Source organism: Gossypium hirsutum, chromosome D10 (genome assembly GCF_007990345.1).
Source record: "Gossypium hirsutum isolate 1008001.06 chromosome D10, Gossypium_hirsutum_v2.1, whole genome shotgun sequence".
Classification (NCBI taxonomy): Eukaryota; Viridiplantae; Streptophyta; class Magnoliopsida; order Malvales; family Malvaceae; genus Gossypium; species Gossypium hirsutum.
The window spans coordinates 47,783,645-47,855,733 of record NC_053446.1 but is presented as its reverse complement, the minus strand read 5'-3'; the positions used below and the strand labels follow the sequence as shown (position 1 = coordinate 47,855,733).

The 72,089-nt window shown below is 33.2% G+C and overlaps 4 protein-coding genes and 1 long non-coding RNA gene across 8 annotated transcripts; 1 reads left to right on the top strand and 4 right to left on the bottom strand.

The window, feature by feature from the left end:
- Positions 1–37,236: 37,236 nt before the first annotated feature.
- Positions 37,237–45,861, bottom strand: LOC107916123 (uncharacterized). 3 transcript variants are annotated; one of them, XR_005919454.1, is made up of 2 exons: positions 39,276–45,861; positions 37,237–37,999 (listed from the first exon to the last, which is right to left on the bottom strand). It is a non-coding gene; the product is annotated as an uncharacterized lncRNA (long non-coding RNA). The 3 variants fall into 3 exon arrangements; XR_005919455.1 differs by having other exon boundaries at positions 37,237–37,730; XR_001689388.2 differs by having other exon boundaries at positions 44,788–45,861.
- Positions 45,862–46,372: 511 nt separating this feature from the next.
- LOC107916122 (50S ribosomal protein L33) lies at positions 46,373–48,225 on the bottom strand. Its single transcript, XM_016845287.2, has 2 exons — positions 48,067–48,225; positions 46,373–46,684 (listed from the first exon to the last, which is right to left on the bottom strand). Exons 1-2 carry the CDS (start codon positions 48,176–48,178, stop codon positions 46,506–46,508), a joined length of 291 nt encoding a protein of 96 aa, XP_016700776.1. The 5' UTR covers positions 48,179–48,225; the 3' UTR covers positions 46,373–46,505.
- On the top strand, positions 48,211–49,985 carry LOC121222240 (NADH dehydrogenase [ubiquinone] 1 alpha subcomplex subunit 8-B). The gene is made up of 3 exons (XM_041102415.1): positions 48,211–48,337; positions 48,420–48,655; positions 49,600–49,985. Exons 2-3 carry the CDS (start codon positions 48,468–48,470, stop codon positions 49,730–49,732), a joined length of 321 nt encoding a protein of 106 aa, XP_040958349.1. The 5' UTR covers positions 48,211–48,337; positions 48,420–48,467; the 3' UTR covers positions 49,733–49,985.
- A 3,388-nt stretch (positions 49,986–53,373) lies between these two features.
- Positions 53,374–56,723, bottom strand: LOC107916120 (serine/arginine-rich SC35-like splicing factor SCL28). Of its 2 annotated transcripts, none has more exons than XM_016845285.2 (7): positions 56,417–56,723; positions 55,956–56,033; positions 55,538–55,702; positions 55,364–55,422; positions 55,207–55,246; positions 53,780–54,139; positions 53,374–53,658 (listed from the first exon to the last, which is right to left on the bottom strand). In XM_016845285.2, the coding sequence occupies exons 1-7, from the start codon at positions 56,596–56,598 to the stop codon at positions 53,649–53,651; spliced, it is 894 nt and encodes a 297-aa protein (XP_016700774.2). In that variant the 5' UTR covers positions 56,599–56,723; the 3' UTR covers positions 53,374–53,648. The 2 variants fall into 2 exon arrangements, with proteins under 2 accessions (XP_016700774.2, XP_016700775.2); XM_016845286.2 differs by having other exon boundaries at positions 53,780–54,133.
- Positions 56,724–61,300: 4,577 nt separating this feature from the next.
- LOC107916119 (trafficking protein particle complex subunit 5) lies at positions 61,301–64,627 on the bottom strand. The gene is made up of 5 exons (XM_016845284.2): positions 63,932–64,627; positions 63,094–63,141; positions 62,346–62,485; positions 61,788–61,876; positions 61,301–61,655 (listed from the first exon to the last, which is right to left on the bottom strand). The coding sequence occupies exons 3-5, from the start codon at positions 62,472–62,474 to the stop codon at positions 61,562–61,564; spliced, it is 312 nt and encodes a 103-aa protein (XP_016700773.1). The 5' UTR covers positions 62,475–62,485; positions 63,094–63,141; positions 63,932–64,627; the 3' UTR covers positions 61,301–61,561.
- Positions 64,628–72,089: the final 7,462 nt, after the last annotated feature.

Sequence of the window (72,089 nt, the reverse complement as noted above, 5' to 3'; positions counted from 1 at the left end):
TTTATCATTCAACAGCGGAAATACTCTCTACTTGTTCCTTGTGAATTGCCACGATATTTAGATTGTTTGTTCATTTTTCAATTAAATTGATATTATTAGTTCATTCATTAATTCCCTTCACCAATTTATACTTTGTTTCTTTTGCACAATTTCTTTCATTAAATCTTCAGTAATACTTACCAATTCAAATAAACTTCCGATCCCTGTGGAGACGACACTCACTCATCATTATATTAATTGAATCGGCGTATAAACTTGCACATTTGCATTATTTACACGCAACGGCCTACAAGTCAAGCATTTAAATGATGAAATCCATGTCTATCAGTCATTTTATACAGAAAATATTTTTAAAAAAATTTACGTGGATAAAACTTATCCATTGAGTACCCTAATGATTCTAAGATCACTAGACATGAATAAAGACCTCTTTCATCCTTATGAAGATGAGGAGACCTAGTTGGTCCTAAAGTACCATATCTTAGTGTCGTAAGGGCATTAATGTATTTTAGAAAACAACACACAACCTAATATAAAAATTTTTTGTAAGCTTGTTAGCAAGATTTAGCTCTTCTCCAACATGTAGACATTCGAATGGAATTAAGCATATATTTAGATATCTCAAAGGAACAATTGATTTGAGGTTATTTTATTCAAATCATTTAAATTCTCAATTAGTTAGCTAAACAGATGCTGGATATTTATCGGATCCTCATCAACATTAATCCCAAAAAAGATATTTATTTACATGTGGAGGTACAACTATATCATGGCATTCAAGAAAACAAACATTAGTTGTTGTCTCTTCAAATCATGCAAAAATAATTGTAATACATGAGGCTACTCGAGAGTGTGTTTGGCTAAGACTAATGACTCAACATATCTAGAACATGTGTAATTTACCTCTATAGGAAAAGGCGTCAACCATCTTATATGAAAATAATGTAGTGTGTATTAGCTCAATTAAAGGGAGGATACATTAAATGAAATAGAACTAAACATATTTCACCAAAATTATTTTTCACACATGATCTTGAGAAGAAATGTAATATTGAAGTTCAACAAATTCATTCTAGTGATAATTTAGCAAATTTGTTTACCAAGATATTATCAACCACAATATTTAAAAGGTTGGTATACAAAATTAGAATGCACCGCCTCAAAAATGTTAAGCGGCATCATCATTAGGAGGAGTCCGAAAGATGTTCCATTCTTTTCCTTTAATTAAAATTTTTTCTAATTGAGTTTTCTTGGTTAAGGTTTTTAATGAGGGAATGTACAATGGGAGATTTTGTTGTAACATCTCGTTTTAGTGAAATCAGAATAGTGGTTTCGAGATCACAAATTCGACATGAAAATATTTAGTCTATTATTATTGTAATGTCTACAGCATGCTAGTATTACCGTATAAAAATTTCATTAAGAAATTTTACCGTTTGCATGCTTAATTTGATAAAAATGACTACATTGCATAAGGTGAAAATTTTGAGTTCTATAGGTTAAAAGTATCAAATGACTATGAATTAATTAGTTATGGGGTTTATGTGATAATTATACCATTTTTTTATTGAGTGCACAAATATAGACATTAGCTATGAAATTTTAAAGGTTAAATGTAACGTTAAATTAGTAAATTAGTTAATAATTAAGTTAAAAACAAAAGAAAAAACAAGTGTCGTCCTCTTTAATGGTTTAACACCACCGAAAATTGAAGGAAAAGAAGCCATGGAAGCTTGAAAATTCAGCTCTTCTTATTTTGCTTGTATGTAAGTATTGCTCGTCCTTTTTTTAATGATTTCTATGTTTTCGGGATCATTGTAGCTTAATCTAGCTAGCCTGGGGACTAATTTGTAAAATTTTTAAAAGGTTAGGGTTTTTCCGTGAATGAATATAGGCTGTTTTTGATGTGTTATAGAAGAAAATGGTTAGTTATTGTTAGATAAACAACTTTTCTTAAGTATTTTTGATGGAATTGTCAATTAGAGATTAAATTGAAAATTAGAAAATATTCATGATGAACTTGTGAAATAAATGAAATGTAGGGCTTGCTAGAACCTACATGAAATTCGGCTATGATGGGTTAATGGAAAAATTCATGAATTTTCATTTTATGAGCTAGAAACTAATTTGTAATGAAATCAAAATTACAGGGGCAAAAATGTAATTTTGCTAAAATATGAGTTTGGATTGAATTGAATAGAATAATTATTGAATTAAGTTGAATTTATTCATTTAGATCAAGACAAACCTTGTACGGATTTAGATCGGGGAAAAGATAATGTTTCGGAATAATTGTCTCCGTATCTACGTTTTATCGTCGAGGTAAGTTCATGTAATTGTATTATAATTATGTGCCTTTATTTGAATTACATATGTATTGTGGACTGCTATATATATCGGTTGTATATCCAACAATGTTACGTCAACTACCGAGTCTCGTTTGAACCTTAGGAATTCGTAGGATACAAATGCCATGTCATTGGGGTTTACATGATTCGGGTGCTGGTCTTGAATGTCCTACCGATGGTTGAGGCTCGGTATGTGTTACAGATACTCCACAGCTTGTGTGAGTAGCATCATGTAGCTATGTTTCGACCCACTGCTCATGTGAGCAGGCGTATTTTCATAACTCGTGCGAGCATACTTATTCACAGCTCGTGTGAGCATACATGTACAGGAATTGACGAATTACGGTTATATGAGTTAGCACACTTTGTGTGTAAGCTACCTCGGGCATCCAACGGTATTTTAAATGGTTCAACGGACATTATTCGGATAAGAAACGGTAAGAGAAAGATATGAATTATGACATGTACATATGTGAACATCCTTGATATGGTGTTACATGGAAATTATATAGGTTGAGATGAGTAATAAACTCAAGTGATACATGTTGAGGATAAATGGTTATTCATGTTATTGTGCTTATCATTTATATCATGTATGCTAACATGTTTGGTGTGAATGCTTAGGCTTTGGCCAAGCTTTAGTTGGATTAGGCCATGTTAAATTTAATTATTATGTGATGAAATGGTAAGTTAAGTTTTACATTATATGAACTTACTAAGCATTTATTCTTACTTTGTGTTATTTTCCATGTTTTATAGTGAATCGGAAGCTCGTTCGGGTTGGAAGCTTGTCGGAGTTATATCACACTATCCATCAGCTAAATTGCTAGATTTTGGTATTTTTTAATTTTGGTTATAATGGCATGTATAGGTGTTATGTTTGATGCTTTAGCCATTATGTTTCGGCTTGTAATTATGGTATTTTGAATGATTAAAATGGTTGATCTGTTGGTATATGTATGTGGCCTTATGATGGTTGATTTTATAGTCTTTATGATGCTTAGATGATGGAAGTTGAACATGGTCATTTTGGTATGTAAAATGTAGTTGACATATGTGGCTTATGGTGCTAAATGTTAAATGGTAAATTTGGTACTTTTGGTGTAAATTTGATAGGTAAATAAAGTGGTAAGTTTTGGCATAAACTTGGTTATAAGTTGGTTGAACTTTTGGTTAAACTATGCATATGGTTATACATGTTTAATTGTTGTTATTGAGATGTCTTTTGGGCATATTGGTTGTATGCACATGTACCTTGTTTGGATAGCTTGATATTGCATGGTTAGGTGCACTTTGGGATGCTTGATTATATGCGGAAAATTGGTTGTAGCTATGTGCATGTTGGGTGAGAAAATTTGCTTGGAAATGGCCTATTTTTCATCCACACGGCAAGAGACAAGAGCGTGTGTCTCAGCCGTGTGTGACACACAGCCTAGCGACATGGACGTATGTCCCCTGTAGCTTACAAAAGGTTGCAAGTCAGGTAGTTACACAACCTAGCACACGACCTGGCACACTGGCATGTGGCTTGGTCGTGTGACCTTAGTCATAGAGTTACATGGGCACAGATATGGGCTGGGACACGGCCTTGTGTCCCTACTTTGAATGTTCACACGGCCTGAGACACGGGCGTGTGCTATAGCCATGTACAGTTTGAAATTTTCCATATTTTTCCTAAAAATTTTATATATTTCCGATTTAGTCCTTATTTGTTTCTAATGTGTTTTTAGGGCCTTGAGGGCTTGTATAAGGGACAATATGTATGTTATTGATTGATTTTGCTATGGTAGATGTTGTAAATTAAATGTTTTAAGTTTTTGATCGTTTTGAAATGTAAACTTAGTAATGCACAGTAACCCTATTCCGACGACGGATACGAGTTAAAGGTGTTACATTTGTTCTCTTTTTCCTTCATTAGGTTTTCTTTTATTACATAGGGTTTTTCTTAATAAAGATTTTAATGAGACACATTTTTCTTTAATAGACATCCAATGGAGAGTGTTGTAAATACATTAATAATAGACGCCTATAACCCTTTATTAAAGTGATGAGATAAATTTTTCTGGTTCATTTATGACAATGAGATATTTCAATGAAGCAATTAGCTTCATTTACTTGTATTTAATTGAATGCAAAGAAGCTTATAAATAAATCATCTACCTTTTACTTCTTACTATTATTTTCTTAACTTTTCTATAAAAAAAATCAATTTAGATCAATTAATTTTAAACAAAAATAAAAGCAAATCCTTTCTATAATATTTTTAATTTATTCACTAGTTTAAAATAAAAATATTTATATATCAAAATTAAATTAAATTCAATTGAAATAATAGCAGTTTCTTAACTTATAAATGAAATTTTAAATCAAACATGATTATTTTCTAAACCAAAACCAAATTAAATTTATTGAAAACCAGACCAAACTTTACATTTCAAATAAATAATTGTCCTTGTTTTAACCTACAAAACCTTGAAATAAATGTAGATAATAGTTGCCGAATTGAAAAAACAAAAAAGAAACTGCAAGATTGCAATCCCATAACTCATGGATAAGAATCCTTTTGTCCTTTTCAATATACTCCGACTTCTACCATTCTTTGGATAAAGGCAGTGATCCATTGGGATGATGCAAAGTTTATTTGATTGATTAGCTAGGTTCGACCATTTTAAACATGATTAAAAAAAACTGAACCTGTTAAAATGTATATAAGTATCTAAAATCTAATATACAATTATGACAAAGAAAAATAATCCCAACGCAATTCAGATACTTATTTAAGCCTAATCCTGACAGCTTCGGTGAAACTTTAGTACAAATGATAAAAAGTAGGTGCTTAATTACTTCTTTTTTTTAAATATTTAAGGATCTTTTTGATGTATTTTGAAAGTTTAAGTACTCAAATGAGTGCAAAAAAAAGCAAGAGCTTAATTGCTCTTTTTGAAAAAGTTTGAAAAATTTTGACACCCTTAAACCTACATATTTACATGTGGATGTGCAGGAATATAATGGTGTTCAACAACAAACATTAGTGGTTGCCTCCTCAAATCATATAGAACTATTTGCAATGCAAGAGGCTAGTTGTGAAGTGCTTGGTTAAGACTAATGACCCAACATATCTTAAAGCTATCTAAGGTACCAATTATCTTATATAAAAATAAAGTAACATGTATAGCTCATTTAGTAAGGGATACATCAAAGGAGATATAACAAAACATATTTCCACCTAAATTAATTTTCACTTATAATCTTTAAAATAAATGTGATATAAAAGTTGAAGCAAGTTTGTTAGTGATAATTTAGTAGATTTGTATACCATGCAGTACCAATTGCAAAATTTGAAAGACATTTATACAAAATTAGAATACTAAACTCAAAGATGTTAAGTGCCACTGTCGTCGTGAGTGGAATCTAGGACATGTTATGCTATTTTCCTTTGACCTAGATTTTCTTAAGTTAATGAAAGAAGAGAGATTAAATTAGAAAAGTGGACCCATATCACATCGAATTTACCTAACTACATTAACTTTAAGCTGGCCTGAGTCTTAAATATTTGAGTTTTAGATTTACTGTATACAATTATATCTATTGGTTTCAAGTTTTATCATGATGTTAATTTAGTTAATTAATTCTTCTAATTTGAATTGATTCAATTCTTAATCTATTTGTATTGTAATAATTTGATTTTATATTTTATAATTATTCCAACATATATTTATTTTTATATTTTGATTGTAGCAAAGTTGGGCAAAATTGCATTGAAGATGCAATGTTCAATAAAGGCCAATCCAAGATAATAATTAATCAGAGTTTAATAAAAGACCGGAGTTATGATAATAGACCAAATATAAAAAATTTGCTTTATATTTCAAAGCCGACATTGACATACCAACAAGACAGAAATCAAGTTTTTAAGTTTTACACGAAATGAGAAAAGTTGATGTCTGATTGAAGAGTTCCATCCTTGGAAAACATAAAGGATACAATGTATGTAATAATGGGCGAAGAATATGCAATATATATATAGCCTGATTTAATTTTCCGAATTGACACCAACCCTACCAAGCATATCATCATGGAAGACCTATAGAGGTGATATCGGTTTAGCTCAGTCAAATTGTTTGGATTTTTTAAACTGTTCATAGTAATTTGATTTAGTTCTTAATTTTTTATTTTGGATTTTTAAACTTATTTTGACAAAGTGAACATTGTTTTATGATTTTTTTTAATATTATTTGATAAAATTTCAAGTCCTTTTTTTTATAAATATTTCTAAAACATAATAATTGTTTCAAGAACTTTTAAATTAGTGGATACAAGATTTCAGCAAAGCGAATTATAGGGAACGAGAAGGTGGTGGAGATAGGATGGTCGGTTCACGTAGAATAAAAGGTTGTGGGTGAGGAGAGTACAAAGAGCGAAGAGGTAGGATAATTAGGTTTTTCTTGGGAAAGAGGGAGCCTCTTTGTCTCTTGTGCTTTAGGGTATATATAGGAGGATGTCCTCTTGTTTGGTAGTTCCACGTAGCTGATAGTATAGAGGGTAGGCTTGCTCGTGGGGTCAGCCAGGAGGCAGGTCATTACAAGTTAATTGTTGCCATATGTGATACTATGTGGTCTTTCTCTAACATTCTCCTTAATGGGGTTGTACGAGGTTTTTGTGCCTCAAAGGTCCCCACGGAGGGTTTCTAGCGGATTGTCTAAGGTGTTTCAAGTAGGATTCTTAGAGGGCCAATCGCAGATGGTTTTGGGTGGAGGATTGCTCGTAGTCTGTTCCCAATGAAAGGTCATTGACAAGACACCTCGTGCTCTTCCATGTGTCATAACCATAGTATGGGGTATAACAATTGCCCTGATCGAGAGGTAGGTTACAAAATGGCTTACTTTGAGACCTTCCAGACAGCTTCTTTAGCGGAGGGTCACCTAAGCTAACTAGGTGACGGAAGGGTAGCAGGTGAAGAGTTGTGTGGTTGAGGGCTTGAGGGCACTTCAAGGAAATGATGGGTGCACTAAAGGTTTTGGAATGGTTGCATTAATGGTAAAATGCTACAATAGTGCATTGGGAAACGGTGCCAATGATGGGGCAGACTTTGTGTCCTTTCGTGGGACATATGTATTGTTGGGAGTGGTTGTAAATCGTTAATGCCATTGGTTTTCTAAACGCACATTTTTGAAGAAACCTTTTAAATATCCCTTAACTTCAAAAGTTAAAGTCTACTTTCTTTATCTAAAATTTTTTGAAGTGTTTTTGCATTTTCTACTCTTTGCATTATTCTTCTTCTTTGTTACTTTCCTTCATTGCTATTCATTTCCGTTCTCATTATTTCCTTGCTATCATCTTTTTCTTGGGCTCAGGGTGTTTAAGGGTAAGGCTTTGATTTTGAAGCCTTCTTAGTTTCACTTTTCTTCACTTGCACTTGATTTTGATGGCCAAAGATAACTGCAGTGGAGAAACTAAAACCTACAAGGTTGTTGTAAAGAGGCTGAGAAAGGCCCTAGGTTGGAAAGGGAGTATGTGGTAGGTGGCACTTCCGAGTGCACCACTGCCGAGAGAGAGATAAGATGGCCACGCACTATCGTAAAATGTTCATGGATTATACGGGTTGAAGCAGAGGAAGCAGAAGAAGGATCGAATCTCAAGTTGTTCGACTCGAAAAAGAAAGATTTAGATGTGACCTGAATGGAAGAAACCAAATAAATTTAGAAAATAACAAAGGAAATAAGAAAAATAAGAAAACTTAAGAAAATTAAAGCATAAATATTATAAATAATAACTAAATAGTAAAATATAGATTAAAGTAAAGTGAAAGATGGAACGATAAACCAATGGATATGATGGATAAAAGGATAAATGTTCAATTAAACTATTAGAGATATAAAACCCAACAAACTCAATTAATGGCTCTAATCAACCCTCCAAGAAATAATCCTTGGCAAATTGAAGGGTGAAGAATGAATTCCGATGACTCCTTGAAGAAAATCAAAGAAAAAAACTACTTCTAAAAATCACAACTTTGTACAAAGAAAGAAATCTTGCACAAAGAAACAAACTCCCGCAGTTGAAAACTTTATTAATGAAAACAAAATGTCTCCTCAATGAAAAATGAAGAAGCCTTTATATAGGCTAGTTAAATAAACCTATATAAAACTCTTAGTATACTAAAACTCTAATTAACGTAAACAAGAAGTAGTTTTAAACTAAACTTTCTTATTGATATAAAACTCCTAAATAACTTAAAATACTTAATAATAATTAAAAATTCGGAATAATAAAATAATAAGAGCTAATAAATACAATATTGGGATCGTATATAATAAAAATTAAGCCTAAAACCCGAACCCAGTATGATTTAAAGTAGAATTAAATGCCCGAAACTCATAATTCTCGTCATAATCCCGTCCAAAAATTCTACTTGCACAGTCTTCATTAAAATAGTCATAACTTGAGCTCCCGAACTTAAATTCAAGTCATTCAAAGTGCGTTTTAAAGCTAAGAGATAGATTTTAGAACACCATGAAGATATCTTAACTAGGAAATGTTTGGATCCCATCCAAAAATTCATCGCAAGTCTGATGATTTCCCAAACCTGAGAATTGACAAATTCGTGAATGGAATTTAATAAATTTCACCCCATCCATCCATGTATCAGTGGACCACTACAAACTCAAATTTAGCACTCCTTCAAGTGCCAATTCCCCAAGTAATGTGAGTGGGATCAAGCATGGCAGCGGAAAGCCAAGTTTCTATTTGCCCATCTATGCATTGGAGGCAAAGTTCCACTTCCCCATCCATCTGTTTGTGGGTGAGGTTTTGAATTATTGTGGGGTTGCACCATGGAAATTGGTCAGCGCCTTTTGGTGGATTATTATAGGGTCTATCATCCATTACAACAAATGGAGGGAGTGGCCTCAACTGAGGGTCTTCCAGAATGTGTTCTAACTGGCCCATGTGAATCAGACTACCCAATTGGGTAATATACTTTGTCAAACGGTAAAAGGCCCCTTCCGTGGTGAACTTACCATAGAAGGGTCAACAACCTGAGCTTGGATCACCACAAGCACATACTTATGGAGTTGAAGTCTGAGGATAAATTTAACTTCCCCATCAAAAGGATCATTCCTCCCATCGACTTGTGCAATTACAAGCCTCCCTTAGAGAGTTACGAGGAGGCTGAAATACAATTCAATGATTTACAGAAAGGGGTCTTGTAGTTGTGCCCTATGATAATACCCTCTGAAGGTGTTTAAATATTTTTTGTTCGAGTAGGGTTTGAATGGTTTTTCTAGCAATAACTTCGAGTTGGGGTGTATCAACGAATGGACTAGAAGGCCTCATGACCATTATGACCCTTTCGTGCAGATGACATCATAACTCATATCCTCCTTAGGTTGGTTGTGGAAGCCTGGCAATATATCGTTTTCTACGGGAAATGTCTAGACCAAAAGTGGGGGGTTCCAGATGACATGCCTCAAGTGTTGCCCTTTATTTCTCTACGGATAAGGGGAAGATTAATTGGTGCAAGGACTAATATCAGTGTTGTTACTGGTGTAGGGATCGTCCAACCGTCTGTGTCATGCACTGAATCACAACCCTTAGGTCAGGAAATGTCTTATGCAAACTCTGTTATAAATGAAATATCCTCTAATGAGGAAAAGGGTCCCATGGATGTCTCTTCGTTGGATATGTTCATGGATATAGATACCTTCCAAGAATTTAATAAAATGAGCAGTACAAGATTAGGGGGTTTTGCGAAGGGGCCGAGAAATTTTTCGTTGTATCTTTCCTTCAATCTATTTAAAATTTTTGAATATTTAAGTTGAATTTTAATTCACTGAGTTTGATTATTTTGTTGTTTGTGCATCTACTTCCACCACAGCCACCGAAGGGATGGATTCCAATTTCTTGGACTTTAGGTTGAGCAATCCCATAATTGTTCCAAGTAGGAAAAAGATGGCAGCGCTTCAAACACTTATCCCAAAAGACTAAAAACTAGGACTTCAACTATCAAAGCACATGAGGCTTTCAAGCCACGGGGGGTAGTTATCCAAGAAACTACCCTTACCATAACACCACTTTAACTTCCAAAGTGGTGAGTGGGGGACCTCTGAGAGCCCATTTCGTGTGTACTTTCCTATGTTGATCACGGAGGGTCCTCTCGAGACTGCAGTACAAACCCTCCCCAAGAATGGAACTACTTTAAGGGTCAGTCTAGCCCAAGTGAGCTATGAAATTTCTATTGTCATTCCCTCTTCGGGTTTGTCTTTTAATCTATAATTTGTTTTTAATTTCTTAGGTTTATTGATCATATTGTTGGCTTAAATTGTGTTGATTTTGCAGACCCTTCAAACACTACTACTCCCTCAACCATTCTGGGGCTTTCTACGAGTACTCCTCTAGGTCCCCTTATGAGGGATAGCTTTATTTTGGTTTCTCAAGTAGCTCATAGGCCATTGGATTTGTCTAAGGTCAATTAGAGAGCTTGCATTAGTATTGTTAAGGTCGAGGAGTTATCTTTTGATGTTATGAACCCTTCAATGAGGCTTGGGAGAGGTTTCAAGCTAAAATGTCGGGAAATATTTTTCTCCCCCTTGTACCCCCAGAATGAATCAGAAGGAGGTTCAAAGGAGAATGTTGTTGAAGATATGGCTAACAAACCATGCGAGGAGGTTGCATGAGAACCCTCCATTCGTACCAGTTAAGACCCTCTAGCTACCACAACTAATGCTTCCTCAGAGTTTGCTGCCACTAACCCTGTTGAGCCCCCAGTTGCTAAACCTTCGCTCCTGGATAAAGTGATCTATGCTTTACCTAGGATTTAAATAATATTATACTTAATATAGACCAAGCTTTATATTTTTTATTTTCATCAATTTGTACTTATTTTTCATCAATGAAGTATGTTTTTCCAATTTGTGTTTTTCCATTTTGCTTTGCTTTTTATACGTCTTTATGTTGAGATAGCCTTGCACATAACTGAAATAACTAAAAGAATTTCTAAGTCATGTAGTTCCTTTGCAATATTTTTTTATGTAATGCTTGTTAAAAATAACTAAGGCCACAGAGGGTACCTTCTCTTATAATCAAATTACTTGAGGTGCAAAATTTCATAGGGCGATGATAATGTTTGATAAACTAACGAACGGTGGTATCCTTAAAAGTTGAATTGTGCTCAATAGTAGTAAACTTGTCTGAAGTTGTGATTGTTGCTCGAATTAAGTCATTTTCATGGAGGATTTGGCCATAGTTTGAAATATACTACCAGACGCTTTCGTGGAGGGTGCAACCTTGGAATTGTCGACCCAAGTTTACGTAATAGGAGATTCTAGCGGAGGCTACAACCATAGACCTAACGGCCCAGGTTTACGTAAATGATAGGTTCAACTGTTAATCTGACGGCCTGAGTTTACGCAATAGTAGGTGTAACTGTTTACCTAACAACCCGGCTCAGGTTTACGCAATAGGAGTGCGACCATTGACCTGACTAGCTAGGTTTACACTAATGATATTAACTAAGTGTTCAATGATATATTCAAATAATATACTTTTGTTGGTATTTTTCTATTCATTCACATACAAGAGATTGCATAATGAAGCAGATAACAAATTGGAGTTCAGGCATATGTAGTCAAGCTCAAAAGTATAAGTATAAAACTAGATTCAAAAGTAAAGCTTCATGATTGGTTATAAGAAGTAATCATGTATCATGTACAAACAAATGTGAACATAAGCTTACGTGTAACTATAGATTCAAATGTAGAATTTCCTCATGTTCCTGACATTCCACATTCACAGCACAAGCCTTCTATCCAAATGTGCTAGCTAGTAAACATCATACCCTATCTTATTGGTTACCTTATACGAGCCCTTCTAGTTGGGTGCCATTTTCCCTCTCTGACCTACCAAAAGGGTAGCCTTTGTTATGCTTACTAGTTTGTACATTATACAAGTTCACCACTTGGTATTGTTTGTTTTGAACCTTCGAGTTATCATAGCTGGGCACTTGTTGTGCACGGACTACTAGTCGGATCTTAGCATGATCTGAGGTTTCTTATAAGAAACCCAAATTCTCCTGAAGCATCATCTAGTAGAACTGATCATCATGGTGCAGGATCCGATATGTGTTTATACTAAGCTCTACAGCGATAATAGCTCCATACATCAAGTTGAATGGAGTCTCCCTAGTCCCTGTATGGAAAGTGGTTCGGAGGGCCCATAAGATCCCTGGTAGTTCTTCTAACCAAGCTCTCTTGGCCTCATCTACTTTCTTCTTCAATGATTGCAGGAATTTATTCTCGATAACCTTTGCATAACCATTCGTTTAAGCGATCTTCACAGAGCTATAAGCTAGGGCAGTTTGAAGGTTGCCACAAAATTATTCAGATTTGCCTTGGAATTGAGTTCCATTATTCATGATGATCAAGCAGGGCAACCCATAACGGCATACCATTGTATTCTATACAAAGTTCTCCACTTGCTTCTCTGTTATTGTGGCTAAAGCCTCTTCTTCCATCCACTTATTGAAGTACTCAACGACTACCACAATGCAAGTTTTTTGTACCTGATAACTCTAGAATATAGAGTTATTTTATTATTTTTAAGCTTATTTTTCAATCAAGTTAAGAGTGATTTAGAGTATTTTTTTTAATTGTTTTAGTTATGTTTATGTTAAGTAGTTAACTTTTAAAGTTTTTATTTTAATAATATATTTTTGTCAAATTAACACTGAAAATGTGAAATTTTATTCTTGAAGGTGGTTAAAAGAACATTGGAAAGGTGGAGAAAAGAATATTTTGAATTTTGACATCTTGAAGCCCCAATGCTACAGCAAATCCATAGCATTCAGCCTAAAATGAACAGATTGGGAAACTCACACTTAAATAACTCCACATCAGCTTGTGGGCTTAACCCATCTTTCAATTAAGTGTTGATAATGACCAAGAATCAGAAAGACTAGGCTATACAAAAATGTAAAGGCCCAAACACTCCCAAGAGGAAAAAAATAGAATAGGAAAAGGAGTTGACCTAGTTCACAATCTTTTAGGGATATATATATCATACTTTTAGGAGTAAGTGGGGAGCCAACGAGTGCAAAAAGAACAGAACATCAATTTTCAAAAGGAAACAAGTTGGAGAAGAAGAAGATCCGAAGAGGAAGAAAGAGAGGGACGAAAGGAGGAGAACCACCTTATTCGACTCATCATCTCTTCACCTTTTTGTAACAACTCGTTTTTCAATTGTGTCGAAAATAGTAGTTTCGGGGACACAAATTCATGAGTAAGTTCGTAAATGTTATTATTTAATATTTACGAGTCAAATATAGTATTAGAATAAATTTTGAATTGGCAATTTATGCTATTTGAATGAATAATTAGGTTCAAGTGGTATAGCCCTAAAGTCAAGTGGTTTTAGAAAATGAGGTACCGGGATCTCGTTTCTATAAACTGAACTCTAAATATTTTATTAAATATTTACAGAGTGTTATTAAGGTTGTATTAAATTTTTGTTAAGAAATTTTTATGTTTAAATGATTAATTAATTAGAAAGAACTAAATTGTAAAAGTTAATCGCTATTAATGTTTATTAGCTAAATTGCATAATTAATGTTGGTTTAGGGATCCAAATGGAAATTAGACCCCAGTGTAAGGTAGTGGACGGTATACTTGTGTTAAATGAATTATTTTTATGTTAAAATCATTTTCAATTAATTTAATATGTTAAATTAAGTAAAATAAAAACCAAATGTTGTTTTTTTTTTATCATCTTCCACGAAAAGAGAAAACATAGCATGATAAGCCATTTTAAAGACTTTCAAGTTTCGGCCATGGTTATTTTCTTGCATTGTAAGTTATTTTTCAACTATTTCTAATATTTTTTATGTTTTTGAGATCGTTGCAACTAGGTCCAGCTAGCTCGTACCTTCGTTTTTGAAACTGCTAAAGATTTTGAATGTTGTTTTTGATGAATCTTTGTGATTTTAGATGTTAAATGATGACTTTGAAGTATTAGTTATTATTTATAAGTATTTTGTTAAATAATTTTTTAATGATTTAAATGTTTAGGGATTAAATTGCTAAAGTAATAATAATTCAAGGACTTTGTGTGAAATTGTTACAAATGTGGACTGTAATGGAAGCTATTGATATTCGGATGGTATGGGCTTTCAATAAAAATTGGTTTATTGAAAACTAAATTGGTTTCAATAAAAATTTGCATGATTAGGATATAGGGACTAAATTGAATAAAAATAAAAAGTTGAGGGTAATTTTGTAAAAATATAAAAAAGGACTAAATTGCATAAAATGAATTGGTTTTACTATCTAAATTAATGAATTGAATGAAATTATTAATTTAGATAGAGAACGAGTAGAAAATTGAGGAGAAGAGAAAATTTCCAAATAGGTCTTGTACTTAGTCAATGTTGCAAATTAACTAGCTAAGTTCATATGAACTGTAATCATTTTAAATGTTGTATAAATTGAATGTTTGCTATGTCATTTTAATGCAATTCAATTATTTTATTAATGTACCAATGTTATGATGAATTGACAGTTATCGAGTCTCGATTGAACCTTAGGAATTCGTAGGATACAAATAACATGTCATTAGGGTTTTCATGCTTCGGGTGTTGGTCTTAAATGTCCTACCGATGGCTGAGGTCCTGCATTTGTTGCGGATACTCCACAGCTCATGTGAGCAGCATCGTGTAGCTTACATTCTGACCCACAGCTCGTGTGAATAGACCTATTTCACAGCTCATGTGAGCAACGATGTAAAGGTTACGGTTATATGTTTAAGCACACTTCTTGTGAGCTTTCCCGAGTATCTGATGATATTCTAAGTAGTTCAATGAGCATGAAAAGAAAAGTAATGGTAAGTGTTCAAATGAACTATATCATGTATTAGTGAAAAGGATTGAAATGGTAAACTTCAATGGAAATATGCTTATGTTCATGAAAAGGTTGTATGAATCAAATGATGTATTTTCTCATGAAATGGCTTATCATATGGTTGATCCCAAAAGATTTATGTATAAACGTACTAACTTGAGTAATGATGATGATGTTTAGGCTTATGTCAAGCTTGTGGTTATGGTTGATGTTTATGCTTATGTTTTATACTATGCAGATGAAACAAGTAAGAAAAGGGAATGAAACGGTAAGTTCATAATTGGGATGTAACATGATGATACAAAAGGATTGGTGAGTAAATGATGTACTTATATATGAGAAATCTACTTATCCTATGAATGAATTTACCTATATCATGGATAAATACTCTAACTCGTGAATTGATAATGTTGTTTAGGCTTATGATAAGTATTTGGAATGGAATGGAAAGTAAGTAAATGGAATGATTCATAATCTTATGAAAAGATTGATGATTGCGTAATATGTCTTATAAAATCCTATTATGTTATGAATGAAAAATATATGTGATGCTGATGGACTTACTCATTTTTGAGTTGATGGTTATGTAGTTTTATATATCTTATGGCATTGGTATAGGTTTATAATTATCCTATAGAGTTCATTATTGAAATGGAATATTATGTTTAAATTTTATATGAGCTTATTAAGCATTCATTACTTACGTAATTATTTTCCTTTACTTTACAAATTATCAGAAGCTCGATCTTGGAAGTTTATCAAAGGTCTATCACACTATCCAGCAATTATATCGATAGTTTCTTATGTTTTGGCCAAGGTTATAATGGCATGTATAGGTGGACTTGTGTTTAATGTTGGTTGATGATTTTAGCATGTATAAGTTATTTTGGCACCATGTGATGTTGGTTGGTTTGTGTCATCTTGGTACTTTTGAGGCCTATTTAGTATGTATTAATGTATCAATGGTTTGACGCATGTTTCAATGACCAATATGGCATGTGATGGATTAGTTTCAATATGGTCAAGATAGGGTATGTTTCGAAAAGGTACTAGACTTTATGTACATGACTGGAATGTGGTAATGTATACATGTTTAGGTAAGATTTGAATGAATGCATCTAAAGTGCCTTGTTTGGCATGTACGGTAATGCTCTGTAACCCTATTTCGGTGACAGATATGGGTTGAGGGTGTTACACTTTCTCTTTGTCTTTTCTTTCCTTTCTTTTGCTATTTTGAACCATGGCTAAGTTTTGCTTGAGTGTTTTTAATTTTATGGTTATGGGCTAAACATTTGTTATCTAGAATAATTATGGAACCCTAATATGAGATTATTGGTACTTTGTTAATGATGTTTGTTGCAATATGAAGTTTATGCATTCAAGTTTTATTCATGTTAATGCTTGCTATTGCTTGATCAACATTAGTGGTAATTATGTTAATTTCTAATTCTGAAAAGGTTGTGATTAATGTACGTAAGACTTGAATGGTGCATGTTCAATTTTTTTGGTTTTAAATGTGTAATGGTATAAACATATATCATTACTGTGCATAATCTTGTAGTAATGGTGCTTACAATTGTATTCTCTACATTAAATTGGCATAGACATATGTTAAATTAGTTAAAGGATTAAACATAGTGACTCTGAGAGAAGCCTATAAATTGTCGATTCCAGATTAATAAACCCTCACATTACCGCAACATCGCTACCAGTAATTGCATATTAGGGGGAAATAATTATTCTGGCTCTTCAATTCATTGCATATTAGTGACTCGAGACCATTAACTAGAAATGCCTAAAATGGTGAAATTATTCTTGATGTCTCAAGACAATAGCCTCATTCTCTCAAGACTAAATGGTAAAGTTTTCAAATGTATCACTATTCTTCATACATTAAGGATCCAAATCATACTTGTATAAAACCATTATAACTTAATATCAACCAACACCAACTTGGCACACAAACACACATAATTAACACCTGGTAACATCTCAACTAGTGATCACCCATAGGTATACATAATTTGTTATATAGCAACATCATGACTTATACTTATTAGTCTAAATGTCATCGTCAAAGATTACCAAGTGACAAAAAATGCCCCAATAGAGATATCAATAGTCCATACCAATAAAACGACCTTATAAGACCCCTAATTATCTAAGTACATACCATTCCAACTCATAAATAAAATGAAGCATTGCAAAATTTTAGTTGAGTTGAGATGTGAGATATAGATGTTACTAACTCTCCTTGATGGATCCATAACCTAATCGCCACTGAATTTGTTTTTGGTTACTCATTTTCGTCTTCCTATTGCCCCATGACATTCTGACATCATTTTCAACCTCATTCAATTTACAAAGTATAGAAACATTATTAAATTCTGAACTTAAAATACGTATTAATTCAAATTAGACTTATTTACATATTTTTCAATTAGATCCCTTATTTCACTAATATCCAAAATTTCTATAATTTATAATTTACCCGATCGAATCTAAATTCGGCTTCATAAATATAGTACAGATACCTCAATCTATCATTATTCATTAACAAACCTCAAAGTTATTGTCCCTTACAATTAGGTCCCTTATAACACATAACTATACATATATCTTAAACTTATGTCAAACTTGATTCTATACATTCCTCTACATTGAGTTAGCATGTAATTTCTATAATTGAATATTGAATTTAGCCTTCATAAATTCATGAGCTCTAAGTTTCTATTTTTTTTCTAAGAATTCAACAATGATAATCTAATATATACCTAAAAATTCAAACATCTAATGGATGTGTCATGGAGATTGATGTTTAATAAACTAAAGTCTACCTTAAAATTGAAGGAAAAAATACTTACTTTTCCATATTAGAGCTCACAGCAATGGCTTGAAAATGGCATGCAAAGCTTTTGTTCTTCTTCTTTATTTCTTTGGTTTCGGTGGTGAAAGAATGAGGATGAAAGGCCACCGCTCCTCTCTGCCACTTTTCATAATATATATACTTCAATTAATTAACATTAACTAAACTTTAATCTATTAGTTAAAATATAATTTAATAATGGTTAGTGGAAAATGATGATATATTCATACGAAAGCATTTTCATAAATTATAATTGGTATAATCATTTCATAGTCCTTGATAAAATTGTACATTAAGGGTTTTAAATTCTCTTCAATTAAACCTCATTAATTTTAGTTTCTTTACAATCTAGTCCATGTAATATTATTAATAGCTTAATCAATTTAATCACTTAGCATATTAATATTATTATTTCTTACCGAACACATAATTATCTTAACTAATAATTTCCAACTAACTCATTTTACGAAATTCAATTTTGAAACTAAATTTTTAGACACTGATGAAAATTAGGTCGTTACATACAATGTCCAATTCCCATGTGGTAAAGGGCCATAAATCGAAAATGAACTGTAATGGCTCGACTAGTTGATAGGGTATGGGTGAAAACTTTTGGTAAGGATTACACTTAGCCACAAATTCCAAGGCATCCTTTTAAAGGGTTGTAACGAGGAATATGCGCAAGTATACACAGTCGTTCAAGTAATAAGTAAGTAAAAATGAGTTTATCGCCTCCATAAGGACTATATAAGCTTAACCGATTAATTGCAAAATTACAAATAACAATTTGATGTAAAAACTCAATAATTTTGGATGATGATTAAATTAACTAGATGCAAAGAGTGATCCCTAATGCAATTTTAATCTAGATGTAATTTACCTAAATGTATGAATGAATGGCTTTAGCGACAAAAACAATCAACATTAAATGGCCTAGGATAATTATATTAATCAATTCAATTTACTTTATCAAGCTTAACAATGTTCGGAAATACTTCCATGGCAACTCGTTCTTTCATGAGTTTGGAAACCAAATTAAGTCCTTTCGGAGTCTTTTACTTAGTTAAATATGCATTTTACTGATCATATTAACTAAGGGTTTCTTAGCATTTATGTAAGGTCACAGGGACATTTATGTTTGCAACAGTTTAATTACATAAACCTAAAAAATATGTAAGATAATAGAGCTAACTAAAGATATTATAAACCTCAACTTAGTCGGGTTTAATGATCTAAATTGAGTATTGCACTTTTAATTATGTGTCTACTAGTCGTCATCTGGTTAGGATTGCTTAGCTAATCTAAGTGCACCCAATCATGTATGAATGAAATGCATCAGGATATTAATTGAAAACATGATAGACTGAGGCCTAAACATATTAAACATGAATAAAATAGATCTTATTGAATTAACATAATCATCCTAGCAAATAGGATTTAAAATATCATTGTTGATGTCAAAAACAATAAACTCAAAGCAAACATGATTAAAATAAATAACAAGAGGAAAGAGTAAACTCTATTCAGTTCAACAGCCTTTCAAATCTATTCTGGCTGATACGCTCCTCCGTTATACTCGATGTTTCTTTTGCTAAGGAGTTTCTAAGGTGGTCAGCCAAAGAATACTTTTGACAAAGATTTTGTGGCTAAAGGATGGAAAAGAGATAGGCGGCTCTGCAAAGGAAAGGAAAAGGGAAATGGAATGTAGAGAAAATGCTAATGAGAGAAGAGAAATGAGTGTTGAGGGATGAGGGATGAGGGATACTTTGAAAAGTGATATGTGCATGGTATTTATAAGTGAAGGTAAGGGGTAGAGTTAGCTAAAAATATATTCAAATCCCTTCCTGTTCTATCACACATGGCCGGCCGCATTTCAATGAGAAGAGGATGACTTAGTCTCCTCATTTTGAATTCAAACCAAGGCTATTCATAGTCATAGGGTTGATGGTTTCAACATTAAAGTAGTTGGGTTGATTTTTTATTATTTTTCATTTGTAAGGACCTTCAATTAAATACCCCAAATCTTACTTTTGGGCTGCCATCTACTTGTGCCGAAACTGGGCTTTAATTCCCCCTTGTTGGACGGTTTCTCAGTCCAATAATGTAGCAGACATGTCCATCTTTTAGCACCTCTTTTACTAGGTAAAATTACCAACCTCATGACCCAAATTGCATGGTCTTGTCGTCCACATGAATTTGCAACAAAAACAATCAACATTAAATGGGATAGGATAATTGTATTAATCAAATCAACTTACTTTCATCATGCTAACATGTTCAGAATTACTTCCATGGCAACTTGATCTCTTATGGGTTTGGAAACCAAATTAAGCCCTCACGGATCTTTTACCTAGTTAAATATGCATGTTACTGATCACATTAGGCTAAGGGTTTCTTAGCATTTATGCAAGGTCACAAGGACATTTACGTTTGCAACAGTTTAATTACATAAATCTAAAAATCATGCAAAATAATAGAGCTAACTAAAGATATTATGAACATTAACTTAGTCGGTTTTAATGACCTAATTAAGCATTGCACTTTTCAATTATGCATCTACTAACCGTCATCTAGTTAGGATTGCTCAACTAATCTAAGTGCACCCAATCACGTATGAATGAAATGCATCATGATATTAATTGAAAACATGAATTAAATAAATCTCATTAACTTAATATAATTATCCCAGCAAATAGGATTTCAAAACTTCATACTTGATGTCAAAAGCATAAAACTCAAATCAAACATGTTAAAATAGATAATAAAGAGGAAAGAGTAGACTCAGTTCAACAGCCTTTCAAATCTATTCTGACTAATGTGCTCAACTCTGCTCAGTTCAGCAGCCTTTCAGATCTATTCTATCTATTTTGACTGAAGCGCTCCTCCGTTCTGATTGAAGCTTTTTTTCTAAGGGTTTAGAAGATAGCCGGCTAAAGAGTGCTTTTGACAAAGCTTTTGAGCCTAAAGAAGGGAGAGGGAATGGACGGCTATGCAAGGGAAAAAGGGAAAAAGAATTTAGAGAAAACTAGAGTGAGTGAGTGAGTAATGTTGAGAAATGAGGGATGATGGAAAAGTGAGGAATGGCAAGGTATTTATAGGTGAAGGTAAAGGTTTGAGTTTACTAAAAATAGGTTTAAATTTCTTTCCTTCCCTCTCTCATGTGGTCGGCCATGCTTCAAGGAAAAGGGATGACCAAGTTTTCTCAATTTTAATTCGAATTTCAAGCTAAAAATAGCTATAGAGTGGACGGTTTCAACAGGGAAATTGTTGGGCTGAATTCTAATTTTTTTCTAATTGTAAGGACCTTCAATTAAATATCCTAAAATAAATTTTGGGAAGCCAACATCAAGTGCCAAAATTGGGCTTTTAATTCCCCTTGTTGGATGGTTTTTTCAGTCCAATAACTTAGCAGACATGTCCATCTTTTATCACCTTCTTTACTAGGTCAAATAGTCAACTTCATGCCCAAAATTGCATGGTCTTGCCGTCCACATGGATAATTTGTGCATGGCCATCTTTTATTTATTTAAATCATGTCTCCAATGGACCTCCTACATAGTGAAAAGTACATACATTAATAAATTAACATGAATTAATACAAAATATGCATAAAAGTCATGTAATTAAGCATAATTTCACATACTTCCAAATTCATGTCTAAAATTACTAATTAAGTAAAATTCACTTATTTCAATAATAATTACTTGAGAAAAACATAATAATTAAGTAAAAAGATGGTAAAAACATATAGAAAAACCCTATATAATTTCGAGTTTACAGTATTCCATCAATTGATTAAAGGTGAAAATCTAAAGCAAATCCCTTTGAATCATACTTATTTTTCGATTCAGATTCATAATTTGTCGTATGGAAATATATTAGAGGGATTGGCAAGAACATTGGAGGACTTTATTAGAAAGTTCATACAATATGATACTACATTAATTTTTAGAGGGGAACGAAGATATATGAGATTTCGCGTAAAAGTCAATGTAAGATTAGTGCTAAAAAGGAAGAAAAAACTATCATTGGGATAAGGAAATGAAGGATATGCATACTTTCAATGTGATAGGCTCTCTTTTGTTTACTATGCAGAAAATTGGGGCATAAAGAAGGTTTTTGCCCAATAAGAAAGACAATCGATACTCAAGAGGTCGAATTTGGATAGGATCTATCCCTAAGAGCACCCATGAGGAATGAATTACTTGCTGAAAGTAAATGGCTAAGAGAAAAAAGGCCAGGCGGGTTCTAGAGAAAGAATAGCTCCGTCGGCACAAAAATTTATAGATAGAAAAAAGGAGGGTTAGACGAAAGTGTAACATTCCAAGGAAACCGAGTTATAGAACAAAGGGAAACCATGCAGGAGAATATAACAATCGATATTTGTAAAGGAAAGAAGTGTTAACGAACAATACATGACAACTACAATAAAGGGGAGGATTCGGAAGCTCCGATTCAATCTATTGATAGATCAGCGGCCACTAGTAAGCATAAAAATTTATAGATAGAAATGAATTACTTGCTGAAAGTAAATGGCTAAGAGAAAAAAGGCCAGGCGAGTTCTAGAGAAAGAATAGCTCCGTCAGCATAAAAATTTATAGATAGAAAAAAGGAAGGTTAGACGAAAGTGTAACATTCCAAGGAAACCGAGTTATAGAACAAAGGGAAACCATGCAGAAGAATATAACAATCGATATTTGTAAAGGAAAGAAATGTTAACGAACAATACATGACAACTACAATAAAGGGGAGGATTCGAAAGCTCCGATTCAATCTATTGATAGATCAGCGGCCACTAGTAAGCATGTTGATCGAACGCAATAAAAAATTTTAAATTGGAACGTTCGTGGATTGAGGCATCCACGAGCGATTAATCGCCACTGGAACAATGTGAGGTATGTAAAGCCCTAAATTTTATTTCTAATAAAAATAAATTTAAATGATAAAAGAATGGAGAAAGTTCGTGTAAGATGTAGGTTTCACAATGAAATAGATGTTGGTGCACAATGAACCAAATGAGGATTGTCTATTGGATGAGAAAGGGAGCATGAAGTGCAACTGATAAGTTATTCAATCAATCATATCGACGTTATAGTTAAAGAGAAAGAAGGAATGTCTTCATAGAGGCTCACAGGGTTTTACAGTGCGCCATAAAAACAGAATAGAAGGGGAACTTGGAATCTCTTGAAGAGATTGGGAAATTATCAAGGTTTGTCATGGATTGTCATTAGAGACTTCAACGAAATCAGGTTATCTTTTGAGAAGAGGGGTGGTAGGTTAAGAAGTGATAGAAACATGGCCCGATTCAGTGGGACATTAGAAGAATGTGCTCTTCATGACCTAGGTTTTTCCAGAAAATGGTACCCTTGGGAAAGAGACAAGTTTCCAGAAAATAATGTGCGCAAAAGACTCAATAGAGGTGTGGCAAATCATGTTAGAGTATGCCCAAAGATCAATCATGAGATGGTTGTAATAACATACTTGATTTATCATGTTTATTAATATAAGGCGTTACCATTATTATTTCAGTTTCTTTTCTGTGTGTATAAATAAATTGTTTTCTAATAATGTCCTAAGAATAATATGATTATTCTTAAAAGATCCTTAGACAAGTATTATTGTTGGATAGGACAATAATAATGCATTAAGACTAACATGTAGTTGATTGATGATAAAGAGTTATCATTGATATGGAATATCAGAATCGATGCATGAATATGTGTGTTAGAGAACAACATATTGGACTGACCCATTATGAGTATGTTTCTTGGATTATTATGTAATTGTCACGACATTACTCATAGTGATTAATATGTATATGATCCTCAGACTTGAGATCATCATAATCCCAAAATCGTGAGTAGTATATTTTGATACAGTCAAACGTACACCGTAACTGGTTCTTCTATAAAGGCTGGTGTTGGATATACCACAATCGATGTAGAGGGATATGGTTGGTCGATATAGAATAAGTCCCTCCTACATAATAGGAGTAATATCTTAGGCCACTTGATTAAGTGAGACTAGAAATGCATGGCCATGCTCAAATAAGTTGATATGAGATGTCATACTTATTTGTATATCATAGTCTGCTTAAAATATCAAGGAACATGGAATAAACTATATAATTGTGACTATTCCATGACTTGTGTCCAATCCAGAGATAAAGGACTTAAGGATTATTGCATAAAAGGTTAATCATAAAAGGTTATGTCGAATCATGATCTCTTGTGACTTAGGTAGCAATGATGCATTGCTAGATGCCACTCATTGTTTGTAACATTGGAATCGTTCTAGTATTACTGCTAACGTTACAAGAACCTACAGGGTCACACCCTATAGTTAAAATGAACGGAATAAACCATAGTTGGTATTGTTTTTAGGTGTCACTTGAATTAAATTAATTATAGAATTAATTTAATTCGATTTCCAACGCATTATGTACAAGGTTGTTGTACACATAATGAGGTTAGCATATGAATTCAAATAAATATATGGTTTACCGAAATTATATTATAATTAATGTAATTATAATTTTCGGTTTAAAATATTGTTATATTTATTTTAATTCATAAATAAAAACCCTAAAAATAAATAATAAGGATATAAGTATCCCGTTTTTCTTTGTTTTGGTCTAGCAGCCGTCAAAGAAAATTCACTCTCAAAACTATTTTGGGGATTTCTTCCGTTCGTAGTCAACTGGGTGGATCACGTAGAGGTCGGAGTCTCGATAGATTGTGGGTTAGTTCGACTGTAGATCAGACTACACGTTGTTGAGAAGTTGTTGTCTACTTAGAACAGCATTAGGTAATTTCGTAACCCTTTTCACCCCGATTCGTTCCTCACACATGGATCAGTGGTTAGGGTCGCCGATTATTAAATTTTTTCGCTGCGTTATAGGGGTGCCGGTGATCCAACAGTGGTATCAGAGCCACTTGTGTGACACGGACTCAGGTTTAAATACTTGGGTGATGCAATTGTATGAGATGCATGCTTCAGTTTTATTAAATTTCTTACTGTTTAAATCATTTAACAGTAACCAGATAATCGTTCCTTTTGACAATGGATTAATTGTTAATCATGGTGTTATGGCCTAATCGGTTTTATGTTATTACTGTTAAGTGTTAATAGGTCTATGATGGTGCGACGGTGGTGTTGACAGTTTCCAGTAAGAGTTAACTGGTTAGCGGAACAAGGGTTGTTCCGGCATGAAACCTCAGGGATTAAAATCCAGAAAACACGATTTTGTCGATAAAAGTTATCGAATCGTAAGGTTTGAATGGGGTATGCGGTTCGTACCGCATCCATACCGTGGGGGCTCCGCCCCGTACCCCCTGTTCCCACTGTGGCAATATGTTTTTTTGGGGATGGGGATCTGAGGGGTTTCGGTCGCGGGCTTTCGGCCTGCTCCCTCTATCGCCTCAGCCCCCATCTTCTTAAAGTATGTTTTTTTAATAAATAAAACTTGATGGGCCATAAAAGTTGAAAGGATATGTTTTAATACACCTTAACAAAAGTGTTTATTTATGTATGCTATTTTTGATATGCACGGTGTTTGAAATGCATAGTTATAGCCTGACAGCCCATTTGATAAAAGGTTGTAATTTTATAAATACGGCCTGCGTGTCGTGCCTTACTACTATTCTCTTGTATTTCTCTTCTCATCTTACTCCCTCGTATATAAAACAAGTTTCTACATATTGTAATCTGCAAGAGTTGCTGTGGGCTAGCCGAGAAGGAAGACGGGCCAACAAGTATGGACTGATAGCTTGAAAACCAGCTTACACCTTTAGGTATCCTTTTGGTTCACCCATTGGCTTGGGTTGTGCCACCTTAGTTTATGGGCTATAACTATCGCATTTATTTATTTCTTTATTCATGTATGAGATGCTATGGATGTCAAAAGTATTCCAAATTTTAAGCATGTTAAAATTTGATAATATTGAACCACATTAATTGATGAGATCAATTAAATGGCTAAATGGACTAAAGTAAACCATAATTGGAAAGATAGAATAATCTTAATAAAATCCCTCTATTAAAATATTAAGTCAACATAGCCTTCCAATTTTGCCCTCGTTAAGGTCTCGATCAATACTGTGTAGGTTCTGCTAAAGCGAAGTACTAGTTTTTATCTTGGTTAAACGCGAAGAATAAACAAGTGATATTTGCTGGTTAAAATTGGTTAATGACTTAACTAGGTTATTCTAATAGGATTAGAAACCTAGAGGCGAGTAATTTGGATAAATCATAAGATTATTAGAACAAGAGTTGTTTACCAAATTTTAGGAATTACATATGATGTAATTAGCAAAGTGTTGCTTACCTAGATAACCGTAATCTTGAGAGTAAAGCCAAAGCTGACTTAAGAGGAGGTGAAATATGGATCCTTAACCCACTTGAAATACTTTTCGAGAAAGTCTTTCCGAAACTAATCTATGACGGTATTAGTTTTGTAATAAAATAGTGGGAACATCATTTAATTAAGTCCTTTTAATGATTGATATAAATTTGATAAATTTTTACACGCATAATTTCATTGTTGTAGATATATTATGGCTGCAAACACAAATACACTATCATTACGATCGGTCCTTGAGAAGGACAAGTTGAATGGTTTAAATTTTCTTGACTGGTTCCGTAACTTGAGGATTGTCCTCAAACAAGAACGAAAATTATATGTCATTGAACAACCAGTTCCTAACGAACCACCCGCTAATTCCTCGAGGGCTGATAGAGATGCTTACAGGAAGCATCTCGATGACATGGTAGACATTGGATGTCTTATGCTTGCCACTATGAATCTTGAGCTTCAGAAGCAACATGAGGACATGGTTGCTTATGAAATGATTGAGCACCTGAAAGAACTTTATCAGGGGCAAGCACGGCAAGAGAGGTTCGATATCTCTAAGGCCCTATTCCAATGTAAGCTGGCTGAAGAAAGCCCAGTAGGACCTCATGTCCATAAGATGATTGGCTATATTGAAAGCCTGTCTAAGCTTGGGTTTCCATTGAGCCAAGAGTTGGCCACTGATGTTATTCTGCAATCGTTGCCGGATAGCTATAGCCAGTTTGTCCTCAATTTCAATATGAATGAAATTGATAAGACTCTGCCACAGTTGCTCAGTATGTTACGAACTGCTGAAGGCAACATGAAAAAGGTTGGACCCAAGCCTATACTGATGGTCCGTAATAATAAGGGCAAGGGAAAGGCCAAAGTTCAGACAAAGCCTAAGGGAAAAGGTAGGCCCAAGCTTGGAAAAGTTAAGGCTGCATTGAAACCTAAAGGAGGGGTGGCTAAGGAATGAAACTATTTTCATTGTGATGTGACTGGACATTAGAAGCGGAACTGCCCTATCTATCTTGAGGAAGTCAAGAAGGCCAAAATAAGCGGAACGTCTGCTTCAGGTATTTATGTTATTGATATTAATTTATCAACTACTACTTCATGGGTATTAGATACTGGTTGTGGTTCTCACATTTGTACTTCTGTACAGGGACTGCAAAGGAGTAAGAATTTGGCTAAAGGAGATGTGGACCTACGAGTCGGAAATGGAGCAAAAGTTGCTGCATTAGCTGTAGGAACATATAATTTATCTTTGCCTAGTGGACTTGGTTTATATTTAGAGGATTGTTATTATGTGCCCAGTTTGACTAAAAACATTATTTCAATTTCTTGTTTAGACAAAATTGGTTTTGAGATAATTATTAAGAATAATTGTTGTTCCTTTTATCTCAATAATGTTTACTATGGTTCTGCACAATTGATTAATGGCCTCTATATTTTAGATCAAACAAATCCCATCTACAACATAAATACTAAAAGACCAAAAATAAATGACTCAAATCAAACTTATCTATGGCATTGTCGTTTGGGCCACATAAGTGAGGAACGCATATCCAAGCTCCATAAAGATGGTCTCTTGGATTCATTTGTTTTTGAACAAATTGATGTATGTGAATCTTGCTTATTGGGAAAAATGACTAAATCTCCTTTTACTGGTAAAAGTGAACGAGCTAGTGATTTATTGGGCTTAATACATTCTGATGTATGTGGGCCAATAAATACACAGGCTAGAGGAGGATTTCACTACTTCATTACTTTCACTGATGATTTCAGTAGATATGGGTATGTCTATCTCATGCGCCATAAGTCTGAATCCCTTGAAAAGTTCAAGGAATTCAAAAATAAAGTACAAAATCAACTAGGAAAAACTATCAAGACACTTCGATCTGATCGAGGCGGGGAGTATATGAGCTTAGAGTTTGATGATCTTTTGAAGCAATGTGGGATTGTCTTACAACTTACTCCTCCTGGTACTCCTCAATGGAATGGAGTTTCTGAAAGAAGAAATTGAACTTTGTTAGACATGGTTCGATCCATGATGAGTCATGCTGATCTGCCGACTTCCTTTTGGGGACATGCACTTGAGACAGCTGCTTTCACACTAAATCGTGTTCTATCTAAATCGGTTCAAAAGACACCATATGAGATGTGGACTGGGAAACGTCCCAGTATTTCTTTTATGAAAATTTGGGGTTGCGAAGCTTATGTTAAACGTCAGACGTCTACTAAGCTTGAACCCAAATCTGAAAAATGTGTTTTGTGGGGTATCCAAAAGAAACCAAAGGATATTATTTCTTTAATCCCACTGAGAACAAAATACTTGTTGCTCGGACTGGTGTCTTCCTAGAGAGAGAATTTGTTTATAGAAAAAGAAGTGGGAAAAGATTGAACTTGATGAAGTTCGAGAATCGTAAAATACTTGTTGCTAGGGCTTATGCTATACGCGCACGCGAGGATGCTTCCTCGCCAGATGTTATTAGCGGTACTTTTACTCTCTTCGATACTAATGTGATTGCTTTGATTGACCCTGGTTCTACTCATTCTTATATATGCGAAACCTTAGCATCCAGTAAGACTTTACCTATTGAGTCTACTGAGTTCGTAATTCGGGTGTCAAATCCCTTGGGTCGTTACGTGCTTGTCGATAAAGTGTGTAAGAAATGCCCCCTAGTAATTCGAGATTCCTGTTTTCCAGCGGACTTGATGCTTTTTCCGTTTGATGAATTTGATGTTATTCTTGGTTTGGATTGGTTGACCGTGCATGATGCGGTTGTGAATTGCAAAAGCAAGACTATGGATTTGAGGTGCGCAAATAATGAGATGATCCGAGTTGAGTCTACGGACTTAGATGGGTTGCCAGCTGTAATATCCTCAATGTTGGCCCAGAAATATGTAAGAAAAGGGTGCGAAGCATACCTTGCGTATGTACTTAATGACAAAGAATTAGAAAAGAAACCCGAATCTGTGCCGGTGGTTTGTGAATACCCAGATGTTTTTCCTGAAGAATTACCGGGTTTACCACTTGTTCGGAAGGTAGAGTTTGGTATTGAGCTTGTACCTGGAACTGCGCCAATTTCGATAGCTCCGTATCGTATGGCACCAACCGAGTTAAAGGAGTTGAAAGCTCAATTGCAAGAGTTGACTGATAGAGGTTTCGCTCGACCAAGTTTCTCACCTTGGGGTGCACCAGTATTGTTCGTAAAAAAGAAGGACGGAACCATGAGGTTGTGCATTGACTATCGTCAGCTGAATAAAGTGACGATAAAGAATAAATATCCGTTACCGCGTATTGATGATTTGTTTGATCAACTAAAGGGAGCCTCAGTGTTTTCAAAGATAGATTTAAGATCGGGTTATTATCAATTGAGAATTCGCGATTCGAATATACCCAAAACTGCTTTCAGAACGAGATACGGCCACTACGAGTTCTTAGTGATGCCGTTTGGGCTCACTAATGCCCCTGCGGTATTTATGGATTTGATGAATCGGATCTTCAGACAGTATTTGGACCGGTTCGTAGTTGTGTTCATTGATGACATCTTGGTCTATTCAAGAGATGAGACCAAACATGCTGAGCACTTGAGATTAGTGTTGCAAATTTTGCGGGATAAGCAGTTATATGCTAAGTTCAGTAAGTGTGAGTTCTGGTTAAGAGAGGTTAGCTTCTTGGGTCACGTGGTATCCGCATCGGGTATTCGAGTTGACCCGAACAAAATTTTAGCCATACTTAACTGGAAGCCTCCGAGAAATATTACTGAGGTTCGGAGCTTTTTGGGACTTGCCGGTTACTACCGACGGTTTGTAAAAGGTTTCTCGATGATAGCCACACCCATGACGAAGCTACTTCAAAAAGATGTTAAGTTCGAATGGACAGAAAAATGTCAGAAAAATTTTGATCAACTGAAAACTTATTTGACTGAAGCTCCAATTCTAGTGCAGCCCGAATCAGGCAAAGAGTTTGTCATTTATAGTGATGCGTCCCTACTTGGGTTAGGTTGCGTATTGATGCAAGAAGGTCGAGTTGTGGCCTATGAGTCGAGACAATTAAAGGCACATGAGAAAAATTATCCGACCCATGATCTCGAACTAGCTGCCATCGTATTCGCTTTAAAAATATGGCGATATTACTTATTTGGTGAAAAGTGCCATGTATTTTCGGATCACAAAAGTCTCAAATATTTGATGACTCAAAGAGACTTAAATCTGCGACAAAGACGTTGGCTCGAGTTGTTAAAGGATTATGAGCTTGTCATTGACTATCACCCGGGAAAGGCTAATGTGGTTGCGGACGCCTTAAGCCGGAAATCACTGTTTGCTTTACGAGCAATGAATGTACTCTTGTCTGTTCTACCCGACAATATGTTAGTAGCTAAATTAAAGGCCGAACCATTATTGATTCATCAAATTCGTGAAGCTCAGAAAGTCGACGATGAATTGGTTGCAAAACGGGCTGAGTGTGTTCCGAACAAGGAATCGGAGTTTCAAATTGATGATAATGATTGTTTGAGGTTCAGAAGTCGTTTGTGTGTTCCAAGGAATTCGGAACTCATTTCGATGATTCTGAACGAAGCCCATTGTAGCCGAATGTCAATTCACCCGGGGAGTACGAAAATGTACAACGATTTGAAACGTCGGTTTTGGTGGCATGGTATGAAACGAGACATCTCCGACTTTGTTTCAAGATGTTTAATATGTCAACAAGTGAAAGCGGAACATCAAGTGCCTTCAGGATTACTTCAGCCGATCATGATACCCGAGTGGAAATGGGATCGAGTCACAATGGACTTTGTGTTCGGACTGCCATTGTCAGCAAGTAAGAAGGATGCGATTTGGGTTGTTGTTGATAGACTGACTAAGTCGGCTCACTTTATCCCCGTGCGTACGGATTTTTCATTGGATAAACTAGCTGAATTGTATGTTTCTCAGATTGTGAGATTACACGGGGTACCGATTTCTATTGTGTCGGATAGAGATCCGAGATTCACCTCGCGATTTTGGAAGAAATTGCAAGAAGCTTTGGGTACCAAGCTGCACTTTAACACCGCTTTTCACCCCCAAACCGATGGTCAATCCGAGTGGATAATTCAGATACTTGAGGATATGTTGAGATGTTGCATCCTCAAGTTCAGCGGTTCATGGGAACGGTATTTACCTTTGATTGAATTCGCTTACAACAATAGTTTTCAATCAAGTATTAAGATGGCACCTTACGAGGCCTTGTACGGGCGTAAATGCCGTACACCATTGTTTTGGACCGAGCTCGGTGAAAGTAAAATTTTCGGAGTTGATTTGATTAAAGATGCCGAACAGAAAGTAAAGGTAATCCGTGAAAGTCTGAAGGCAGCCACAGATCGTCAGAAATCGTATGCGGATTTGAAACTAAAAGACATTGAATATCAGGTGGGAGATAAAGTGTTTCTTAAAGTTTCGCCTTGGAAAAAGGTACTCAGATTTGGCCGTAAGGGCAAGTTGAGTCCGAGATTCATTGGGCCATACGAAATATCCGAACGAGTCGGTCCAGTTGCGTATCGATTGATTTTACCCCCTGAACTTGAAAAGATTCACGACGTCTTTCATGTTTCAATGCTTCGACGCTATAGATCTGATCCATCGCACATAATTAGCCCATCAGAGGTTGAAATTCAAGCCGATATGAGTTATGAAGAAGAACCGATGCGTATCCTAGCTCGTGAAGTGAAAGAGTTGCGAAACAAAAAGGTTCCGTTAGTAAAGGTGTTATGGCTCAAACACGGGATCGAGGAAGCTACTTGGGAAACCGAGAGCTCGATGAAAGAACGATACCCAAACTTATTTACCGGTAAGATTTTCGGGGACGAAAATTTCTTAAGTGGGGGAGAGTTGTGACAGCCCTAAAGTGACCCTAGTCAGAAGCGGTTTCGGGACCGCTAAACCGAGTCACCAAATTATTTGAATGTGATATTTATTGTCTAAAATATGTGATTATGAAGGTGTGAAAGTTTTAGGCTTCGATTTAGTAAATTGCATGTGAATTTAGTCAAAAGGACTTATGGGTGACATTTTTGAAATGTGATAGGCTAATCTACAAGGACCTAATAGTGCATGTAATCAAAAGGGAGGACTTGCATGTCAATTTTCCCCCCTAATATGTAGTGGCCGGCCATGAGCATGGGTGGACAAGATGTTATGGCTAAAAACATGTCATAAACATGTTGGGGTAGTGCATTATGTAAGGATTAATAAAATAAAGAGCATGGGTGGACAAGATGTTATGGCTAAAACATGTCATAAACATGTTGGGGTAGTGCATTATGTAAGGATTAATAAAATAAAGAGCATGGGCAATAAAATATTAGTGTTAGTAGGATGAGAAACAAAAAAAAAGAAAAGAAAGGATGTGTGTGATTGTCCCCCCCATTGCCGTGAGTTGAAGGAAAGAAAAACAAAAAAAAAGTGTTCATCCTTTGGTTCATCCTTGGCCGAAAATTTTAAGGAGGAAGGGAAGAAGAAAGGTTGAAGAGGTTCGGCCATGCATGTAACTAGGCTAAGGTATGTTTGATGATGTTCCATGAGATGCATGCATGTTTTAGTTGTTAGCTTGAGTTCTACCTAGCCCATGGTCTAAATCTTGCTATGTGATGGAAATGACACTCGGCCATGGATGCATCATTCTTGCTTGGTGTTGATGTTGTGTTGGTGAGATATCAAGTTATTTTTGTGACCAAGTTGAGATTTGAATTTTTGGAATGAGTAAGGTTTTCGGCTATGGTAAATATAAGGGTAAATGGTGTCTTGATGCATTCGGCCATGGTAGAAAGTAGATGTGAAATGGTAGTAAGATAAAATGCAAAATGTTAGTATTTGATTACTAGTGTATAAATGCGTATTAGCCGAGTTTTGAATTTGAAACGAAACGGTATATAACCAATACAAGTAACCATACTTGTGGGAAGTATTAAGCATATAATTGGCCTCAACATATACATGCATACTCGGCCACATGAGAAGATTTGTGTTGCATGCATTCGGTTAGAGGCAAGCATATTGATGCCTTTATCTTGGTTAGGACAATCGGCTAAAAGGGAGTGTGGGTTAATATGTTGAGTTGATGCATGATTTCACATGTATGTGACTTTAATGTCTAATGTATAAATATGGGCTAAGTGCCTTGTGTTCCTCTTTTCGATGCTCAAATGATTAAATCAATTTATTTGTTTAATTAAGCTCAAGAGCAAAGGGGATCTAAATCCGATAAAGGGAAGGAAAAAGTGGTCGAATAGCCATCGAAATCGTTCGACAACATCCGAGGTAAGTTCTTGAGTAATAGAGCTTAAATTATGATTTGATTAGATCATGTTTTAAGCAAATCAAAATCATGCTCTTTGTGTGTGGCTATTGAGCCGAAATTGCAAGAGTGATAAGTGTCTTGTGTTTGAGTTTTGCTAATGAAAATGAAATACGAATGTGTCATGATTTATTGTTAAATGTGCATGGTTATTCGAATGATGTCCGGGCTAAGTCCCGAAGGCTTTGTGCTAAGTGACCATATCCGGACTAAGATCCGAAGGCATTTGTGTGAGTTACTAATTCCGGGCTAAGCCCGAAGGCATTGGTGCGAGTTACTAAAATTCGGGTTAAGTCCCGAAGGCATTTGTGCGAGTTACTATAACCGGGCTATGTCCCGAAGGCATTTGAACGAGTAGCTATATCCGGTTAAATTCTGAAGGTACGTGATTCGGGAATGAACGATCTTGCTGTAAAAATTTCAGTTAATACGCTTGTAACATCCCAACATTGAGGTATGTTTCGTATATGCTTTGAATTAGTTGAGCCCTTACAAATAAGTATTCGCTCAGTTGATAAATGAGCTACCGGCCTTTGGCTAAGTTAATCTTTGTGTATGAATATAAGGGTTGGTAATGTGAAGTAAGTATGATATTGAAAATTTGTGCATATGAAATTATCCGTTTAGCTACATGAATGCTATACTTTGGTTGTGTCTAAATTCTTTGCTCAAAACTTACTAAGCAATTAATGCTTACTCCGTTTCTTTGATTCTCTGTTTATAGATTTTGGTTCTTCAGCTATCGGACTCGGGATTTTTGGAAGTCGAAGTCTCCCACACTATCAAAGCCCCCTTTTGGTACAATTTTGGTTGAACTTTGAAATGGCATGTATAGGACTACCCTTTTGTTGTTGGTCATGTACCCTTCGGTTTTGTGTAAATTTGGATAGCCATGCGAAAATGGCTTAAATATACTTTGATCATAGCATTATAATCGTTTTGTATGTTGTCCGTCGAGAGGTATGGAAATGTTGGTAACGGTTAGCCATGGGAAGGGTTATTCTTGATCACTTTTGGAATATGTATGACAAACTCTAGTTGATCCATGGAGGATCATGAAATAGGTAAAGTTTACCTTAAAAATAGATGCTGGCAGCAGTAGTGATGTGGATGTGAAAAATCACTAAAAATAGTAGGAATGGAATTAAATAGTGAATAAATTATGTAAACGAACCTTGATGAATCTATTTTCATAGGAAAGTAACGAAATGATCATATGGACAGTATGTTAAGAGATATTCAGGTTCTCGTGAGACAGGGCCAGAACGGTTTCTGGATTCCCTGTTCCGACTTTGGAAATTCATTATAAATTAACCAGAGATAATTAGAAGTCATGCCATATATGAATAGATTCCTTTTTGAGTCTAGTTTCTATAGAAACAAACGACATCAGTATTGAATCCCTGTACAGGGAGATATCCAAGTCGTAATGCGCAAAGGTCAGTGTAGTCGATCCCTGTAACATGGGAGACTTTGACTAATAAACTGTACTAATTGGCCCGACCAAAAATTATAGAAAAAAATTTGTAGATGCATATATGAGTCTAGTTTCAGGGAAAAATCACGAAGCTGATTTTCGAGTTGTGAAACTCAAGATATGATTTTTAAGGTGACAGTGACGCAGTTAGCCAGCTTGCCTGGAAAATTTAAAATGGATTGTGCAAAGAAGTGATTTAAGTCTGCAAACCCCTCGTGTCCGACTCCGGCAACGGACTCGGGTACGGGGTGTTACAATAATGCATTAAGACTAACATGTAGTTGATTGATGATAAAGAGTTATCATTGATATGGAATATCAGAATCGATGCATGAATATGTGTGTTAGAGAACAACATATTGGACTGACCCATTATGAGTATGTTTCTTGGATTATTATGTAATTGTCACGACATTACTCATAGTGATTAATATGTATATGATCCTCAGACTTGAGATCATCATAATCCCAACATCGTGAGTAGTATGTTTTGATACAGTCAAACGTACACCGTAACTAGTTGTTCTATAAAGGCTGGTGTTGGATATACCACAATCGATGTAGAGGGATATGGTTGGTCGATATAGAATAAGTCCCTCCTACATAATAGGAGTAATATCTTAGGCCACTTGATTAAGTGAGACTAGAAATGCATGGCCATGCTCAAATAAGTTGATATGAGATGTCATACTTATTTGTATATCGTAGTCTGCTTAAAATATCAAGGAACATGGAATGAACTATACAAGTGTGACTATTCCATGACTTGTGTCCAATCTAGAGATAAAGGACTTAAGGATTATTGCATAAAAGGTTAATCATAAAAGGTTATGTCGAATCATGATCTCTTGTGACTTAGGTAGAAATGATGCATTGCTAGATGCCACTCATTGTTTGTAACATTGGAATCGTTCTAGTATTACTGCTAACGTTACAAGAACCTACAGGGTCACACCCTATAGTTAAAATGAACGGAATAAACCATAGTTGGTATTGTTTTTAGGTGTCACTTGAATTAAATTAATTATAGAATTAATTTAATTCGATTTCCAACACATTATGTTCAAGGTTGTTGTACACATAATGAGGTTAGCATATGAATTCAAATAAATATATGGTTTACCGAAATTATATTATAATTAATGTAATTATAATTTTCGGTTTAAAATATTATTATATTTATTTTAATTCATAAATAAAAACCCTAAAAAAATAAATAATAAGGATATAAGTATCCCGTTTTTCTTTGTTTTGGTCTAGCAGCCGTCAAAGAAAATTCACTCTCAAAATTGTTTTGGGGATTTCTTCCATTCGTAGTCAACTGGGTGGATCACGTAGAGGTCGGAGTCTCGATAGATTGCGGGTTAGTTCGACTGTAGATCAGACTACACGTTGTTGAGAAGTTGCTGTCTACTCAGAACAGCATTAGGTAATTTCGTAACCCTTTTCACCCCGATTCGTTCATCACACATGGATCCGTGGTTAGGGTCACCGATTATTAAATTTTTCTGCTGCGCCATAGGGGTGCCGGCGATCCAACAAATCAGGCATGGTGGGAATCTTTCCCAGGGTACTCTCTAAAATACTTAACGCACTCTGGGTCTGTTTGTTTGGCAGTAAAACGTTTTCCGTAAAATGATTTAAGGAAAATGTTTTACTTTTCTGTAAAATGATTAACTGGAAAATATTTTCTGGTGTTTGGTAAATCTGTGTAAAATATTTTCTGCTGTTTGGCAGATTTCCTGAAAATATTTTTCGGAAAAGTTGTTTTTACATATATTTTACATATATTAATATATATTTATTAATATATATTAATAAATTGTTTTTACATATATTGCAATGATTTAATTATAATAATACTCAATTATTAAGCTACAATATTAATCGTTATAAATTGAAAAAAACTAATATCAAATAAATTATTTGTAATTGTGTTAAAAAAACAAGTATTAAATAATTATAAATTGCTTCGAAACCACAATGAGTACTAAAAATAATAATATTATCCAAATACATAATTAATGGTACATCACATAGTAACAACATTGTCCAAGTGCATAATATTACACCACATATATCCAAATACATAATTAATGGTACACCACATACGTGAATTTTTACACAGCGAAAACAGATAAAGATTTCATATTATAATAAGCAGAAAATGAAAAATCCTCCAAGCTAGACTATGTTTATGATCATGCACATGCTTCATATCACTGCAGCAAAAAATGATGAACCAGACATTAGCTAAAAAACTTCTACATGCACATCAATAAAATCCTAATTTCCTTTAAACCTAGTGCTTGCCCATTGCAACTCCTGAGCCTAATCCATAATCAGAACAAAAGGGATCAATGCTACCAGTTTCACCCCAATCTTCAACACCATAAAAACCAGCAGCTTTCCCTTTATTAGAACTCAACTTCCATAAACATTCAAGTCACCAAAAGACAACACATCATTCCCCATGTTAAACTGCAAAGGAGAATCACCTCAATACTTCATTTTAATCCATTAACTCATTTACAAAAACTAAACCATGGAATCAATTATAATGCAAAGGACTAAAAGCATTAACAATTTATTCCAGTAAATAAGACCCACGGCATTCAGAATATCATAAACTACAAAAACATCTACATATCCTGAGTTTCTTATGCGTTGCAACTAGAAGAGGAGGAATAAGTGAATACAGATCACACAACGGTCTTGTAAGTGCTAAAAAAGTTGGGTGCTCAATAGCCCTGCAAAAAAGTATGATATCCTTGAAATAACTAAACAAATAATATTGCTTAACATCCATATCTCAAACATTAAGCACCTCAGGATAAACTGCATTTGAAATTCAATTAGCATAACTCAAACATCCATATCATTCATTAGCAGGAGCCTAGGAGGAATTGCAATGAAATACACTATTTGCTAGTATGCTTAACATAAAAGAATCTACTGTCTCCATGAAAAAAAAAGATTATTTAGTGCACCACTGGTAAAGCTAAAATCTCTACATGGGACGCTACTAATCTGCTACATGCTTATTAAGTACACGATTACTATCCTATATGCAAGCCAAACAATCGAGACAACCACAAAAGACTCAAAGAAAAGTAGGCGAAAGAAGGTGAAAGACATGGGTGGTGAAGGAAGCTCCAGGCGGTCCAGAACCACCCAAGAGTCGGATACTCTGTCCGAGGTAGGGTCCCTAATCAGTTGTGATTCATAGTTTGTAGAAGGGGAGGGTAATTGAAATGGAGAAATTCTTGATTTTCTTTTTCTCTGTATGTAAACATATTGGTTGCTAGACCATCTTTTTGCTTTAGTGGAAATCAAGAAAAGTGTCGTGAAACTAGTAGGCAAGAAGGAAACAACGAAGCAAGATGGTATAAGGAAGCAGTTGAAGGTAAAAGCTATTATAATTGAGAGAAGAGATAAAACATGCACTGTTTATATACGAACCAAGTGTATTCACAACTTCTCATGAAAGAAAAAATACCAAATATTCTTCTTTTTATCTCCATTTTCTCTTCTTATCTGGTCTCTAAAATTGGAATCAAAGCTATAACAATTCCACTCAAAAAAGGGCAAACACTAGAAACACAAAATCCAAATCCTAGTAATATAAACTGTCACCAAGAATTTACTGGTATTTCATCGGTGCCTTTTCATGCATTTTTAAATGAACCCAAAGCATCCCTTCAGAAAAAAAGATTCACTCTCTCAAGGCAGTGGATCAAAAACTCAGAAATCAAAAGGAAGAAACAAAAGAAGCCTGTTGCAGAAATACCGATATCATTATAATTCAGCAAAAATAAGCAAGATCTACTAACTGAAGCTTTAAAGGTAGAAATGTTGAGATTTTTATAGTGAAAATAACAAGAAAATTAAAAGGGAAAGCTTCCCTTTTTCCGATTTCTGGAAAATCCAGCAAAAACATTTTACACCATTTTTATAAAAACTTAAAGCTTTTGGGTGACTCACCGACAGATCTATAGAGTAGAGAGATGGAGAAGGAAGATGAACCTGAGAGACAGAGATGGCGAAGCAGAGATGAGGAGGAGAGGCGGAAGCTTTGAGGAATGAAAAATGCCTGCTGCTTAGAAGAGAATGGAAAATGTCTGCTTAGAGAAGAATGGAAAATGTCTTACCAATTTTGAAGCTGTAAGACATTTTTCGGAGGAATGGGTTTGATTTTACCGTGTTTTGGAAAATTTTTTACTAAAGGATTTCATTTTCCCCCAAACAAACACAGGAAATGGTGTAAAATGTTTTCCGGAAACCATTTTACAGCAAACAAACGCACCCTCTATTTCTGATCATTGCCTATTATTGGTTGATATAGGGATTGAAGATAATAGGATTCGTACAGAGCGGAGCTTTTGGTTCAATACAAATTGGATCTTAAAAGAAGAATGTGAACAATGAATAAAAACCTTTTGGAAGGGGAATTCGGAGGAGGTGCCTGCACAACTCCAAAAACTAAGAGAAGCACTAGATGTGGAGATGGAAAGACTCACAGCTAGTAAAAGAAAAGAAACCCACTTTTTTACTAAAAGACTAGTTGAATTGAGGTCAATGGACCCAAATGATGAAATGCTTACAGAGTTGGAAGAAGTCAAATTGGCTTTAAACCTGGAAGTCAACAAAGAATAACTATTCAATGAGCAATGAGTAAGAGCAAATTGGATTAAATTTGGAGATAGAAATACATCTTTTTTTCATAATTTAACAAATCAGCGAAAAAAATGAAAAGGGGAAGAAAGCTAAAAGGACCAAATGGAGAGTGGATTGTGACCGACGAAGAGAAATTAAAGATCACAATGAATTACTTTAAAGAGATTTTTAGGGTATCAAATACAAGGAATGATGAGAGGACGCTTTCAGGGATTATTAATTGTATTAACGAAAATATGAATAAGGCGTTAACAAAGGAATTTCGAATTGAAGAAATCACAACAGCTATAAAGAATATAGCACCTTTGAAGGCTTCTAGAATGGACAACTACCCCGCTTTGTTTACCAAAAGTATTGGCATATTGTGGGGGAAGAAATAATGAGTTTCTGCTTGGACATATTAAACAGGAGGAAGGAGTTTGATGATATCAACAGTACAAGTATCATGCTTATTCCAAAAGTCAATCAACTAAATAGTATGACACAATTCAGACTGGTTAGCTTATACAACGTGTTTATAAAATGATTTCTGAAGTTGTGGTTAATGGATTCAAATCAGTATTAAACATTTGCATTGACGAAGCACAAGCAGCCTTTGTATCAAGGAGATAGATCATGCATAATGTAATAATCGCTTATGAAATACTGTAACAGAGGCTGATGAAGAGAAGACAGAATAGTGAACATTAAATCTAACCAGGAAAGAGAAGAAGTGAACCATATTTCTACACCAACTGAACCTGCTACTACACCTCAATCAACTGCACCCATATCGAAGCAAGATCGTAAGATTAATCAACTGATTGATGATCTCACGAAATTAGATGATAATGATGATGAAGAGGTGCCAATCAATATGCTAAAAATGAAGCAGCGTTACAAGTGCGTTGCTCGAAAAACAACTCACCCGAATTAAAGTAACACTAAAATTTTCCCAAGCTTTCATCTTTATTTTCATTTGCATATTTTTCATTATATACCATGTGTTTTTCATGCATTCATAATTGTTGTCATTGCATTGTATATATATATGTTTGTTTTTGTATTTTGGAATTTGGAATTTTAAATTGTTCATACATTGAGGACAATGTATCTCTTAGGTTTGGGGGTGTGTTGTGTTGTGCATATAGTCTGCATTAGATATGTGTTTTAATATTTGTTCATTTTGTCATTCATTTTACCATGACATACAAATGCCAAATAACTGCTAGACTATGACAAGTATATTGTTATTTATGATGTTCGATGAGGATAATAACTCTTCGATAAATTTAGAAAATTGTGATAGTTGATTAGGTATTTTAACTTAGGATAGTTGTTTGAAAATTGATCCCTAAAATTAGAATGCCTTAATTATATAATTATAATTGCAATTAGTCTATTTTAATACATATAGAAATTCTTGAGCCTAAGAACAATAAATTAGCAATGTGTAATAAGAAATACCACGGCAAAACTGAGGGTAAATCAATAAGAAAATTAAAAAGACGCTATGAAGCACTCCAGTGTTTGAAATTTTTAAGTAGGTCACTAATACTCTATTTGCTCCATTATATTATTGATTAGAAAAGCAAGATCAAATAAGAGTGAGTAAAAAAATAAGAAAAGAAAAAAAAAGAGAAAACAGTTTAGGGGCACTCCACTGTAGTAGTAGGCTGAGTAGCTAAGGGGGTAGTTGTTTGCTCCATCTATCTTTTTAGTCAAAAGCCTTAGCTTCATGAGTGAATTACATTCAAATTGTGGCGTGATGTAATATTTGACAATCTAGTGTATGCTCTATTGAGATTGTCAAGTAAAGAAATCATGTGACAAAATGAATTCTTTAGGAAAAATATATATAATTAAAGTATGCAATGACAGAATAATTATGAGAAGAGACACTGAGTTTTAGGAGAAAGATAAACTAAGTACATTAGAGGGTGCTTGCTATAGTCAAAATTGCATGAATATTTAGGAAATTTTATTTTTAGGTAACATTTTCTACACTTTGTATGCTAAACAAACCTATAAAATTTGAACCAATTTTTTGAGATAGAAGACTACTAGAATGGAGGTATAAAATATACTTCAGATAGTTTAGCAGCATATGAGGTAATTATAGTGTTATGGTAAATTCATGCATTCATGCATGCTTACACATTTTCTACTTGAGGACAAGCAAGAATTCAGGTTTGGGGTGTGATAACTCTTAAGAAAATTTATATTTCTAGCCTCTAAACTTGATTTAATGTATGTACTTAAGTGGATATATTTGAATTTTTAGGTTAATTTTAGAACATTGCATAATAACACTTAGATTGTGTCTTGAATGTAATTTTATGTTATTTTTCCTGTTGGGAGAAAGAGATTTGGTTATTGTATGCAGCAGGTGCAAAAAAGATGAAGAAAAAGAGAAAAATGAGAGAGAGAATGAAGAAAGTGAAATATTGTCATGGCAAAAGGTTAGATGGATTGCTAACATAAATGCCATGGCAATTCCAGGATAATGTTGACGCAGCACTCAATTCTCGTCCCTCTCAGTCAACTATCCGTGTACCAGATAAATCCACATGAAAAAAAGAGAGAAAAGTGTGTGCTGAGAGAGGGGGACCTAGCCTATAAAAAAGGAAAGAGAAAAGAAAGATGAGAGGATTTTTTAGAGAGAGGAATTAGAGACGATTTAGGGATTAGTTTTCTCTCCAGAAAAATCTAGTGGAAAATTCCAAATAGAAAGAAAGGGTAGCAGCTTAAGAGAGTAGAATACAGGCGTGAAGAAGGGGGAGATAGCTATCCTGGGTTCACGTACAATTTAAAGATAAAAGAAAAGCTGGAGTATGGCGAGAATTCCTGCATTTCTGCCTTTATTTTCCTGATTTCTGTTATTCGAACTTATTTGAGAATGTTAATGACTGATTTTATTTTGATGTTAACTTTTCCACCCATGAACCAAATCTTTTCTGGGTTGGAGTTATTCGAGTGAATGTTTTATCATCTTTAATGCTCATGATTTGAGATTGTTTATGTCACTGTTTCATTCAATTTATACTTATTTTAAATACATGCATGCAAGCTTTAGACATAGTTGATTGTGTGTTGTGTTCTTAGATCTATTTTTAATTCTGAAAAGGTCAAATATACTGGATCTTGAATCGTTTGATACAAGAAAATACTCAACAGAATATTCGTAGCACTCTAGACATAGATGTTGTGAGTTGTACAGAGAAGAACGTTCATTGTAGTTATTAATCCAGAGTCCTATAGACATACGGTAACTTAGATTTATAGCTTAAGATCTAGCTATCGAAAGAGGCAGGTTACAGTAGTGACTCTCTGAGCAGTTGATTAGACATATTTTTCCATGGCATTATTTTGATATGAACATTTCACCTGAATAATTCTAGCTCTATTCATTCAACAACATAATTACTTTTGTTTTTCTCTGTAATTTGCCACAACATTTATTTGCCATATCAATTCTTTGTTTTTAACATTTGATTTCATTAATTCATTATACAAACATCTTATTCAACTTGAGAGTATTTCCTACTATTTAGTATAATCAATAGGATTATGATAACTTACTCAATTTCTTACCAATTTTCGATCCCCGTGAAGACTATACTTACTTATCACTTTATTACTTAAATGGCATGTACACTTGCACAATTGCATTAGTTATTTACACGCAACATATGTGCAAACCGAAAGCAATGGGAGGTCTAAGTTTTAGAGATTTGGCCAAGTTTAATATCGCATTGCTTGAAAATAAGAATGGAAGTTAATGATGCAACTAGATTGCTTTTTTGCTAGAGTAATGAAAGGTAAATACTACCTAAATAGTTAATTTTTAAAAGCAATTTTAGGTTTTCACCCATCTTATACCTGTGGAGCATATGGAGCGTAATAGGACTCTTAGAGGAGGGCCTAGGTTTAAGGGTTGGTAATGAAAAATCCATCAACGTTTGAAATGAGGCGTGGATTCTAAGACCTGGCCCAGGTAGAATCACAGGTCAGACCATTGATATAAACTATACAACAGTTGCTGATTTAATTAACAATGAACAGTCTACCTGGAAAATAGAGGTCCAAGGAAAACTTTTTGACGAAGACCAAGTACACAGAATCATGACCACTCCAGTTGTTGGAATCGATATCAAGGATGCCAGAGTATGGAGAGGTGATAACACAGGTGTGTACTCAGTTAAAAGTGGGTACAAATGGCTAAATAAATAAGATAAAGTGATACTGCAAAGGGATATAACCCTCCCCCAATGGACCTACAGACTCTCTACAACAAACTCTAGAACTTACAACTAGCAAGCAAGGTTAAAATCACATTCTGGAAAATAATAAACAATTACATGTCTACATTCAATAATTTATAGGCAAGAAATCTGTCAGTAACGAATATCTGCCCACTATGCCGAGTAATGGAGGAATCAATGGCTCATGCTTTCTAAGAATGCATGATTTCAAAAGATATCGTACAAGAGGTGGGGATTGATACTTCTCCCAGCTCCCAAGGATAATAATGGAAAATGTAGTTAGTAGAGGTTTTTACCAACATGAATGAAGAACAAAGAAAATGCCTAGCAATATCCTTCTGAGTGATATGGCAGATAAGAAATAAGGTCCATCATCAAGGAGAAAAGTTGAACACATTTGGGGTAATAACATTTATTAAAGCATATTAGGAAGAAAGCAATATCATTAATACAGAAACTTCAACAGCTACTAGACAAATCAACAATATGTGGGTTCCACCGAGAGCAAATATGATAAAATATAATTTTGACGCAGCATTTTGCAATAATACATTCAAATCAGTGACGGGAAATTGTCCTGGGACTGTGAAGATCATATATTGGTTGCATGGACTTACCACAACACCTTTATAATAGATGCCACCATGGTGAAGGTGAAAGAATGTCTTCAGGCAGCTTCGGTGGCTGAGTAGCTAGGTTTTCAAAATATGATAGTGGAAGGAGATTCCTTGATAGTAATCAAAAAAATCTGGTCATTAGAAAAGGATAAATCAAGTATTGCGTTGATTATTCAAGAAATAAAAGAAAGATGTCGGACATTCGAAAATGTTACATGCTCTTTCGTTGGGTGAACAGTGAACCAAGCGGCACGTGTGATGGCAGAGGAAGGGAAGAACTGGCCAGAAACAAAGGTATGGATTGATGAAGCCCTCAAAGGGTAGAGTTAGCAGCTAAAAGGGACAGAATTTTGTTGAACAGGGTTTGAAATGGGTCGAAAAAAATGAAAAACGAAAGATTTCGACGGTTTCTTTTTTCTACAAGAACTTCCATCGAGGACGCTAAAAGTACAGATCATTCCAAGGTAGAACGATGGTGGTAGATGAAAGAGTGGACTGCGGAGAAACTACTGGATTTTTTTTTCTAGAAATTAGGATGTAGTCAATTTTTAGGGTTTGCTTTTTTTAGGTTGTTTCTTTGTTTCTTTTAGGACCGGACGATTTATGTCCTTAGGAACTAAGTAGGGTACAGCTTTTGCATTAATTAGGATTAGCTCCATCAATTTTAATGGCATCCATTTCTTATTTCTCAAAAAAAAAAAAAATAGACATGATGACATTCAAAATAGATACACGTTCTTTTACTGATAATCTTTTTTCACTTATTTCTTTATTGGTTTGTGTGTCGTTATTTCATTGAGTAAAAAAATATTTTAAATAAAATTCTCGAAATTTTTTTCAAAAATCAAAAGCAAGAAATAAAAATTATATTTTTCAAAAAAAAAACCTTTCAATGAAATGAATTTCAAGACCCTCACACTGAAAAAGATTTTGGGTCTTTGAAAAATCGAATGAAACCACAACAACAAAAAAAAAGGACATGAAGACATTTTCTCCATTCATCTTTTTTGGGTTTCGATTTTTTTAGGAAAAAAGGAGAATGGTTTTGTTTGTTAATTTTGATTACTATGCGAAACCATGAGAATTGAAGCCATATAAAAGAAGAAAGTGGGAAGGGTTGAAAGAGGGAATATTTTTCAAAGTTTATTATTAAGAAAATTATTTTTTCAATTGTGTAAGATTACACTCGTAACTAATTGAATATTAAGTTTCAGTGTTTTTTTTTTTTTTGTTTATCGTTAATTTGTCGACACATTTAGAAATTTTTAACTAGTCTATAATTTTTTTAATATAATTTTATAGTTTTTTTAATATTTTTATAAGAAAAAAAAAGTAGAGGTCAAATTGATAACAGTAGTCAAGATTGAGAGGCTAAATTTGTCATTGTAAATAATTTTTTAGTAGAGCTAACTGAAAATGAGGGACCAAATTTAAGCAAATAAAAGTAGAAAGACAACCCACACAAATCAACAAGTACAGGGATTATCCTCATAATTTAACCTAAAATATATGTTTTGCTCATTGACTAGCTCTTTAAATGATGCATTTAATCCATGATAATGCAAGCTTTGGAGGCTTAAACCAATTTGACAAAACACGATCATCTTTCATTCCAGTTCGCATAATTTGGTATCTTCTACCAAAAACAGTACGGCTACATCAATCTAAAAAGTCAATAAGTTGAGAACGGAATAGCTGCAAGCAACATAACAGGTTCCTTATTTCATTTTTTGCTCTGTAAAAAGAACATGGCGATTTACCCGGGGATCATACTTGCGGAACTCGAGTTTCTCAGCCACTTTCCTAGCACTTTTCCTCTTCACGTAGAAGAATCCAGTCCCAGCAGCCGAGACAAGACGGATAAACATAAAAGTCTTTTTCTTCTTGTCGCCCATCTCTATACATACACAAGAAAACATCAACCTAATCAGAAGGAACGGATGCATTTTTATAACATAAACAGCACAAAACATCCATCCTTACATGCATGTTGTATATACGTATGAAGAAAACCATACTTATTATGTTTTGTCCACAGTTATAGATGCACACAATTTAAACATGGCATCGGAGTGAGTGAGCAACGGATTTGAGTCCAAATGCATACCATGAGCAACAAAGAGGTCCAATGATAACACATAAAGCCCTCCACACCACACCATCATATCCCGCATCACTCAAAACATATTCAAGTGTTTACGGGCGACCAACAAACCTAGTCAAGTTGACTTTTACAGAGTCCACCTCAGTGTGAGTAACTTAGAGATTCTATAGACAATGAATTTTATTTAACTTAGAAACTTTGCAGAAGGGGGGGGAAAAGTTATAAAGTGTTAAAGAGACAAATAAAATGCTCAAACTAAATTTGGGATAAAAAAAAAACAGATTGCTGTTGTTGCAAATAAGAATAAATTAAGTCGGAATTTATTCTAATATTCAGGGGTTTAAGACTCTTTTAACGATTCTAAGGTCTGGAATTCCCTTTGACGAGTTCCACTTGTTCATTATGGGTCATCCCACGAAAGGAACAGAAACAAAGGGAAAAGTTCAGTTAAGTCAAACAAATTTCCTACAAATCATCCAGTGACTCGATCCGTAACTTGGGACTGTAACACAATGCCTTGACAACCCTGACTCTCCAAGAGAAAATCATAAAAATAATCACCTGGTTGCTAATCAATCACCATTTCAGCAAAGTTTACTAGCTTCACCTAAGCAAGTCTAGAATGCAAAGGAAGTGAGCTTGATATCCAATCCTTTACTTCATTATAGCAATCTCCCCAACCCGAGCAAATTACGTAATATTCAATGTCAAAACATCCTGTCCATTTCAAAACAAAAATGGATTCTAGCAATAATTCAGCTTTGACAATCAATCACCAATTCTTTCAGGTTTGAAGGCATTATCTAAATGAGCCAAGGGACATTGCTCAAAATCATGCCTTTCTTTGTCATAGCCAAACCCAACCCAACCCAACCCGACAATTTAAGTTTGATCATTAATGCCAAACATGTATAGTAATATAAAGAACCGTCACTCGAATTGCAATAGGCAAAAGAAGGAAAAAGGAAACTTCCTTTGCAACAATGAAACGGAAAAGAAAAATGAAATCTTTTGCCTACACTTTTCAAGGGGTAAAGTCAATTCGAAGATCTCTACAAATTTCAGCAAATTCAACATTTTCTCCATAACAAAACAGATGAAAAACTAAGCAAAGAAGAGAGCTAAGGAAGTCACTTTAACATTAAATCAAATCACAATAATTTAATTTAACTTACCCTTAAATTGTCTCGGAAAATGACTGCTTTGGTGATTGGCACAAAAGAGAAAAGAAAACTGAAGAAAGCAAGGGTTTTGGGATTGGAAGCATAAAACCCCAAAAAGAAACATGGAATGACGTAAATACCCTTCAAAGCAAAAATGAATTACCAACCAACTCCACCGTTTACATCTGTTCAAAAAAGCCTTGACTCTTCAGTTCACTCTCGAGTCCTTTACCACCCTATTCTCTCTCTCAGTGTTTAAGCGAAAACCCATTACTTGATCAAGGTAAGAGATTAATTCCCAGTAATTTTTCCCTTTTTTTCATCTTGATTGATGAAATTTTGACATCTTTTCATTGTTGGTGCAGAAAGAAGCGATCTTTTTTTTTTATTTCTTTCTGGGTTCGGTGGCGGAAATGGCGAAAGTGGTGGATGCGACGGGGGAACCGATCCCAACGTCGTCGGTGCTGATGTCATCAGCAAAGCACATAGAGATTAAATGTATGTCCGAAAACGTGGAGTTCCTCAAGTGTAAGAAGAAAGATCCCAACCCTGAGAAATGTCTCGATAAGGGCCGCCAAGCTACTCGCTGTGCCCTTGGAGTGTAAGCTTCTTTTTTTTTTTTTCAATTTTCAGTTTTTCCCATTTTGAATTTCTTTGTGGGTTTTTATTGCTCAATTGGTTCGTATATGATAATGTTCGAATTGAAAGGGAATTAAAACTGGGAAATGAAATTAAGTAGGAAAATGTGTGATAATTAGGATTATTGGGTTTAATATCTTTGTAATGGAAATTTTGGAACTGGTTTTTTAGGAGGTTTTATACTGTGAAAGTGTGGTTAAAAGGATAGGGATAGGTCATTTCTCGAAAGTATCCATATCGATATAGGTATGGGCATATCCGCGAGAAACATAGGGTTTATCTCTTTGGGTAGGCGGCGCGGGGAAATGATCATCTCTCATTTGGTAACTTTGTGTTTCAATTAGCAATAGAAACTTCAAATGAATCCATGTTAAGTCTCCCTATGATTAGGCGAAATAGATTCATGTGTAACCGAGCCATTGAATCTGATGTTTTTTCTTCCTCATTATGTTAGTTTGATTCTTTTTTAGATCTATTTACTGAAAACCAACTGAGTTTTAATAGGTTTTCGGCCTTCTGTTTGTGTTTGATTGTAACAATGGGGTTTCCCACTTCTCCAATCAAAGAGTAAGCCATTTGCCGCATTCACTTGATTTGGGTTTATAGCATTTTGTAGCTTAAAAAATGCCTCTGAACACTGAATATTTTGCGGTTCTTACTCTATGTTACTCGAACTTGGTTCGTGTGTCAAATATAGGTATGTTCCATCTTTATTCTTTTAAGCTTTTCAATGTGTTTGGAGGAACTTAGGTGAATACTACCGGATATTTTAAAAAGCACATTTTTTTTTGGGGGGGGGGGGGCGCTCCAAGCATTACTCGAATAGTTGACTACATTGTGCATTACTGTTACCCTTTCCCTTTCTTTTTTAATCTGAATTATGGAATGTTGGACCGCGTGGTGCAGGCTAAAAGATCTGTATCAGAGATGCAAAGACCCCATGGAAGCTTATGTGGGATGCATGTATTACTACACAAATGAGTTCGATTTATGTCGCAAAGAGCAACAAGCCTTTGAGAAAGCTTGCCCTTTGGACTGACTTCGGCTTTCAGCAGCAGCCGGCAGCCGGCAGCCGGCACTCATCAAACACATTCTCTTTTCATGCTTGAATTATGAATAAGTTAGGTCCAGTTTGCATTGAACAAGAACTGTCCCATTATATATGCTTTCAGCATTGCATCCCCTCATGTATGATAAAAAGACTGTTCTTGCCAAAATTCTCTTTTTTCTATTTTCATCCGAAAATGACTCCATTTTTTTAAACATAATTCATGATGAGTGTGATTGGTTCATGATCTTCTTCCCTTCATTCATGCATATCTTTTTTTTTCTTTCTGATCAGCTGCTAAACATAATTAGAGTTTCACATGTATAATAGCAAAGGTATGCAATTGCCCATTAAATCAAGATTCAAGTATAATTTTGAGATTTATCTCTTTATAATTTGTTTCTTATTCGTTAGTAATATACCTAATAATCTCACCATTTATTTAACATTAGTTTCTAATGTTGCATGTGATTTTACGTGTTTAAGTTTTTTATAAATTAAAAATAAATAATATTTTATAAATAAAAATTTGAAAATAATATAGAAATTTAGAAACGTATTAAAAAGTAAATTATAATATTAAATTAAAATTAAAAAGGGTAAAACAAAATGTATAAATTATAATAATGATTTACACTAAATTGATTAAATATGAAATATATTTACATTAAATAAATAAACATATTTAATAATATTGATTAAAAAAATAATTATTGAAATCTTATATGGTAAATTTCTTTTACTTTAAAAAAAAAAACCTCACCCGTTTAATCTTCATGATATATACATTTAATTAATAAACACATTTAATAATAGTAATTAAAAAATAATTATTGAAATTTTATATGATAAATCTTTTTCTTTTTTAAAAATCTCTCATTTGTTTACAACTTAATAATAATAATAATAATAATAATAATAATAATAATAAGGTAAAAAGAAAGTATAAAAGAGTAGTTTAGATGTGTTCATGGGTTGGGTTCGGGTCGAGCCTAAGTATGATATAAACATATTTTATGCTTGCTCAAGTCCGGCCTGATCTGAATTTTGAGCCTAAAATTTTTTCCAAACCCATTCATATTTGCAAAAGGCTAACTCAAGCTCATTTTAGGCCCACTCATATTATTTTTTTTATTTTTTAAGATATATTTATATTGTTTTATCTAAATATTTAATAATTTTTTACATTTTTTATTTATTGAAAATTTTTATATAGTCATCTTAATATTTTTTTAATGTTTACATTAGAGTAATATTATATATTTAGTATAGGTTTATTTTTTTAATGTGTTCTAAATTACATAATATATAAAAATAACATAATATAAAGTATTATAAACTTAAAACAAGTCAGGTCGGGCCAATTTTGGGCCTTAAATGTTCAAGCTTAAGCCCGACTCATATTTTAAACAGGCCTAATTTTTTTGCCCAAACTCATATTTTTGGCCTAATATTTTTACCCAAATTCTCCCAAATTTTAGGTGGGCCTTCAAGTCTGGGCAAATAGCCTAGCCCATGAACAGGTCTAGAGTACTTGCTTCACACGAAATAAACAACTTATAAAAAAATTAATTAAAATGATCTTGCATATCTTTCCGAAGCTATTTTCGTCCTAATATTTCTTTTTGAGATTCTGATGCTACAAATTGATGTTATTTATAGATCTAAACTTAAATTTTAATTGAATATAAGTCTAATGCTAATTAAGTGGTAATTAAAAGATAAAATCAATCTCTATTTATATACTTAGATTTCTATTCAAGTTATAACTTTATTTTATTATGTTAATAAATATGAAAATAAAAAATACTTAATAAAAATAAAAAAAATTCAGAATTTTTTAAAATTATATTTTAACCTTAATTATTAATTATTTTAACTTATTGATAGTGAGTATCCTTAGACATTTATTCAAGCTATAATTCTATTATAGAGTTAAAAAATTGGTCACAACTTGTTTTTAAAGAGTTATAATTAATAATTCTAAATTAAATTATAAATATTTTTAAATGTCAATTTAGTAATATGGTGAAAAATAAAAGATATTCTCATTAGTTAAAAAGTTTTTCTAAACTCGTGGTTTTATATAAATTATAGATTATATATGATAACTTGGGAGGAGTTGAGTTTATAGAATTTGAAACCAAGATTTATGATATGTTCTTATACATGCTTATAATGACCATCTATTTATCCATCTATCTATCTATACTTATATTAAATATTTATTAAGTTGATGTCATAAGTTAATTAGACTTCAATTCAATTGTAAAATTATTAAATTACATTCTCATATATAAATTAAGTTATATTTTTATGAGGGTATTTTTATTCTTTTTATATAATAAATCAATAAAAATTTGATAATAAGATTTAAAGTTTAAACCCATAACATTATGCATAATAAACATTTAACTTTGTTGTTGTAATCAAAGCATCAATTGATTTTTATGTGAATTTTTAATATATTACATTTTTTCACCCGCATTGTAGATGTTTATCTGAGCTATAGTTACTCATCAATGAAAGTCTTAACTCAATTGCAAAATTACCAAAAATCCAACAACAAATATTATTTTGAAGTATTTTTATCTTATTTTATTTTATATAAACTCTAAAAAATATAACATTCAATACCTCAACCAAAGTCATATTATTTTTTATAAATTTATTAAAAAAGATTTTCTACCCAAATCAACATAATTTAATGATTCATTTGTTTGTTCAGACCGGTCTTAAAATTGGTTATTCGAGTCCTATAAAATGTAAAGAAAAAAGAACCCCAAGTTTTTTGGGAATAACCAGAACCAGAAAAAAAAGTTCCGTTGGCAATCTGTTTTCTTTTTTGGTGAATAATCCATTGGCATAGTATCACTTGAGAAAGCATATGATCTTTTCTTTTAGAGAGGAATTTTTTTTATTTAGGCTTTTTCCCCTCGTAAATTTTTATGTCCTTCGCTCAAAAAGTGAAGTTTAGAGCTATGTTCCTACCTTGATTTTAAAATCTTTTGAAATTTTATTATTTTTTAAAAAAATATCACAATTCATGCCAAAACTTTTTGGTTTATATCATGTAAATAAAAAAATAGTATATTTAATCATGATATTAAATATCTTCTTTTATTAAGGACAAAAATGACATTTGCTTTAGTTCTAGTATTCATATTAGTTGTAAACCAACCGAACTGTGAAATATGATGGGAATCATAATAAGCAACCTTATAAAGAAACACTACATTATGGCGTTTGTTTTATGTAATAACTTTTCTGATTTAATTTAAATTATTCTTTTTATAAAATTATACAAAATCAAAATACCCCATAATGACAATTTTTACTTGTTTTATAATATTTTTTCTGATATTGACACCTGAAAACCATAGAATTAGACCAAACTGGATGCAAAATTTGTTTCAAGAAAAACACAAATGAGTTGGTTGGTTGAATCCACTCCTTGAAAATTATTAAATAGATGAATTGAAACTAAATCCAGACTCCACCGGTGAATATGATTATGATTACTAACTCCAAAATCCACCACCCCCAAACCCATCATACACAATATTATCTTAAGTAAATTTGCATATAACAAAGATTTCAGATCAGTTAGCAACTCCCATTAAACAAGAATATACTAAAGAGTATTTAGATAAATCCTTTCAGGATTAAAGTAGACTGCTACATCAGTCTGAAATTGTATCTCTAAAATCATTCAAAACAAGTTGCAGAAACATATCAACAGACACTTCAAAAACCTGCTAGACTCCATACATGTCCATAATCTACCCACCACTACCACATGGTACTACTTGTACGTAAATATAAAGCACCGGACAAACACACTTACTGTTTCCAGCAGTAACCACGTGCATAGAGCCATGAGAAGGCAGCATCATTTGGAAAGCTGCTAGCGAGGACTGCAGACACAAATGCATACATATTCTAACTTTAATTGTTGCACAAGAATCGGTTCAAAGTATCAAATCGAGTATGTATACCCAGAGGCCTTTAAGAAACAGAAAGTTGGAAAGCACCTACCTCAAAGATCGTGAACGAGACCTTGAAGGACTGCGACCGACACGCCTTGGGCTCTTTGACCTGCTGCTCACATGATCTCTCTCATCTTGTAGACTCTGACCATTCTCCCTAGGACTAGGGGATCCCTGCTTGGTTCTGTATTCCCTGTCCCTGTCACCATGTGGAGAACGTGGAGAAAGAGACCGAGAAACAGATCTAGATCGCCTGGGAGAGCGATAATCATCTTTTGCCCCACGATCCCTTGACATGGATCTGGACCGACTGGGAGAGCGATAATCATCTCTCATGGCACGATCCTGAGAAATTGATCTAGACCGCCTAGGGGAGTGGTGATAATCTTTCCCCCTCTGATCCCTGTCTCTAGTTTCATGTGAAAAAAGAATGCATAAGAAACTAATACAGCAAAAAAATTAACACATAATGACTGTCAGGGCAAGCAGATATATTCAGTTCATATAGAAAAATTAAAAAGAAAGTATAAAAGGAGCATTTCCATTCTTCATAAGGGCAAACCTTCTTCCAATGACAACGAAAACAATTTTTTACTAGCATCCTCGCACAAATCAGCGGATTAAAATATTGACCTTCACCTGTACCTTTCCAGTGTTTCTGAACAAAAATATAACACTTGGATCCAAAAAACTGAGAGTTAAGGCTCTAAAATGTTGTACTGGTTGATCAGCATCTGACAACTTCATAGCTCTCTTTGGCCCAACTTTCTAAACCTCAAATTAACTTTTTCTTGTACACTGCCAACAAATCTCTACCAGTAAATACTTTGATTGGCTTCCTTTGTTTGAGGATGGTTCTTTCTTTGACCAAATATAAGCTCTAAATTCTCTCTTAACTGGATAGTATATGAAAAGAAGATATCAAACTTAACAAAATTTTCTCATGGAAAACAAAAACACTAATGAGAAGCTTAGATGCAAAAGGAAAAGATAAGATACTCCTGGGATACTAATCATCTCACAAACATTTTAGCTGGTCAGTTCATTCAATGGCAGCAAGCCTGACAAACCCAAGGTCAAAAAACAAGACCTCATGCAATTTGTAGTCAATGGCTGGTGAAGGTGGGATTATGGATAATACTTATGGAGAAGCTTTGATAGAAAATCAAGTTGTCCATCACTTTATGATCTCTTTAATCTTTATTAATCCAGAAGTCTTTAGGAATCTCTTTTCACTTTACTATCTGCATAAACAAGGCCATCACAGCAAATATTATTTTGATTCACAGGTGGTTTTGCATTGTGTCTAATTGACAGCGATGGTCTGAATCAAAAGAAAGGGTAAATGAAATTCACAGTTAAAAAGCTCTACAACATTAGATATGCAAAAGAGTAGAGTTAGGCAACAAAAAGAACAGCCACTAATAACACATTAGAAGAAAACCACAAAAAATTTCTGATAAGTAAATTTCAAACCTTGAATCATGCCCAGCAGGTGAAGGTGAGCGAGAGTAAGCTGTGACCACAAACAATAATTGAGCTCACGTTAAGAAAGAGAATTATCCTCCAAAAGCCATTACCTAGTAATTGAAAAGGTTAAGATGAATGCAAGGAGCATAAGTGTTTAACTGACAGCGATATCGGCGTCTTGGGGACCTAGGCGGTGTTCTCCTGCTTCCCCTATCTCGACCACTTTAAACAGAAATGAAAGAGTAAACAACGATTACCACATCAGCTTTTTATTCTAAGACTTAAGAACAAAGAATATAACCATTGGTGTACTTAAGAGAGAAATGAGGTGTGGCACCTTACACGGGCAGTCATACGCATTTCTTGGGGAGTCTTTCTATTCTCCTCAGCAAAAACAATTCTTATCTCACGTCCACCAATAACTTGATGGTTCATTCGTTGTTTTGCTTCAGCCGCATCTTCACCATACCGAAACTTCACAAAACCAAAGCCCCGTGGTTCCCTATAAATTCAAATCATTAAATCATTACAAGCATAATTAAAGAGTAGGAGACCTTTACTGTTACTAAAAACAAAATATCTGCAGGTCATCAAATGGATACAAAAGCAATTTCAGTAAAGAACATTACTATGCTCTTGCCTTGTATTCAAAGCAGTACAAATTTCAACATAAAAATAGAAGCAGCAAAACTAAATGATGAAACATCAAAGAAAAACAAACACACATATGAATACAGAAGCAAGCAATAACATACCCTGTATAATAGTTTTTTGGCAGATAAACGTCCTTCACCGGACCATACCGTTCAAAGGGAACCCTAAGATCTTCAGGCCTGCACAGCACAATGAAATTAAACTTTTATAAATCCATTTCTCGATAAGGAAACTTACTATGGCACAAATGTCAGTTCATAAGACTCAACAATTAAACCGAAATTACAAATTTCCTCTCTTCTAACACATACTCAATAAGAAAAGTAATTGAATAGAGAAAACCCTAAACAAAATTACAGTTAAAATCAGTATCGATAAGAACAAATGGAGGGGCGAGAGAACCGTAAACAGTTACAAAGCCCCAAAATTTGAACCAAATTTTCAAATTTCCTCTCTTCTAACACATTCATAGGACAAGTAATCGAATACAGAACCCATAAAAAAAACTAGAGTTAAAATCAGTGTGGATAAGGATACGCGGAAGCGGGAGAGATGTGAATACCTAGCGTCGAGAGGGAGATTGCGAATGAGCAAACCAGAAGGGAGTGGGGAGCGGCGACGGTGGTCACGATGAGATCGCTGGCGATCGCGAGGTTCATCGTCGTACCTCTTCCTTCCACGAGTGGGACTCCGGCTACGACGACGAGGACTGTAGCTTTTGCTCCGGCTCCGATACCTCCCCATCCCGTATTAAACAGAAAAATGAAACCCTAAACCAAACGAAAACAATGAAAAATGATAATAAATGAAGAGGACGGCGTGTTTGCAAAGTTTTGGAGGGAGAAATGCACTTCTTTAACATAGGGAAAGAGATAATAAGCGAAGGTTAAAATTAATAAAATAAAAATAAAATTAACTGCTGCGAGTCCAGAGTTAAAAAACAATAAGGGTAAACTACACAATTAGTCACTATATTATGGGTAAGCTTTTCTTTTGGTCACTTAACTAAAATAAGACATAATTTTGTCATTAAACTATTTGGAATATTTCATATAAATCACCGAACTATTCTAAAGTTTTTTATTTAACTCATTGGATTGTTTATTTTTTTAAAGAAAAAGGAAAGTCCGCTAGTGAGCTCCAAGTGACAATTCGACATCAGTACCTATCGACGAGTAGAAAAACATGCCTTAGATCTAGGTTGATTTGATGGTCAGTGTCGAAGATCGGAGAAAAAAGTTTGTTTGAATTTTGGTTCGTAGATTCGTAATGTCTGAAGTTATTTTGTAAAAAAAATGAATTGTAGAAGAGAAAGGAAAAAAGAACTTTTAATTGGTACAAACAGTGTGAACAAAGAAAGCCATATAACATCAATTTTAATAGCCCAGTGATTTAAATGAAAACTTTTGAAGAGATTAGTGACCAAATTATAACTTTTTTCAATTAAATGATTAAAACGAAAACTTACTTATAGTTTAGTGACTAATGATGGAGTTTACCCAAAAACAAATAAAGTGTAAAATTAACTATAGTGGAAGCCAATGGCTCAGATGTTGGGCTTGCTGCTCTCGTTTCATAAACAGAGGCCCGTTTTTTTTTTAACAATTTTATAGTGCAAATGTTCTGCCCAAGTTTACTATTTAAACATTTGTGGTCTAAACATATTCACTATATTTAGGAGTCAATAAAATTCGATTCGATTTAAAAAAAATTAAAAAAAATAAATTTTGAGTTAATCGAATTAAGTTATACGAATTTTTTGAGTCAACACGAATAAGTAATTCGAGTTTAAATCGAGTTGAATTTTGCATTTCGAATAACTCGAAAATTTGAATAATTCGAATAACAAATTGGTGTAAATACCCTTTTGGTCCCTTTCAAGTTTGAAAATGAGCAAATTGATCTCTCTCTCAAAAAATTACAAAATATTTTTCAAAAATTCAAAATATTTTTTAAATTCAAAATATTTATAAAATTTTCAAATTTTATATTTTTTAAAAATTATAAAAAATTCAAAAAGAATTTAAAAAACATATAAAGAAAGTTAAAAAAATTCTAAAACAATAATTTTAGGACCTAAATAAGTTAATTAATGATTCAAGTTTATCATATTAAAATATATATTTTTTATTTTGCTTTGAAAAAGTTTTCAAATATATATGATTTCAAATTTATGTACATTAACATGAAATTAGTTATATTGTAACAAGATTTTAATTTAACTCTAAAAATTTCACTTGATTCGACTCGATTCGAATTTCATTTCACTCGACTCGATTCAAAAAATTTTCAAATTGAGTTAGGATGATAAAATAGGGCTCGTCAGCTCGATTAACTCGAAGTTTTTTCACTCAATTTATTAAAACGCTCACCCCTAACTGCATTTGTAGAGCTAAAAATGGGGTACCTATCTCATTTTTATAACATTGAGATGTAATTTTTTAAACGATAAATTACACATTTAAATTATACTTTGGCCATCAAATTTAATTTATTACTAAAAAATCATTAACGTTATCAAATTTTCACATTTTAGTAACTTTTTTCTTAATTTATATTCAACAGACAGATAGGAATTAGAAGATCAAATAATCCATTTACCATTTAAGCATAAAAGAATAATAAAGTAACTAATAAAATAAATCCAAAAATACTAAAATAATCAATTTTGTACTTCAGTTTCCACTTCAATAATAAATACATTTAATAAAAGAATAGTGGTAAATTAAAAAGGTAAAAGTATTATGGAGGCTCTTGTATTAAGAGTTAAATTGTATTTTGCTCTTTCTACTTTAAAAACGAGCAAATTAATCCATATATGTAATAATAAAAAGCAAATAGGCCCTTTAGTTAAAAATTTCATCAATTTTTACTATTAAAAACTGGTCTATATATATTAGCATGAGATATAGGTAGCACACCATGTATAATCGTCTAGTTATTCCGTTTGTCATACTAGTTTTTAACTGTAGAAATGGATGAAATTTTTAACAAAAATGATCATTTTGCTATTTTATCTTATGCAAGGGACTAATTCGCCCCTTTTTGAGTGAATGGGGCAAAATGCAATCTAACTTCTAATACAAGGGTCTCTATAGTACTTTTACCACTAGAAATTCTACCACACATGTATGCATGTGGAAATCATGTATTTAGAACACATGGTTGCGTTTATAATTAATGTATATTAAATATAAGACTTGAAACTAATAATAACACATATGCAATATGTACCAAAATTAAAAAAATAGTTTAAATCATGAGGAAAAGAAAATTTAAATAGGTAAATACGTTATATTAAGAATATTAAATGCACTCCAATTGTTCATCATAACATTGTCATTTTTTTTTAGTTTGTATCGAGTTTACTTGTGACACTAACTCAATTGACGGCGTTAGCAATAAGATTATGACATATCCACGATATGGGTGAAAATAAATTTATTAAAAGTTCATATAAAAACCAAGAGTTACTTTAGTTGAGATGATAAATATGAGAAAGTGTATTTTTGGTGTTTTGGGTTCAAATCCGATAATAAAGCATGAATTTTTTTCTAGATTTTATATAAAATGAAAAAATATCTTTAAATTAATATTTATTGCTTTGTTAAAATAAGAGTATTTTAGTTTAATAATTGAGTTGAGACTCGATTATGGATAATACCAACTCAATCAGAATCTTTATATATAGTATAGATATACATTTTAACTGTAAACCATTTAGGGCAAATTTGATCGCATGGCTTACTCACTCAGTTCTCATCGCATTCAATTGTGTCAATTAATTATTATGTTACAGTGTTATGTTGGACTATAAAATTCATTATGTTGTGTCTTTTCCGTAACTAGTATTCTTACGTTAAGTGTGTTTCACGTGAATATGCGTGCTTAATTATTTTTATTTTTAATGAAAAGTTTAATTTTATATAATTAATACATTAAAAAGATAAGTAAATATATATAAAAAGAAGTATTCATAAAGACTTGTTTTTCTCTAATGCTTAAAATATGAACACATTGCATATCCATACTTTCAACTCTTTAAATTTTATTGTCTTAATCTCCGACAAAATTATATAAATAAATTAGTTGTTTTATAAATGAATTAAAATTAATAGTTTAGGTTTAAATCGTTATTATACTAAAAAATAAATTAAATAATAATTGAATAATAATGTTACTTTGAGTTCTAAAATAAATAATCTATATATTGTAAGTGTTGATTTTTCTTTCCTTATGATAGATATTAATATTGGTTCATAAAACATTGGTATAATAATTTATTTAGTCCTTCGACTATTTTACTTCTCATCTTATTTAATCTTTAAACTTGCAACAAATATCAAACTCAAACCGGTGAAAACCGCAAACCGACGAGCACAAGCACAAACCTTTCAACATCTACCCAGTCCATTACAACCCCTCCAGTACCTACCCAAATATGTCATTTTCTCTTTTAAGAAAGATGCCCATTCCCAAAAATATGGCGCAGCAACAGCAATTGCTGGCTTCACAGCAAACTACTCTTCATAAGACAAATCCTTTGCAAACTACGTCAGCTGCCTTCCACAACATACTATATCCACTTCCCGAATAGGAAATGGAAAGAATACTTCATCGGCCAAATATCTGTGCACTGGAAGATATACTCGCTTCTGGCAGACGTACGGCGACTACAACACAAGATCATACTATTCCAAGATGAGCAACACTGGCTGCCACTACCATATATTAGTTAATACTCTCTCTCTATATATGCATACTATATCAGTTTCAACTTATTTGATCTTTACCAAATTATCTAAAGGTGTATTATTATTATTATTATTTTTAATTTATCTAATTATATTAAATAAATTAATGTTTAATTATTATTTTTGTTATTATCTAATTAGTAATATATCTATAAATTATTATTCTAATGTCAATATAATAATATAATAAACAATAACGAATATTCTCATCGAATCAAAAGTTTTTCTAAACTCGTATTTTATTTATATTATAGATCATAGATATATTATGTTCTGCTGTGTTCACTACACCAAAACAGGCTTTTAGCGGCGTTTTTTTAAGCCTTTAAGCGCCACTAAAAGTATTTGTGGCGCTTTCACTAGCGCTGCAAAAAATGCCGCTATTGGCAACGCCGCTAAAGATCATGATCTTTAGCGGCGCTTCTACCACAAACGCCACTAAAGATCATGGCATTTAACGGCGCTTCTACCAAAAGCGCCGCTAAAGATCATGACCTTTAGCGGCGCTTCTATTACAAAAGCCGCTAAAACATGACTTTTAAAAAAAATTAATTAAATAATATTTATTTTTATGGTAAATATTATATTATGTTTTATTTTTGAAATTTAAACTTTAAACTATATAATTTTAAGGATAAAAAATATTAATTAAATTAAATTTTCTATTAAAATTTTAACTTTAAAGCTAAATATAAAAATTAATGAATTTAAATTTAGAATTAAAATATTATGTTTAAATAAATGAGCAATCTACCTCACAGCTCATCTGATCTATATTAACTCGACCAAATATAAAAGAAGCTAAAAAACACATAATAATTAACAATCATGGTTAAAGAAGCTAGTACACAAGGTAGCTACAAAACATTGTTTCAATAACAACAAATTCAAGTTCCGACTAAGATAAACGACCATGGAATGCAACATTAAATAACACTCGACTTGAAGAAGTGCTAAGCCTTGGCTTTTCCAGCTTGAAGAGATAAACCCCAACAGGATAAAAGTTCTAGAACTCGAGCCCCAACAACATACCCTACATCCTCCAGCCTGATCCATTTTCCATGAAAGATATTAGATTCATTGACAATAGAAGAGCCATTTAATGAACTAAGCATCATCCCAAATCCCAATATTAGCTTTAATGATGAGATTCAACTATAAAACATTAAGAAAAAGTACCTTCTTTCTAATTCAGCAATGTTGTCAACCCGAGTTTGATTGTACTGAACAAGCTCAGAGAACAAAAATGCAAAGGCACTCAAGCTAACCTGAAAAGGAAGCACAACATTCAACAGTTCAAATTTTGACTCTAAATTGATTTAAAACAAATCCCCAATAAAAGCTACTATTGATTTGGTTAGTTTTGGTTTATGTAAACACCTTTTCTATTTTCTAAAGTAATAAGATCTCAATGGATTTATTTTATTCTTATTTTGAGACTAATTTGCCTCATTTGATCATAATTTCTCGACTAATTTAATGGATAAATCAAATAATTCAATGAGAAAATAAAAGTTAAAGGAAACAAACTCAATAGATGTCAAATATTGCAACAAGAAGAAAAAGGTGAATTATTGAAACAATCTGAAACTCAGATTGCTTGCTAAGAATATGAATTTACAGTTTAAATAAAATAAAGGGAAAAGAAAAAGCAAGTCTCTAGTTTAAACTTTATCATTTTCTGATGCATTTTAGCATAACATAAGAGGAAGAGATATCAAGAGAGAGCGAATGAACCTCTTGTTTTCCCTTGCTGAGGGGCTTCTCAAGGATGTTTGAGTATTGCTTTATCTTCCCAACTCCAATCATTGTCCACAGGAAAAAAAATATTATTTTCTGTTTGGCTGCTAGAAAACTGCAGGTCATAACTCTATACCCTGCACCTCAAAGTTGGAAACAACAAAACTTTAAACCATGCACCAAATGGAAACAAAAACTTCTAGTTAACTCAGATGAGAAAAATTTTGAGACAGAATTTAGTTCATCTTTAGTTACTACTTTTTAAGCTACCTAATGGTATAAGAGAAAGCATGGTAAATGGTCAATGATGCTCCTTAAGAATATTAACAAACAAACTCCATTCAATAAAATAAAACCAACGAAATTGTAAATATAATGGTTGGTCTAATAATATTAAAAAGATCCATAACCAGCAACATAAAAACAACTAACAAGCCATTTTCTCATTCTACCAATAAACCACAAAAAATCATTTCTACCAGAAACCATAAAATTGCATGTTTGATGATGTCAAACTCCTATGGACTCATAATTTTAGAAAAGGTAATATCAAACTTCTTGTATTATATTGTTTCTTTCTGTTTTGTTCACTTGGTATAAAGCAAAAGTATATGGTAATAAGAGACAATCATCTTGGACTAAAGATGAGCAAAAGAATTAAAATAAAATACCAATAGGATACATAAAGGACATAAGAAATTAACGATAAAAAAGGAACATGGAAAACTATGCCTATGTCTATTACCTCAGAAAGGTGGTTCGTACAGGATTTAGCAGAAGTTCTGGGCTTGTCCTGCAAAATATGGAAGAAAAAATATTAGTATGTCAAAAAGTGCAGTATACAAGGGTGCAGAATATGAAAGCTTTCATAATTAGATTAGAGAGGCAAATTCTCCACTTTGCTTGTTAGTCAACAACAAATATTCTAATCAAATTATTAAGTTTTTCAGTGAATTTCTTTTGAGGCATCATTCATTACACTTGTCAATTGACAATCAAAATGGAGAGAGTATCATATGAATTCCTACTGACATGAATAAACATGCAGATCAGAAGCTTTAAACGCTTGAAATATCAGATAAAATATAGAAACAAAGACACAGTATACCTTCATATTTTACGATATATTAGACAGTAGAATTCAAAATTCACAAGCAAATTGCTATAAATCCTGTTATACCTCCACCCATTGGAAATTGTCTACTTGGTTTGTATTTTATTTTATTTTATTTTCAAATTTAAAAAGAGAATTGTTCCACACAAAAATGTGGCAAGAAATTCATCAATGTACAGGAAGTTCAGAGGTTTAAGAAAATTTAGCAAGCCATCCTAGCCACTGTGCTATGGTATTCAAAGAATATGAGATAAAAAATATTGAGCTTTTGGATGGTGCCTCATGAAGTTTTAATTTCCCAGCACTCAAAAATTAGATGGAAATTTTAATAAAGAAAAGATCTGCAAGCAAAGAAAATAATTTAAGTGTAAAAAAAAGGTAATTCTATCTGTTAAACACTTCACCCCTAAATTGAACTAAGATCAAATCAAAGAATCAATAACCAAAATAGGTCGCATAAAAGTCTTACCGGTAACATCAACTCCGAAGGCCCTTGGAAAATATACAAACGAGTTGAGCTACTAATAAAAAGAAGAAAAAATTTATCCGAATCTGATATAACTTTTTTCTTCCAAAAGTAAACAAGCAAATAAGAGTGAAACATGGTAAAGGTGAGAGCAATGAAGCACTAAAACTTTTAGAAGTTTAGAACCTTTTGAAAATCATTACACTGGCGTTAGGTATAAACAAAAGGGTGTTTTTTTGTTAAACGTTTGCAGCGGGGATAGCCATTGGAGAGCAGAAGACGAAGGGGAAGTAGAGAAAATGATGAAGAAGGAGTTCAAAACGTCGTCTGGTAGCGAGATGGAAAGCTGGGTTCCTTTAATAGGGTCAGGTGAAGAGGAAAGAGAGAAAGGGAGAGGGGAAAGGGTAATAGGAGAAAGGACTTGGTGAATGGAAAGGGAACGGGTATCAAAAGAAAGTTGACTGACATGAGGGGATTTGAGGATGAAGAAAGCGACACCGTAGATAGTGGCGGAAGGGAAGTCTAAGAAAAGGGGCGGGCACCACGGCGGAGAAGGGAGTGAGAGGCTGTGGAGTGGCCTTTGGGGTCTCATCAGCCATGGGAGTGTAGAGTGTTTGTTGGAGAGTGGCAACTGAGAAAATATCTTCAGCCATGGGAAATTAGGGATTTGAGGGGGAAAATTTCGGGAAAAATGGCGCCATTTTTAAAAGCTAAATGATTTTTGTGGCGTTTTATGTAAAAATGCCGCTATTGCTTGTCTTGTGGCGTTTTTTAGAAAAACGCCGCAAAATATCATTTCATTTTGAACAAAAATTATTTTATTTAAATTAATATTTAAATATATTTATTAATTCTATTTAAACTAATATTTAAATATATTTTATTTAAATATATTTTGTATAAAGTAGCAATAATCAATATTAACTTTATAAAATTTATTTATTTTATATAAAGTTTGAACTGTCCTCTTAAGAAACGGATGAAATTTGGTATAATAAATTTGGTATAAAAAATTTTATTTTTTTATAAAATTTGGTATAAAAAATGTATTTTTTTATCCAATAATAATTTGGTAAAGGACGACACGGATGAATTAAGTTAAATGTCCTCTTAAGAAACGACGCCGTTTAGGTAATTTTAATTCAGAGTTACGGTGTTTGCGGACAAACGCCGCTATTGCATCCATATTTGCGGCGTTTTAATAGAAAACGCCACTAAAATTTCAAGTAAAGAAAGAAACAGCGCCGTTTAATTAAAATATAAGGCAATGTTCTAGTGTTTTCCCAGAAAACGCCACCAAAAGATTCCATCCTTCCATTGAAACGACGCCGTTTTGCCAACTTTTAAATATCATTTATGGCGTTTTTCAAAAAACGCCAGAACTCAAATTTAATCCCTAAACTGAAACGACGACGTATCGAAAAATGCAAGAAATGTTTGTTACCTTTTGCGGCGTTTTTTTTATAAAAACGCCACTAATAAATCTCTATCCAAATGGTGCCGTTTTGGAAAATTTGAATATATAGTAACGGCATTTTTTGTTAAAAACGCCGCTAAATCTCATATATTTTATTTATTTATTTATTTTTTGTATCTTTCATTTAAATTTTACGTAAATAATTATTAAAATTTTAAGTAATATTAAAAGTATTTGATAAATGTATAAATTTTAGTTTTTTTATTTCATTTATATTTTTTATTTTATTTTTTCTTATATTTTGGTCCTATCCAATTTAAATAATTAATTACCTGTATATATATATCCATATCAAAAATATCAAATGGTTAGGTTTAAATGTTTTTAAATATACAAGTATTAATTAATTGTATCATTTAACAAATCTCAAATTATAAACCTTAAACCCTAAATTAACCAATCAATCTACATGCATAAAGTGATCATCTGTCTATTATATAAACTATATACTCATAATTTCAATATATTAAATTTATTATTATCTATTTTAGAAATATATAAGAACATATTTAATATAAAAATTAATAAAACTAATTAATCTAAACTTAAACTCTAACCTAACTGTTGAAACCCTAAACCCTAACTCCTAAATCCCCTAACCCCTAAAGCATAACCCCTAACCCCTAAAACCCCATAACCCCTAAAGTATAACAGCTAACCCCTAAACCTTAAATCCCAAACCCTAAATACATACCCCCGACCTACTCCTTAAACTCTAAACCATATACTATAGTGATAATTAATTCAATATTTTAAAATTAATACTATCTCTTTTACGATTATATAAGAAATTATTTAATATATAAACTAAAAAAATCAGTAATGTATCCAAAAAACTTTAAAATTATTTTAAATAATAGTATTTTAATTTTTCCATTTTTAACAAATATTTTAAATTATTTTAAATCCCTGAGCATTAGCGGCGCTTTCTTAAAAACGCCGCTAAATCCTCGAAAGCTCAGAAAACGGCGTCGTTGGGCTTAGGTTTTTTTTGAGGCGCTTTCTCAAAAACACCGCTAAATCCCTGAGCATTAGCGGCGCTTTCTTAAAAATGCCGCTAAATCCCCGAAAGCTCAGAAAACGACGCCGTTGGGCTTAGGTTTTTTTGCGGCGCTTCCTCAAAAACGCCGCTAACGCCCTGCACATTAGCGGCGCTTTCTTAAAAATGCCGCTAAATCTCCGAAAGCTCAGAAAATGGCGTCGTTGGGCTTAGGTTTTTTTGTGGCGCTTTCTCAAAAATGCCGCTAAAGCCCTGAACATTAGCGACGCTTTCTTAAAAACGCCACTAAATCCCCGAAAGCTCAGAAAACAGCACCGTTGGGCTTTGGTTTTTTTGCGGCGCTTTCTCAGAAACGCCACTAAAGCCCTGAGCATTAGCAGCGCTTTCTTAAAAACGCCGCTAAATCCCCGAAAGCTCGGTAAACGGTGTCGTTGGGCTTAAGTTTTTTCGGCGCTTTCTGGAAAACGCCGCTAATTCTTATTTTCAGCAGCGTTTTCCATAAAGCGCCGCTAATGGTCAATCTTTAGTGGCGTTTTTTATCCAAACGCCGCTAAAAGCCTGTTTTGGTATAGTGGTTGTGTTATATTACTATCTATGTGTGCCTACTGTTGTGTAAGAATATTTGCTATGCAGCAATTTGTATAATTTTAAAAAAAAAACCAAATAAAGTTGGTTTTGTTGGATTTTTGACTAAATTAACTGAAATTAAGTTGGTTCATTTTTTTTAATTTTATAGATAAATCAGTTTGGTTCTGGTTTTAAAATGAAAAAGTCAATTTTGTCGGTTTTTGAATTTTTTAGACCAAATTAATCGATTGCTCAACCCTATTAAATTAAGTAACATTATTGAAATAATTTTTTTTTGCTCACATAGCGAATTTAAAACCTTACAAAAGTAATATATATCGACCTTCACTCTTTGTCTTTGGAAGAGTGTTGATGAATTTTAAAATTCAAATTTAGAATTGGAAACCCTACAACTATAGATTCTGTAATAGTTCATTTTTTAGTGGTGTTGGAAACAGTGGTTTTGGGACTACGATTCCAATGATTGAGTTCGTAAATATTATTATTTAATATTTACAAGTTAAATATAGTGTTCTTTTAAATTTTGATTTAATAGATTTATTAATTGGTCAGTTAGTCAAAGTACAAATGGTTTGTACCGAAAGTTAGTGGTTTTGAAAAATGAGGTATCGGTACTTCGTTTTCATAAACCGAGCTCGCAAATATTTAATAAAATATTTGCAAATTTGTTGTATAAGTGGATTGAAGTTTGATCCTAAAATTTTGATGATTTGATAGTTAATTAAGGAAAAAGAACTAAATCATAAAAATTATAATAGTAAGTCACTATTGATTTTATTAGTTAAACGGCTTATTTAGTAAATGTGGGAGGACTTATATGGTATTTAGACCATAATCCTATAACATGATGGACAATTAAGGCTTGACTTTTATTTATTTTATATGTTAAAATTTTATTAATTAAAGTTATATGTATATTAAATATTAAAGAAAAAGAAAACCATGAAAATCATATCATCTTTCTTCTTCCTTTATTGTCGTTTTCACCATTAGAGAAGATAAAGGTTCAGTCAAGCTTTTTCTTATGCATATCAAGAATCGAACCAATTCGTAGATAACCAAGGAAAAAAGAAAAATATGGATTAGTCCCTAACCTTTCTCCTACTGTTGTTTATACCTGATAAGTTCCTATAGGGCATTTATATTTAAAAATATGTTGAATATACTTAAAATTTGAGTTTTTAGTGTATATATGATATTTTGAAATTGTACTCAAATTGGTACAAAGGTGAGAAAAGAATTGAACTGTAAAGAATTGTCTTGCTATGTTAATAGAGCTCAGATAAATGTAGGATAAGATACAATTGGCATGCCAATAGGGTTGATTACGCACTAGTACGGGATATGTTTAAAAAATTATATGGAGTAAAAGATTTGACGGAGATATCACTATTTACGTCGGAATCCTGCATTTGTTACGGATTACTGAGCTTTGACTCTACAGAGACTTTGGTGTGGTGTAGTTATCGCTCTATTGAGCTATTTGGTGTGGTGGAGGGATGTTACATTGAAGGATATGATATTTGTGCCTACGGGCTTTGCACTACGGTGCCTTGGTGTGGTGTAGTTATCGCTCTATTGAGCTATCTGGTGTGGTGTAATTACCTGCATATCTATATCTTATTATTTAGTTCATCTGGCTAACTTTATAAAATAAAGAGTATTTATTGATTCCATAAGATACATGGAAATGGATATGTTTGAAATGCATGGAAAATGGATATGTTTATATGGTTATTAAAATGCTAGATGATTGAATTGAACGAATGATGAGTATGTATTTAAAAATTACTTAGAAATGATATCGAAATGAATGGATAGTTAATAGTTTATATGTATGAAATGCTCACCTTGTAAATGTGATATGTTGTGACAAGGATATAGATAAATTAGTTAAATTAATGTCGTTTTGGTATACCTTTAATCGTTCAACTCGGTGATGTGGCATGTAAATAGGAGTTGAATTGTATTTGTGTTTTGGATTGAAAGTTAAGTGTTTAATGGTATTATATAAATTATGTGTGCTTGTTGGCATGTGGTTATGATATCTTATGGCTTGGAAACGGTAATTTTATATGTAATTGTTAAGTATGTGAGAGGATGTATATATTATTATAGGGTTTTGGTAAGTTTGATGATGATATGGAATGATAAAAAATGTGAGATTTTGTTGGTTACTATGGTATAACATTTTGATGATTAAATTGGATGTTATTAGTATGACATGTGAGCTTATGCTTGTTATCAAATAATAGGCTATTAGATTGGCATTATGGTCAACTTTTAGATGCTAGAAATTTGGCATTTTGATTACATATAAGGCACATGAATGACTATGTGTTAAACTAAGCCTTATTGAATAATATGTTTTGACATAACAAATTAAAGCATTTTTTAATAAAATTAAAGTTAAAGCAATTTCTTAAAAATCAAGTTGAAATTGTTTCAATTGAGTCAAACTTTTTCAAATATGTTTTAACCATTTTCAAATAAGTTAAAATTCCTCCAGGACAAAAAGTATCAATACTTTTTGTCTAAGTATTGATATTTTACAAGATATCAATACCCCTCTAATAATCGATACCAAATTGACATCCTGTCATTTTCAAACCCTGGTAGGTATCGATCCAATATCGATACTTTTCTTAAGGTATCAATATATTTCCTAAGGTATCGATATTCCTGCTCTAACGGTCACTGGAATCAACATTAATTATAAAAAATATTGATACCATTTTAGTAGGTATCGATACTTGTTGCTGCAGGTGAAGTTAGTGACTTGATATTTCATCCTCAGCGGCTACGTTCACTTCTACAACAACCAAAATGGTTAGAAATCAATTAAAGGGCATAAATACCATTTTCCAAAGGTTTAGCAACAACAAGAAACATGTGTAAAGCTTAAAGATCAATCAAAACAACCTAAAGCTTAATTCTTGCATACCTTTTCTTACAAACATTTGAGCTTTCATTGTATTCATTTAGCTCAAATGTTATTCTTTGTATTTGTGCTTAATTGGAAACATCCCAATCTTGTAAGGATTGTTTCTTTGTTTGCTTATTTGTTTCTCTTTGAGAGAGGGTTAATTCTTAAGGTTTGGGTAAAAACCTTAAGAGAGTTGTATCTTCAGATTTTGGAGCATAAATCTTAAGAGAGATTATAAGGTTAAACATTATCATCAAAGGTTGCCAAATTAGCAAATTTGGGAAAATCCTCAGTTGTGGTAAGCTAAGGTAATGGAGTAGGCAATTGGGGTCGAACCACTATATATCATTATGTTCTTTGTTGCACAATTTTCATTGCTTCCACCAAAACTTATCAAAGGCTTATTCAACTTCCCTATTGGCGATCTCAAGTTGGTCCTTCAGAGCTAACAATTGGTATCAGAGCTGCCTCTAAAGATAGTTTAACAACCAAGAGAAGATCCTTGGAGAAGCTCGAAACGGTCATCAACTTATTCGACAATAATGGCATCTACTTTTAGGTCAATATTCCTTGGTGAGTCTCAATCCATCAATAAACCTCCTTATTTCAATGGTGCAAATTATTCTTATTGGAAGACTAGAATGACCTTGTTTATACAAGCCAATGATTATGTCGTGTGGTACATCATCAAAGATGGTCCAACCATACCTCAAAAGAAAGAATGAGAGATCTTTTATAACAACCTGATTTTTAGTGGTGTCAGAAACAGTGGTTTGAGACCACCAAATCCGACGAATAAGCTCATAAATTTTATTATTTAGTATTTACGAGTCAAATGTGGTTTTAGGAAGATTTTTGAATTAGTAATTTGTATTTTATAAGGATTTATTTGATTAAGTGGTTTTGAAAATGAGGTATCAAGACCTTGATTTTATAAACTGAGCCATAAATGTTTATATTTACAGAGTGTCATTAAGATAGTAGTAAAGTTTCGTTAGAAAATTTTAACATTTTGATAGTTAATTAATTAAAAAGGACTAAATTGAAAGAGATATAAAACTTACTAATTAGAAGAAATAGTGATCAAATGGCTTGATAATTAAATAAGGGGGACTTAAGAAGCAAATAGGCTTAAAATAAAGGCATGAGACGGCATAAGCAGGAAAGGAAACAAAATAAGATGATTTAGGGGTAAAATAGTCATTTGGGAAATTACGATAAAAATAAAACAAATGGCCAATTGTAAGATTTTAAATTTCTAGACATTTCTTCCCTAAATTTCAGTCTAAAATTGCCATTAGAGAGGGCTTCATAAGCTGGTTTCATATTTTGCCATATGTGAGTTCAATTCTTGCCTTTTTCTTGGAATTTTCATGTTTTTAAGACTTTTACAATTAGGTCCAACTATCTATTTCATTAGTTTTTGATTTTATTGGTAATTTTGAAAGTTACCATTGATGAATAGTGAATGTTTTTGATGAATTAACATGGATTTAGAGCTTTAATTTTGTTGTATGATGATTTTATAAAGTGATTTTAATAGATATTTATTTTAGGACCAAATTGTGGAAAGGTTAAATATTAGGGTTTGGTATTGAAATTTTGAATATCAAGAACTGTATAATAGCATAGAATATTTAGATAAATTGTCAATTGAGAAAAAATAGCTCATTTGATAGACTAATTAGTAAGGGACTAAATTGTAAAAGTTGCAAAAGTTGGGGTAATTGTGTAATTTTAAAAAATTAGGGGTATTAATTGTGAAGTGAATTGGAACTTAAATATAAGCTAATGAATGAATAATTTTATATTTTAGATCAAGAGGCCGTAGATATAGAAAAAGGGAAATTAGCAAAATAGTCCCTGAACTTTTACAAATCTTACAATTTAACCCAGGTAAGTTCGTATGGTTAAAATTTAATGTTTATATATTAAATTGATGCATGGTATTATGTATTTATTAATATCTATTGATGAAAGTAAAATATTGTTAAAATTATGAATTATGAATTGAATGCTCAAAACGAATGGAACGCGGGATTGAGTATAATCGTTCTGTGGCGAAAGACAGTAAAGAAAGAATTGACGGAAAAAAATTTCCCAAGTAAATCAAGGTTCAGCATTTGTTACGAACTTTCGTGTTTACTTTTCGTTTAGCTCCTCTAAGCTT

Excerpts from the sequence above, each read along its gene's own strand:
- LOC121222240 (XM_041102415.1), top strand. The coding sequence starts at position 48,468 with ATGGCGAAAGTGGTGGATGCGACGGGGGAACCGATCCCAACGTCGTCG. Across the intron at positions 48,656-49,599 it reads ACTCGCTGTGCCCTTGGAGT|GCTAAAAGATCTGTATCAGA; the intron begins GTAAGCTTCTTT and ends CGCGTGGTGCAG.
- LOC107916120 (XM_016845285.2), bottom strand. The coding sequence starts at position 56,598 with ATGGGGAGGTATCGGAGCCGGAGCAAAAGCTACAGTCCTCGTCGTCGT. Across the intron at positions 56,034-56,416 it reads AATCTCCCTCTCGACGCTAG|GCCTGAAGATCTTAGGGTTC; the intron begins GTATTCACATCT and ends TGTGCTGTGCAG. Across the intron at positions 55,423-55,537 it reads CGTATGACTGCCCGTGTAAG|TGGTCGAGATAGGGGAAGCA; the intron begins GTGCCACACCTC and ends TTCTGTTTAAAG.
- LOC107916119 (XM_016845284.2), bottom strand. The coding sequence starts at position 62,474 with ATGACCTGCAGTTTTCTAGCAGCCAAACAGAAAATAATATTTTTTTTC. Across the intron at positions 61,877-62,345 it reads TCAGCAAGGGAAAACAAGAG|GTTAGCTTGAGTGCCTTTGC; the intron begins GTTCATTCGCTC and ends CTTCCTTTTCAG. Across the intron at positions 61,656-61,787 it reads ATTGCTGAATTAGAAAGAAG|GCTGGAGGATGTAGGGTATG; the intron begins GTACTTTTTCTT and ends AAAATGGATCAG.
- LOC107916122 (XM_016845287.2), bottom strand. The coding sequence starts at position 48,178 with ATGTTTCTTTTTGGGGTTTTATGCTTCCAATCCCAAAACCCTTGCTTT. Across the intron at positions 46,685-48,066 it reads TTTTCCGAGACAATTTAAGG|AGATGGGCGACAAGAAGAAA; the intron begins GTAAGTTAAATT and ends GTGTATGTATAG.